This window comes from Cinclus cinclus, chromosome Z (genome assembly GCF_963662255.1).
Source record: "Cinclus cinclus chromosome Z, bCinCin1.1, whole genome shotgun sequence".
NCBI lineage: Eukaryota > Metazoa > Chordata > Aves > Passeriformes > Cinclidae > Cinclus > Cinclus cinclus.
Genome location: NC_085084.1, coordinates 68,448,981 through 68,521,069, shown reverse-complemented (window position 1 = coordinate 68,521,069; position 72,089 = coordinate 68,448,981). Strand labels below are relative to the sequence as shown.

At 39.6% G+C, this 72,089-nt stretch overlaps 1 protein-coding gene across 1 annotated transcript; it reads right to left on the bottom strand.

Annotated features, from left to right (window-relative positions):
• Positions 1–38,451: 38,451 nt before the first annotated feature.
• Positions 38,452–71,475, bottom strand: LOC134056825 (chondroitin sulfate proteoglycan 4-like). The gene is made up of 10 exons (XM_062513720.1): positions 71,382–71,475; positions 66,464–66,627; positions 62,319–65,876; positions 60,997–61,467; positions 60,015–60,191; positions 53,984–54,182; positions 49,814–49,945; positions 45,590–45,762; positions 40,993–41,176; positions 38,452–40,502 (listed from the first exon to the last, which is right to left on the bottom strand). The coding sequence occupies exons 1-10, from the start codon at positions 71,473–71,475 to the stop codon at positions 38,452–38,454; spliced, it is 7,203 nt and encodes a 2,400-aa protein (XP_062369704.1).
• Positions 71,476–72,089: the final 614 nt, after the last annotated feature.

Below are 72,089 nucleotides of genomic sequence, written 5' to 3'. Positions count from 1 at the left end.
GGATTTTGTACAGAGGTAGGAAAAACCATTACCCTTCCTTTCTAAAATTCTGTGTATGCTTAGTGCTAACTGTAAAATTGTTTTCCTGCAGTTAAAAGCTGAATAAAATTCCCAGTGAAATAAGTCAATAAGCACCAGAGTGTTAAATCCAAAGAAGTAAAAGTAAATATTATTTCTTCCTGTCCAGGTCAGAGTATTTTGCTTCTGAGATAAGCTGCCTAGGACCTTCATTCTTATTCATAAAATTCCCCAAGGAAAACTCTTTCAAGTACACTTTCAGCTATTTAATTCAGAGGGAAACGTCATGCATAGCTTAGAGCTGATGCACATTTCCCTTGCTGGTTTCCTGCAAGTCTCTCAGTTCCTTCAGGGATCATTCAAGTCACAGCATATTCTATCCCTGCATCATTAATCACATGGATAATAAGGAAGAATATTATATTTGAATATACCTATTTTTATCTGAATGTGAATCTGTCTGAAATGTATTTTATCACAAATTCCAAGCACTCATTGAAGTGTTTGTTACCCAGCAAGGCACTCAGGTATACATGCAGAGAATAGATTTTGTTAAACTGTGTTTGACTGTGGTTGACTAAGACCTGAAATTTTTTCCCTGAAAATGTTGTGGCACTAGTGAGTTCAGGGGTCAGATCTGCCACTAAACAGGTGCCTGTCATCCTTTCCAGTTTTTCTGGCTTTAAAATCAAATTCTTAGAGTGCTGCCAGTATACTACCCTAAGTATGCTGTGACTGGAAAGAGTCTGGCAGCGATTTAGCTTTAAGCCTAACAAAAGCAGGAAGCAGTGAACATAGACACTATATATTCCAAGGCCTGCCAAAGCATTCTTCCAGAGATTTGCTGGTGAACAGCAAAGGAGTGTGGCCAAATACATGGATAAGTGACCTCTAAGGGGAAAATGAAAGTTGCTTGTAACAGGAGTTAACCTTTTTATTTTAAAATACGGACCATTACCAAGAATTCATCCAGTTACTTTTGTAGATGTGTTTCCAGGCAGCACTTGTGTTTAGCATCCCAGCACTGAATTATTCCCTCTTTGCCATCCTGGCATGTAAATGGAAAATGTTTCACTGCTTTTGCTGATTAGATAACAAAACAAACTAATGAATATTATGAAGCTAAAGGCTATTTGTCAGAGCTGATTGATATCTTTCCAACGAATATTTCAACAGGGTTTACTCTAAGATCCCCTTTCATAAAATATTCACAAACAATGTAATTCTTCAAAAGGATATATTGTATAAGTATCCTAGCAAAATGAAATTCTCAAAGATTGGGAAAAAAGTTTAGTATCTTGCTTTTTTTCTTTATCTCTTTTTTTTTCTCTTTCTCTCTTTCCAGTTCAATTTCCTCCCTATTTCTGATAGAAAATATGTTTAAAATATGCAACATTTTAACTGCTTATTATTGAAGGTAAAAAGAGCACACAAAGTAGTCTCTGAATTGAAGCTAACAAAAAAGAACGAAAACTGTTCTGCCATGTAGTTTACCTCCTTTTTTTACTTTTTTGTGCTTCAAAGGAAAAGAACTATTTAAAATCAAAGCTGTTTTTTTATCCTCAAAAGATTAACACTAAGATACTGTTGAAATATAATTAATTCTCTCATGAAGGATTACAGTATTTACAGAACTTTAAAGAAAATAAGGAATAAGAAATTCACACAGAAAAATATATCCCTCTACAGTTCACTGTAACTCACAAGCTCCTGACATCAGAGGAGGCTTTGCATGAGGGCAAACCCTACTCTTCAAGGGTGGGAATCCAGTAGACGAAGGGTTATACCCAAGACTCTGCCTTGATCCTCACCTCCCTCTATTGGCTTATGTTGAGTAAACAAAGAAGTCACAAATAGTACTAAAAAAGTAAAAATGTGCTAGCTAGCCTAATGCAGGTGCAAAGCAATCTCTGAAAGTATAGGGTTTTATCAGCTGAGTTTTAACAATCTCCAAGGACAGACATTTCATGGCTTTTTTGAGAATGTGTTCCAGTGCTTAACCAGACTCATCATGAGGATTTCTTGTTCCCTTAAATCTAATTGCCATTTGGAAATTTGCTTTTTGCCTATTGTGCTCTGGCTGTGCACTTCTGAGAAGGTCTTGCTTTGCTTTTTCTATAAGCTCACTTTTTATAGAATTATATTAGAGCTTTGTTTTCTTCAGGATGAGCCCTGAAAATAATTCTCTTCAATATGTACACTTTTATACACTAATATTCTTCAAATATCAAAGAATAAAATTTTGTCTGTTTCATGAGAAACCCCATTTTTTAATTAATTGAAAAGTTTATTGTATAAAGTTTTCTTGAGTCTTCTTTACAATAGAAGACTTCTTTTTTCTTTTTAAAAAAAAATACTTTCAGGATATTGCTTTTATTTCACTTCCTTTTTCCCCTGCCTTTCACATTTATCTGAAACACATAGGATGAGGTGAAATTCTTTTGTAATACTGAAGATTGCTTGGCTTTAGTTAAAGTTTTTAACTTGCTTTTTCTTTTTCATAGCTAAAGACGAGTTTTCTGCTTTGTCATATTGGTGTTTTTTGTTTTTTTTTTTTTTTTCCAAGGCCTGTTCTACATTCAATACTTGAAATAGGCAAGAAGTGGCATGGCTTAATCATTAAAAACAGACTGCTGCCCACAGCCTTTCTGTACCTTTGACATCAGCTAGGAAGCCATCTGAAGGATGAGAAATCTGTCCTGGGCTGCTAGTGGAGAAGTGGAGGAGTCACCACTTCTGGAAGTATTTTAAGAGACCCCTGAATGAGGTACATGGATTTAGGGTGATTATGGTGGGATAGGTGATCTTGAGGATCTTTTACAGCATTGATGATTCTGGATTCTGTGAAAAGAAAAACAAAACCAAGGTATATGTTAGCAAAAGTTACTCATGCAGACAAACTTTTAGTTTCAGATCTCCTTAACAAACTTCCTGTGTGTCATGCTGGCTGTCTCATGGAGTTCTGGTGCCTTCCTTATCCTCCACGTACAAACCAAAAATTGACACACTTCCCTACCACACACTACCAGAGCTTGGAAATAGTCATGATGTTTCTGGGAAGGTCAGGTATTGCAGTAATGTTGGAAAGGAGCAAAACAAGAAAGGAAAGGACATGACTCTTCCCTTTCTATGCCAGAAACAGCAGCAGTTCTCCTTCATTGTAAAGCAGCTGAGCTTCCGAAAACTGATTTTATCTGAAGCTATTCCTGAACTTGTCTCAGACTTGTCTGAGTGTTCCGAGCTGTACACAAATTCAGATCCAGTGTCAGTCTTTAAATGCATGGCTAAACCTGCTCTTTGAGAATAGAAAAGCTTAAGCTTGTGTTTTAACAATTATAAATATGCAACACAAGCAAAAAAAAAAAAGTTAAATGATTGATGATGATGACATGGAAGCATGAAGTGTCTCTTTTGTCTCCTTTGTGTACTTCACTGGGGATAAGGTTCATTATGGGTATGGATCCTAATGATGCCAGCAGGCAGTGGACTGGAGCATCTGACTTAGTTCCCTTTGAAGGAAATCTGATAAACATATGAACAACTTGGAGGAAAAACACAGCATATGGTAAATAGAGAAACAAAATCTCCTCAAAACAAATTGCTAATACAGACACTGGCTGAAAGATGTGTGAACACTTTAGGTACTACTGCCTTTTCCTGATGAGTTTTATGAGCAAATGCTTTCCTTGGAAACTGCTACAGTTACATTTCTAAAAGGAAAACTCTGCAGCTTTCAATACTCCAGCCAGAAATACACATTTGCCAGGAACCAAATATGTAGGAGAGTGACAGGTTTCAGTCAAAAACTTGCAGAAGCTTGAATGAAAGAGGTCTTGGAGCATGACACCTCCTGTTCTGCCTTCCTTGGTCAGAGAGACTGGTACTGTGGCATTCTTGTGAACATAAAACATGGATTTAACCAACCCGTTAGTGAACAAATATTTGCACTGACTTAAATAAAACCATCTTAGGTCACAAGCCCTTGTAAGTGAAGAAGGAAATAAGGAGAGATTCTCTTGATCTCTTCTGCTGTGTATATTTTGGGCAATGCAGAATTAACTGCAGTTATTGAAGATAATTCCTTACACATGTGAAAAATAGTAACTGTTTTTCTAAGTAGAAAAAGCAACCATCCATTGACCAACCAGCGCCATCTACCTGGACTTCTGTAAAGCTTTTGACGTGGTCCCAAGGGATATCCTTATCTCTAAATTGCAGACGCATGAGTTTGAAAGGTGGACTGTTCAGTGGATAAGGAATTGTCTGGATGGACACAGACAGAGAGTGTTCAATGGCTGTATGTCTAGGTGGGGGCTTATGATGAGTGGTGTCCCTCTGTCCCGGGACTGGTGCCTTTTGATATTTTTATCAATGATACAGACAGTGGGATCAAGTGCACCCTCATCAAGTTTGCAGATGACACTAAACTGACGTGCAGCTGACAACAGAACAGGACACAATCCAGAATGACCTGGGCAATCTTAAGAAATGGGCTAACAAGAACCTCGTGAAGTTTTACAAGGCCAAGTGCAAAGTGCTGCACCTGGGTTGAGGTAATGCCAGACATGAGCACAGACTGGAGAAGTCACTGAGAGCAGCCCTGCCCATGATTAACATGAACCTCTCTTGATGTGGCTTCTTTCTATGCATTCTTTAAAGCACAGAATATAAACCAAGTGTTTCAGAAGCATATTTCATTGTTTCACACTGGGAATTGCCACTGTAAAATATTAAATACAGTCAGGCTGAAATAATAGCTACTCTAAAGGGCTCCATTGTGTTATCAAATGCAGATGGACCAAATAATATCATGCAAACTCAATATCTAGCCTGAAAAATTTCTAGTAGCTAGGGTCACAGCAGAAAATGCATCTCAGGAAATAAAGGATAATTAAGATAACAAAGGCTTAAAATCTCTCAAAGAAAAATTGTAAAATGTCAATTTAAAATACAGTTTCACTGCAAGCTCTGAAAAATTTTTTTTAGTAAAAACATTTGGCACTCTTAATGAGCCTAGCAAAGACATGTATTCATTGGACACTGTAAAGAAATTGTATGATGTGGAAAAAAAAAAAGGAAAGGAGGTAAAAAGCATTCATACAGCTACACAGTTTAAAAATTCTAGTATAATTCAAGGTTCATATAATTTTATTAGATCTTGATAAAACCAAGCAATCTGACCTTCATTATAATATCTTCCTTGGCTGTTATCAAATTCTGTATGTGCTATCCCTTAAGCTTAGCTAAAAACATGGCATGAAAAGTAAATTTCTTTCTCCAAGGCAAGTTGAACATTGGATGCCTACAATGAATAGGTTTTCAGGTCTAATAGGTCTAACCCCTGTATTCACACTCCCAACTCATTCACTTATGAGTTGGACTTGATACTTCCAGCTCAGACTGTTCCATAATTCTGGGTCATCAGAGGTACAAAATAATTATATCGAGCCTTAAAATAAAATTTAAAAAATCATAAAATAAAAAGCATTAAGTATTCACTCATCTACTTTTTCTTCCTATTATCTAAAAAGATATTCCTTAAGCCACTTGACCTGATTTCAGCAGGTGCTCATTTTCTCTGCTAGCTCTGACATGTAGGAATAACAGCCACTGAATCGTAGAACAATAGAATGGTTTGAGTTGTAAGGAATTGCAAAGATCTTCTCATTCCAAGTGTCCCTCTTCCATGCGCAGGGACATTTCCTTCCTACTAAACCATCTTGCTCAAAGCCTCACCCAATGGGGCCTTGAACGCTTCTAGGGGTGAGGCATCAACAACTTCTGTGGGCAACCTGTTCCAGTGTCTCACCACCCTCAAAGTAAAGAATTTCTTCCTAAAAATAATCTGAATCTTTCCTCTTTCAGTTTAAGGCTGTTGCCCCTTGTCCTATAAATTACCTGTTAACAATATATCAAAAATCTCTCCATGAAACAAAAAATAGAAATAAGCCATCTTCGTGCATACAGCATTATAAATACAAACTATATTTGGTAATATCAGATGGAAGTCTTAGCATCTGCTCCAGAAACAAGGAGATATTTGCCTTCGAGTGGCCCCCAGGCCACTGAATCTACTCACCAGTGAGTCCCATTTGACACTTGCTAGTGATCCCACACTCCCTTGCATACGCTTGCTTGCCCCAGTTGCTGGCCTCATGGACACACAAGCCCAAAGACCAGGGCTCTGACTCCAGCCGGTCATGCTCAGACCCCCGTTCACACACACACCACACACACACACACAGACAGACACACAGAATAAATTTAAATGGCACTTTGTGCCTCTGAAGGTGCTAAAGCACTCACAAATAGCAAAACTTTGCATAGACTATGCAAATCTAGACACTAAAATATCTAAAGGTACTGTATTAGTAAAACACTACAAGTGAAGAACAGGTAGCTGGAATCGCCTTTTTCGTGTGTTTAATTTCCAAGCAGATGGAGTGTTAGATGCATAAAAAGGTGAGTTACTTAAAATAAATGATTATTTGGCTCCATCTAATCACAGCCTACTGAATTCAACACAGGCAATTATTTATTATCTTTACAACTGGGTAATACTGTGGTGACTCTATCAAATGATAAGCTATTCAAGCCTGCCACAAGAGCTGTAAGAGACTGGCGCTTGATATCAGTCAGCATCATCACTACTGGTAGGCTGACTGCCCTTTCCCTGCCTTCCCTGCAAATCCACATTCATCTTCTGCTGCTCAGCATAACAATAAAAACAATAATTTACAGAGTGATAACATCTTTTGATATATGCATGCTGAGATGTGATCAAACTTCTTCAGAAAGAAGAGTAAGACAAGTTCAGTAATCTGCTTGCCTTGTTTTCTTAAGTAGGACGTGTTTCCCTCTGGTGCATGGAGGAAACAGAAATCTTATTCCCTATGAAAATATTTCAATAAAACAGTCTATTTGTTTTGCTTATGTGTCACCCTGCAACACAGGAAAGGAAAAATGCATGGATGTATCCGCCAGTTATGCTCCACAGTCTTAGGAGGAGAGAGAGATTCTAATAAAACATTTTAGTCTCTTTCTCTTTTACTTTTCTCTTATCACTTTTATAAACTGCCTGCTTGAAGGATTTTGAGATATATACACTCATCTTGGCTACATGCCACTGTGGGTAGATTCCCAGCTAAATTCTTCAGGACTATAATGATTCAAGCTATTCCAAACAACCATAATGCTGCTCTTGAATTTTGATCTGTTGTCATGAAATTGCTTTTTCTTTGCACAGGTTTGTAGAGGTCTAACAGAAGTGTCAACATCCTTCTTAATGCTTTGTTCTTCTAACCTCTAGAATAATCTTCTTCCATTGTCCTTTTTAATGCTTTCTTCTGGCAATAGCAATGTGCAGATATTGGGCTGAAGATTACTGTGCTCTATTTTTGCTGGCTATTTTCCTGAGAAAAGTGTTCTATTTATGGCACATGTTGACACAGCTGATTCCAATTTTCCTTCCAGGGGAAGCCTGCCATACTGCTGTATGCAAAAGCAAACATGCCAGGGCTTTGTTTCAGAGAGCACCCCAGCCTATGGGCCCTCTCTGCTGTCTGGGGAGGCAATCCTTGTTTCATTTGCCAGTTCGTCCTCAACTTCCTCAGCAGATGTCCCCAGAACCATCACTGGGGTTATGGCCAAGGATAATACCAAGAGGGAGACAATGCTTCTCCATCTTAGGGACTTGTTCTCCACCCACTATTCTGGAATAGGAGTGTCCACACATGGATTTAATCAGGGTTAAGTCCCTATGCAGCCAAGGCCTTACACTTAACACATCTCTCTGAAGGATACTGAGGCTTCTAACTGCATCCTGAGGACTAAGTGTTGATCAGAGCATACCTCAGCACCGTGCCTTTGTAATGCAATCTATACCTGAGCCTTTGCAAAGATCAAAGAGTGCATACCTGCAGTTCTGCTATTAGCTTCTTAATTAAGACTTTTTACAATGATTGTAAATGGGATAGTTGTCATAATTCACCTGCACACTCAAAAAGCCTTTGAAAATAACAAACTCTCCACAATACTACTGTAAAGCAAGTTATCAAAATGTCTCACACTGAAATATCTCACAGCTATGTTCAATCACTCCATGCTTACATTCAGGATAATCTGCATACTTTTCTATTGATAGTTGACCTGGCACTACACTGAGCAGCTGAGATGCTTTTTTTTTTTTTTGTGGGAAGACATGGGGAGCGATTGGGAAAATGATTCAGTGTGATGACCTTCTGAATTCCTGTGGGACTCCATGTTTAAAGCAAATTTTTTCTACTTTCCCATTTTTGGACAAAATTAAAGGCAAAGATCCAGGTTCAATTCCCAGTTACCGCTGTATAAAACTGGAGTAGCTCCACCAAACCCTGGGTATTAAACTAGATTTATGTTACTTTGAGAGCAGACTTTGGACAGCAGACTTTGTGGTCAGTGCTTGGCTATAAAGCTTTTTGACTAGAGGCTTTTGTAATCATGTTTCCCAGAATTCTTTCCAAATGAACTTCAGAAGTTTCTTTGACAATGCTACATTTTTCTTTTAAAATCTTTATTTTGATTAGTAAGCAAATGGATTTGTAATCTTACAAGTACAAAACAGAATAAAACGAGTAAGGAATCAGCAAGTGTGAGTTACTTTCATTTACTGTCTTTTATTTGCCTAGGGTTGCAACAAGATGGCCCCAATTTCTTTGTTGAAGCAAAGGGTGACGCAAAAGGCTGAGTGGCTGAGTGTAAGAGGGGATATAATGGGTTGTCCTGTACAGGCTGGGTATCTGTCACCCATTTGACTGACCAGAATCAAGAACACCATGCACATCATCATTAACTATGTTTGCAGCCCTGGTACTATCTATAGGAAAAGCAGTAATTAATGTTGCTTTGGGGTGATAAATCATCCAACTGCACCCGTGTGCATTAATCACATACTCATAGTCACAGGGTTGTAGATGTAAAGTCTGTTTGTCTGTTTTTACGCCTTTGCACCAGCAAGAGCTGTCTTCAGTAGCATCCTACTCCTCTCCCAGGTGCTGGCAGAGGCAATATCACACTGCCTAAGGATGAAAGAACCCCAAGGACTGTAGCCCTGCTGATGATGCTCCATGCATGTACTCTTGGAGCATTGTACAACTGTCACAGTGGAAGGAGCTGGCTGTGTTATTGCTTTATTTTTTGTGGTCTTCAGATAGAACAGGATAGGAAAATTTTGAATCCCATTGGGCTCTTAAACCTCCCAAGCAGGAACCCAAGTGCAGGTTTAATTTCTACTGCTGTGACATTCAGCATTCTTCAGATTTTTGAGCTGTCAAAAGCACTCCAGAGTTTATTTATACATTCCTTTCACTCTTGCCCCCTCTCTCACACATGAGTACTCCCAGATCCTGTGAGGCTGTCTTTAAACTTGCAGGCAGTTTGGGTAGCTACTGGGAATCACCAGCTACTTTAATTTTAAGCCAAAGTCTAAAAAAACCCAACAAAACACTGTGAACTGAATTCTAGCATATTGTAAGCTCTGAAAAGTCTGTGAGTGTCTGTACAGTCTGGAGACTTGTGAATTTTCATAAAAGCTTGAGCTGCTTAACATAAACTTTTTCTGAAAGTTTCACTGTTACCCCAGTCAGTATCCTGCTATGCAGTAACACCCTGCCAATGGAAATGGCAGAAGATGAGAAAATTATGGGGAAGATTTGAGAATATATCTAATGTGGAAAATGCAATAGTTCCATTGAATATGCATGATAATGTGCACACCAACTCCAGTATTTAGGAATGGAGAAAAAGGTCAGTAATGCCTATCATGAAATATCCTGTTGTGAAATACCCCATCTTCGTTCAGCAATCACCTCTACTCTAGGGTAACAAACATGCTATCAAAGGTGCAGAGCAGATAATGACCTGTGCAACTAGACAGAGCTGAATCAACTTTTGCAGGTTTAGGTAATATAAATTAATTTTAGAAAGTCTTTTATTTACCATATTTTCTAGCACAGGTTCTATATTTGAGCCCTGATGTGGGTTTTGCTAACCAACATTCAAAAATTAACATGTACAGGGTGTATTTTCAGGGTGACATATGACTAAGTCATTGAATTTAATTGTCTGTGCTTAAATTTTACTTTTTAAAGAGTGCTGAGCATATCATCATGAGGATGATATCCACATCCAAGCTTCTTTGGAGCCTATTCTATATTAAGGACTTTGTCTTGGATTCTTGCTTCACTGCCTGGCTCCATCCAGCTCACATCTCCCCTGTGGGAACAGCTACTTTCTACATGTATTTTAATCTGAAGTGTTGATGTATGGCCTCATAATTTTAATTTCTTTGTTGTGAACTGAGTTTACTTCACCATTTCTTTTTCCTCCCTGGGGAAATCTACATTCACATGCAACATCTGTCACCTATGGACTTCTTAGAACAAAGGCTGATGTCATTACAGTTTCCACCCATGTGTCAAGCTGCCAGTCTACTTGTGCCTGTCTCTTACCCACACCTCATTTTCCTTTTTATGAGAATGATCTGTTCTGTACCTCTCCATAAGAAGTGGGATAAATCCTTTGCCTACAACTAACACAGCTGCAGCCTGTGCACCTCTTTCCTAGAGACTGGCTGCCAGGACAGCTCTTCAGAGGCCATGGCCCCAACAAGTATGGAACAGTGTGTGCCTTCAGGCAAGGTGAGTGTGAAGCATCCCACTGTGGCTGATTTGTGCTTATTGCTGATGGCAGATCAAGAGGAAACTAGCTGAATCATAAATCCTGAATAAAAAAAAAAAAAGAGCAAGCCAAAAATTAAAATAAGATAGTTAAGTCCATCAGCCGCTTCAGTTTTGCTTGCAAAGCAGGAAGCTCCTTCAGATCCTCATTAGGATACAGTTCTAAGTGTTTGTTCTTGCTACAGAAGCAAATCTATGTGCTATGTGTGCTGCAAGTTTGTGTTCTACAGTTGTCTGGGATTGCCCTGACCTAGGTGCAGACCTTGAACTTGGTTTTTTTAAACCTTATGAGATTCCCATAAGCCCACTTCTTGAGCTTGTCCAGTTCCCTCTGGCTGGCATCCCATCCTTCAGGTGTTTCAACAGCACCTCTCTCTTGGGGTCATCTGCAAACTTTCTTGAGGATGCACTTCGTCTACATCATTGATGAAGGTGTTAAATAACAATGGTCCCATACTGACCCCTGAGCACACCACTTGTCAGTGACTGAGACTCTGAGTCCTTGACCATGACCCTCTGCATGTGACTGCACAACCAATTCCCTGTCCAGAGAACATTCCACGCATGGAATCCATCTCTCTCCAATTTAGAGAGTAGGATGTTGTGAGGGAAACTGTCAAAGGATTTGCAGAAGTCCAGGACATCCACAGCCCTTCCCTTGTCCACTGATGCAGTCAGTCCACTACAGAAGGCCACTGGATTGGCCAGGCAGGACTTGACTCTGATGAAGCTGTGCTGGTGTCTCAAATCACCTCCCTGCCCTCCATCTGCCTTAGCACAGCTTTTAGGAGGATCTGTTCAATGATCTTCTCAGGCACAGAAGTGAGGCTGACAAGTCAGTAACTCCCACTGACTCAAGAGGTGTGGGAAGATATATTACCCTTAAAGAGAGAGACAAAAAATTGTTGAGTACCTCAGCCTTCTCCTCATCTGTTGTTACAATATTCCCAGGCTTGTTTATCAGGGTTGGTACATCTTCTTTTTCCTTCCTTTTCTGGTTAACACACCCAGAGAAACCCTTTTTGGTGTTCTTTGCACCACTTGCCAGCTTCAGCTTCATCCTGGCCTATCTCACCCCATCCCTACACAACTGAACTTCGTCTCTTTATTTGCATCTTTCCTTCAGTATTTCCAGCAGGTCCCTGCTCAGCCATGCTGGTCTCTTGCCTTCCTTGTCCAGATTCTTGCTCCTGGGATTTGTTAGGTCTCACATTCTGTGGAAGATTTTCTTAAAGAGCTGTTCCACTCCCTTGGCCCTGAGGGCAGTGTCCCAGGGGATCCTCTTCACTGTCTCCTTGAAGAGCTAGAAATTTTCTTAGGTGAAGTTTGGGATCCTAACTTTACTCCTTACCTGACCCATATCCGTCAGGACTGCAGATTCCACCAGTGCATGATCAATGCAGCCCAGCCTGCCTCCAATTTTGATATTCCCCATTAACTTCTGTATCTATGATGGGAAAAAATTAGTGGCACCTATGGTGATTTAGATTTTGATAGTACTTTTTGAAATCATAGGTTTGTTTTCTTTTCTTTCCTGGTCAAATTTTCAGTTAGACAGCATTCTGTCAGCTTTACTTTATGTAAAGTTTTCTACAAGCTGGGATATTTTTCCTTCATTTCTGCTTCTCCCAAACTGAACAGTTCCAGTATTTGCTCAGTACCATCTCTGAGGATGACAGTAGCTATTCACACTGCAGTCTAACTTGCAACTTTTTATTCCTGCAGTGGTACAACCCCAATATAAATCAAACCTTCTGTCATATTAGCCACCCAGGTGCCTTCATATATCTTGTTCACCTCCTACATAACTTTCTGCACCACTGAATATGAAAACATTTTATTGTGGATGTTCTTGCTGCATCCAAAACTCAAAGGCAGGGTACACAGTAGCAAATAAAGGGAAATAGGAGGTTGGGCAGGTCAGTAGAGGCTGAGATGGGTAAGTGTGTGATGCTGCAAAGCCACTTGCTGAGCTGAAAGTGGCCCTGTTGAGCCAGAGTAAGATGGTCTGGGAATAAAGAAGCACATTTTCTCTCATGTTCCTAACTTGAGATGGTTTCTTTAGTATCTAGGTGTTTACATGTGAAGACGATAAAGCTGAGTCCACATCCCACCCCTTAACTGCTCCCAGGCTCAAAGAGGCAGCTTAACATCCTTCTAGCACATCACAAATCACGTACACAGGAATATCCCAGGGTCTCATCAGCTTGGCCTGAAGCTTACAGGCTTCATGACTGATTATGAAGTGTTTTGTTGCTCAAATTGTGTTGCAGTCTGAAGGATGCTGACCTTGTCAAAAGCTAATTTTAATTCTCTGAAGTTCACATAGGAAATAGAGTTTAAAATATGATGGTATGTAGATGCTACTGGCAGAAGAGTATCCATTTCCCTCCACTGTGAAAGTATGGATTCAAAAGAAATCTGCTTGACAGACATCAACCATTACATCATTTGGTGCTTCTACCACTATCTCCAAATTTAATATTTTTGTTTTTGCTTACAGACACTCAACAGTGACCTTTTTCTATTACTTTTTTTGGTGCTTGCCATTTTTCTGCTGGTATTATTCTTCCTGTTTTCTCTTGAGGCATTAGGTTATCTACACACGACTTCATATTATTTCCTCCTTATTCACTCCATGCTTATTTTAGCTGGTTTTTCCTTCCTCTGACTTCTACTAACTTCCTATGTACATCTATGTATTCCTTGTTTTTTTTCCACACTTGAGGGAGTTGCCTCCTCAGAAGCCTCTCATATTTGGACACTGTGATGTGAATGCAATTCACTGAAAACATTCAGAAACAAGAAAATTTTCAGCCTCATAAACAGTGTTCTTATTTTATTATGACAACCACAACATTTGTCCCTACTTAATCCATATATTTTACTTAAAACAGAAAATCAGTTCCCTGACTTGGTGCAGCACATGGGAAGTACTGGGGCCAGAAGAAAGCAAAGCCGCCAGGAGGGGTGACAGACTCTGGCCAGGTCTAAGCCAGAGCTTAGCTGAGGTGAGGCCAGCTTAAACTGATGAAGAAGCCAAGGCTCTGCTCGAGGTGACCTTTTCATGCCTTGTTATTGCCAGCAGATACATGAATGACAAAACTGAGCTCAGACCCAGGACTCTGACCTCTCAACCAAAAGCTTGAATTTTCAATACTTTGTTTCAACTTTGGTCCCAGCCCCAGTCAAAGCACTACCTGCCTGGAGTTAGAGAACTGAAACAGACCTCAAACCAGGTCAAATTTACAGTGACTTTTCTCTAAGAAGACTATTAATACAGTGCATGCATTACTTTCTCCACATCAACGTGTTTCTCCTCTATCTTTCTACATAATCTTGCACCTATTATCCATATTTACCAATTTCCTCGCTATAAATATCAAAACTTCAAATGGAACAGAGTGAAATAAACAAAAGAATGCAGAGTGCACATAAAGCAAATCACAACATTAGAAACCATTCTATCAAGCTGTCTTGTACTCTAAACAGCAAGTAAAATCACAACCACATGAAAAATTCCACCTAAATTTAGGATAAATTGTTCTCTTTTCTATAATTTGGTCCTGTATTTCAGAATTTCAGTGTTTTATTCCTGCTGCCTGGCTTCACTGGCCCCACAAAAAGTGAGAAAGCTACACTAAATCCCACAGATTGTATAAAAACTTCTATATATGCTTACTCTTTGCCTAAGAAGTAGAATGTGAAAAACTTTTTTATATTATAGTGCGAATTTTTTTCCCAAGGAGAACAGCCCATGTAAAGTATTGCAACACATTCACTGTCAACTGTTTCCTGCATGCAGCAGCAATATTTTTTAATATATAGTATTTAATTTCTCATAAACAGAAAGTCATCCAAAAAAAAAAAAATTTTTTTTTAATGGGAAAACGATTTTTTCCCCTTTTCCTAGCAATCTGGAAAAAAAAGGAAAATTGATGGATTAAATTAACTATTAGATTATAGATACTTTTTGAGTCACCAGGTAGAAAGAATGTTTTCCTTTTTAGGTTAAGATTTCTCCTTTTCACTTGAGACCTTCTGCTAGCCTACTTCACCATGTCCAATTATAAATCCAGGAGAATCCTCCTTCTCCTATCTGACTGTTGTCTGATACATTTTCTGTGTTGTGCTATTCTTTCAATTTGAGTAGTTCTGATGTTTGGCAACACACAAAATTTACAAATTTTATTAACATTGCTTTATAAAGGTTACTATATTCATGTTTGTTCTTGGTGCCACTCGAAGTGAAGGATGAATATGCAACAAGCAATATTAACCAAAATATTAACCAAAAAAAGCTATGCAGAAAGTGTGTATAATACTATTACCTAAGCAAATTCAGACAACCAAAGTCTCTGTGTCAGGAAGCTGGAACAAACAAAAATGCATGATAAATGAGGAAACGTGGTGGGTTTTTTTAGCATTCCGGATGGTGAATATCTGGAGGAAATTGTCAGGAACAGTGATACAATCAAATGAAATTATGTGTCCTGACAGTTTTTGACCCAGTTTCCCTTCAGTAAGACAAGAATACTCATTGTCTACTTTCACATCCTATAGGACCAACTAGATCTCCCTAGCTCCTGAGTGGGATGGCACACAGGCAGCCTCTGCCCTGGTGTCAGCATAAGGGCAGCCACTGACCCTTGCCCTGCAGAACAGGGCCACAAACTTTGCAAAGGATTCATCCTACCATCTTGACCCCACAGAATTCCTCATGTTGGTAAGACACACAGAATCAGAGGCACAAGATGGCAAGTGATTACTGAAGACATTGCTTAAGAGGAGAACCTGGAGGCGTTCTCAAAAGCAAAGCAGGGTTTAGAGCTCCTCAGGCAGCTGGACTGTAGCCAGGACATAGCCAGACTCTGCTGCATCGTGCAGGGTGTGGCGCTGGACATACCATGTCCCCAGCCTCACCACATCTGCAGCCTCAGAGCATTCCCAGGCTCACAGAATTCCTGGGATTGCTTCTTCCCAGTGCCAAGGAGATCAGCATGGCCTCACAAAGTGGTGTTAACTGAGTCCTGGGTGGGAATCCCAAGTGAACTTCTTGAGACCTGCCAATAACTTAGGAGACAGCTATAGCCCTTTCTTGTTCCAACAGAAGGACTTCCTGTATTATCTACTCAGTCCCAGAAATAAATCTTTATCCTAGACATAAAAAATAGCAGATACCGCATGCATTGAGTCAAAAATAGGGCAAAATTCAGAAAGATGCATAGGTTAATGCACCATGTGAACCAGATTTTCTTTCAGATCACGTCTTCCTTGCATGGTCTGGGCCTTTAAGGTCTTTTCATCTGGGACACTGGATGATACAATTAGAAAATTCACTTCCACTCTAGACCTCATTTGTCTTTTGGAGGTAGCATGGTAAAGACAGCCCTGTGAGCCACAGCACAACACAGTGGCTCTGCCTTCCACCTTACTCATTGATCAGACTGACAAGAGCACATCTGCCTCCGAGGTCTGGAGTTGGTCTTGGTGCCCCTGGCAGCCTGGCTCCAGGAGTGTGAGCAAGAGCCAAGCAGCTGAAGCAGAAATAACACCAAGCAGGAAACAAGTAATTTCCATGCCACTGGAAATACATGTGCAGAGAGCAATCATGCATGGCTTGCAATTGTGTTTGTGAATAAATATTTCAGCTATCATTCTTAATATGAATTTATTGCTGGCAGTAGCCTTATGCTGAACAGTGGCGTCACTAGAACTCAGCTCAGTATTCAAACTCAGCTGAAAAATGACAGCAATGCATATTTTGTGCCAATTTTAATATGAGCTCAGCAATTAAGCAAAGCATTCTTTACAGATACTGCATTTGGAAGCTGAGGGGTTGTTTCGCAGAGCAATTTAGACAGTTGGGATTATCCAGTAATGCATCTACATCAGCAAACACATTTTCTTTTTCCAGCATTTCCCAAAGGACAAAACTCTTGAATTTATGTGTTTGTGATGTGTTTTCATTGTCTTGCCATGAACAGGACTACCTGCTTTGAGGGTGGCACACCCTCTAAATGCATTCAACATTTAGAGTAACAGTGCTATCCTATAAATAAGATACTGATTGGATTCAGATGACTGAAAATAAAGAAGAACCATATAGACTGAGACTGGAAAGTGGCAAATAAGAAGATATATTCCATTGATAGCTCATGAATACCATGAAGAGATTTAGGATAACATTATTTTCTGTTTTAATATTTCAACAAAGTGCTAATTATTTAGTCATGCACCACAGGAAATTACTTAGGCAAAAAAAAATCGCATATGTTTAAGAAGCAGCTAAACAAAATAGCAGCAGAGAAAGAAAGCCTCCATAGATATTAGGAGCACATGAGCAAATGTTATGTATGCATTGTCTCTTGATTAGGATCCAGTATTGGCCACTAGTGGACACAGGCTAATGGGGTAGATGAACCTGTGTATCTTGGCACTTGTTACCTATCTACCTTCTACAATTGCCACTGGAATTATCACAGACTTCATAGGTTTGTAAATCATGTGTCTGGATTTAGTGTGCGATAAATTGGTGATGACATGGAAGAAACAGCACTATTTTTTAAACTATTTGTGGGAACTACACCTCCAAACATCTTAAAACTCTTACCCAAAAACATCTTATATTAGAACATACTATATCTCTGTCAGGTGCAACACATTTTTCTCTAAATGAATCTGTTTACTCAGAAGGAAACACTAAAAAAGGCCTTGTGAATTTTAGAATTAACCTGACTTCAGAGGAATACTAAAGTTCAAATGGCACCTTCTGCTTTGTCAATTTATGTAATGCTTATAAGTCAATATGTCACTTTCTCTTGATAAAGGTTAAGCACAGGTAATGGATCAATTGGATTATTGGGTGTAATGAAAATAGTCCCAGAAGAGCACAGATGTAAAGAAACACAGGTAAGATTGTGGACTACCAGCAACAGCTGAAAATATTTTTATTTCAGACATGCAGATCATGACCTGACTTTTAAGTGTAGTGATCCAGCATAAGGCTTACAGTGGACTCTTGGAGGAATAATCACATTGGTGGATATTTTATGGAGGAAGCTACATAACTCTCCCAGTATCATTCAGGGTGAATATTTCCATTTTCCTGGATTTCCTGGCACCATAGCTTTACTGGTGATGAGTATGACACTGTGAGCATTCTTTTTCCTCATTTTAAGTAACTCAGGCATTTTATGCTAGCGATGAAATGACAGAAGTAATTTTAAAACATTTTACAAGGTTCTCTCCTGGTCTGCCATTTTTAATTTATGTTCTCTAGGCTATTACTATGAGGTTCACAAGCAACAACAGAAAGGCAAGCCAATTGCCAGCAGGTTTAAATTCCCTCTAAATTAACTGTATTTTTCCATGCAGCGGAAAAGACTGGTGACATCTGCAGAAGAAAGAATAAAATAGAACCAATTTGTGTCATTTCAGATAGACCTTTTAAACACCTAATTTTTTCCAAAGCCGCCCCAGTTTTATAAAAGGCAACACAGAACTGATTTATCAGTTAATTCAATACTACCATACTTTTCTGCAGAGAAGCATAAAAGGGTGCACTGTGCTTTTGTTAAACATTGCTCAATATACACAACTGCACACGGAAATTGATGCCTTCCTTATGTTTTAACTGTTAATGCATAAACCAGCACAAGTTCTCATGACCTAACATCTGCATGAGGAACTTTTGTGTTCTCTCACTTCTTTCTTTCTCATTGGGAGTCACAGAGGTTTTCTGTTCATGCTACATTAAAATATCATAACAAGAAGAAGGAAGAAAAATCAATTTAGGCAGTCAATCTGATACAAAAGATCTTTTTTTTCCACACATTTTGAAATACCTAATGTATGTGAGGCCAAATTCTAAGTGTTTTTAAAAGTGGAGGCAGGATTAATAATAACTAACAATAACAATAACCATATTTATTTAAATGCATTATTTCTACACAGAAAAATTCCATGTTGGTCAGAATAATTATACAGAATTAATAATTCATCCACCTCCATAAAATAACTAAATCATTGAATCAAGCTGTCCAGATACCTCTCCTAGGCTCCCAATCACAGGAAAAATGATGTGATCATCCACTAGTTCTGAATATTTAAAACATACTTTTAAAATTCTCAGCACAATTAAGGAGAGAGTAGCCAGTATGGAATCAGGAACTGCATGTGTATAATCAGGTTCCTTCCACTGAGGTGAAATAATCTGAATTCCCTAGGAAGTGAAGGACTGTCTTCAGTTCTTCATTTTAAATGTGGGTCCTCATTTATATGAGCAGGACTGTTAGACCATAGTAGAGATTAACTCAGTCATTCAGTTCAGTTGTGTGCAACTAAAAGATCAACCTTTCCTTGTTTCTTCCAGGAGTCACCCTGTCTATTCTCTTCCAGCTGAGAAAAATTACTATAAAAACCCCAGTTTTTAATACTCAGTTTGCCAGGTTAAAATGCACCTTGCTGAGAAACTGAATTTAGGATAGGAAGTCTCTGCAACACTTGGGATGGGTAATTGTAGGATCAGATCTTTCTGACAGGAGACAAATCCCAAGGATTTTGACATTTCTTTTAAAAATACATCAGAACAAAGCTGGGACATTAGTTAACAGCTCCTGTTTGCTGGTGAAGAAATCTTTTCAAACTCACTCAGCACTTTGTGTCAGATGCTGAATGTCTGCGGTCATAATCTTAAATTCCTATTTCTTTTCAGTCAGCTGTTTTTTCTTTTTCCATAAAAACAAGTAGTTTCACAGGACTCAGTTTCCCCTCAGATGTAATACATTCCACAAACAGGGTGTAAGCCACTTCTTGTCTTCCTCGATGCTGAGGTTATGAAAATCACTCTGACCACTCGTTTCTCTCCTGTTTCCTTCACACACATCTTCTAGAGCATACCTGCCTGCTGATGGCCTGTTTCATAAACAAGTACAAAAGCCACTGCCTTCCTGTTCTGCAGAATAATTCAGTGCAAAGGGAATCAGGAAGCCAAACAATACATATGAACACATGTATTTTTGAAAGATTGGCTAACATTGCTCATGGATGGAAGCGATATATGACAGTGAAGTCACTGGGATTCTATATTCTCTTATCATCTGCTATCAGTTTAAGCATTTTGTCACTGTATTTTGCTGGTGTAAACAGTCTTCACACTTTTGATGATGAATTGTGTCCCAGATTGATTTTATATGTGGAAATCTTTCTGGGGACTTTGCAGTCCTACAGAAGTTGAGGGCATTTTTTCACCTGACACTGCCAGAGCAGTGGAATATGCAGCTGCAAGGCAAGGGGCACTGCAGGACCTGTGTTGTCATTTCCTCCAGTGGAGTCTTCCAGTGCTCAGGGGAAAAAATCTCTCTTTCAAAGAGGCTTAATATTTTGGGGCTTTTGTACTTCTTTCAATATAAGGTCCAGGAACTGAAACATTACCCAGAAAAAGTGATATAATGTGGTGCTGCCACAAGTTGCACCACTGTGTGTGGGGGGTTATCAGTGCACTGAAGCTCAGGGAATAGTCATGCTAAATAGAGCAGTGCTAAGGAATTGAACAGTGCTGTTGGATTTGCCTAGGTGGTGATCCTCAGTGGTGTTCAATCATTAGGATCACCCTCAGTTTTGGTCCAAAAACATAAATAAACTCCCAAAACCTCCTAGATATGGCAATTTCCAGTTGTAGCCATCATGTTTAGAAACGTAAGTGGGGTTAACAAGCCGTGAGCTCAGAATTCTAAGAGGATTGGCCTCAGCCATAAATATCTGTTATGATTGATATACAAGCATAGATGTAATCATCAAATAGAACTCTTACTTCAATGATTCACTAACTGTGATCTTCAGATTTTATTATTACAACAGCTGGTATATACAGATCATACTATGGTGCCTAAATCTGCCCCAGAGCATGCACAGCAGTGCAGGTTAAAACCCATAACAGTAATGCCTCACTGTCTGCAAGATTCCTGACTTAACCTTGGGTTAAATCAAACTTTTCCATCTTCCTTCTGAGGTTGATGATGTGAGACCTTGTCTCTCCATGAGTACCTTCCAGTGGAACTGATAACTGCACAGGCAGGACTTGGTAGCCCCAGCACACATCCTTCTGGACAGCTAACAAAGGAAAATGGAACCTGTCTTTGGAAAAAAAAAAATAATGGCAAGTTGTGCTTTTGGAATGAAATTTTAAAAATTTTCCTGGATGGGAAGAAAGAACAAATGCCAGCAATAGGAACTCAGTCCAAAGAAGCGAATAGAAGTTTTATTGTTGGTATTTTTATGAACAGACCACATATGAAAATAACCAGTCATAAAAACTGGCTACTTTTTTTCTCAATTTTGCTCTTCAGATACAATTGCAGCAACAGCTCTGCAAACTGTCATGCTATCAACATGTTATGAAAGAATAAAGCAAAAGAGTACAAGTTTCAGAAAAAGTGAATATCATGCAGACAGTCTTCTTTAATCAGGGCATCACTCCTCTAAGTCACCAAGAGTCCTATAGAAAAAAATAACTTAAAAATAATAATAGATAAGGACTACCTCATTCTTTGTGCACTTCGAGGCTGCCTTGTTATTTAAGCGCTGGGACAATTACTTTTCCCACCATACTTTTTTCCCCTTCTATTTCTCTTTATTTTTTTGTTTCTTCATCAGACCAGTGAAAAATAAAGTTGGAAAGCATAGGAGCCCATGGAACAAAGGGAAACCAAAGCACTGTGGGAGTGGAGGACAGAGGGAATCTGCAATAGTGGATTTAGTGTAGTTTGTAGCATCATCTTTCCAGACTGCCCAGCAAGAGCCCAATTGCTCAACTTGTCATGCTTCAGTGAAAGAGAAACCCATTACTATTGCAACCAGGAAATGTTGACATAATGGAGTTACTAAGAAAACCTGAATCTTAGTCATTCGCCATCTTAGACACATTGCAAGCAAAGTCACACAAGTTTTATGCACATTAGTACCACCACTTTTTTTTGTTTTGCTTTGAAAGACCTTATGGTAGTCAGGAAAAATGTTTTTTTGTTGTCAGCACACAAAATAAAATAACATTTTCCACAAACATTAGAAAATTAAAAAGAACATGTTGAGCCTGTAGCATGGTTGCATCCTGTGAACAGATTCATTGCAAGGATGGGGAACTGCTGAGAACTGCCACTAGGACAGATTCAGACACATGTGAGTATCTCTGCCTCCAGTTGTTATCATTATTGCAGTTTTACTGCCCTCGAGGAGACAACCCTGTATTCAGGAATTCTCTCAGTATTGAAAATTCTGGACAATGAGAGGCCTATCAAACTACAGCACTACTCCACCACACACTGAAAGGGTCACTAGTGGAAGTAGCAGTACCTGGATATACAGAGGATTGAGACAGTTAAATACAACTAGAGGGAGTTAAAATTATAGGCAAGGGCTCTATGGCATAAAGCAAGGAGGAGAAAGGCAGAGTTAGCTGTGTGATTTGAGCAGGATGAGCAAGTCAAGGAGAGAGATGGAAAAGTACATGAGCAGGTGTGGGACCTCATACCGTTCTTGTATTACAGGTGGGATATTCCCACTGTGCTGGGAGAGAGTGGATGCCACTGCAGGGCACGGACCATCTGCCTGCTGCCCACTGGGGCGATTTGCATGAGTGCAAAGTGAGAACACGAGCTGCAAAAGGCAGTACAGCTGAGCCTGTGCCCCTGTCTTGGCACCCCAGACTGCTGCTAAGTCCTTGCTGGGACCTTGGCTTTCAGACCACTTTCAGATCTCCCACTCCTATGCTCTCCTATTAGCAGCAATTCACTTCCCATGCTCTCCTTCTTTTCTGAGACAATAACATGGCTGAACATTTTCAATCAAAATAAACATCAAATTCTTTTAGAAGCATTAATATGTAAATCACCGTGTCAAGTCAGTGAGGATGATGATTATCATTCAAACTTAAGAAATTTTTTGGGGGACAAACAAAAGATAAGGTGTAGGTGTTCATTTAGCCATTGCTTTCTGATGATCTTAATTTTTAGGCACTGAAGATGTTTGCAAATTGCCTCCATACGAATGAGCTTCAGCTAAAGACATTGACTAAAATAAGTGTGAATTATGAGAAGCCAGGATTTCTAAAGTCTTGATAGGCATATTTAGCTACCTCTTATTATCTACTTCCTCCTATTCAGAGCAAGTGGTCACAGATAAACCACAGATTTACACATTTTGCACATGCTGTAAAAATTGTGGAAATAATTGAACTGAAATATGAGGAGCACATAGTCAAAATTTTAACTGCTTGTCTTAATATTCCTGCCTGCTGCTAAGACTAAATCCTTGAATCCTCTGCTCTTCTAATCAACACAGGAATACAAAATGCACCTTTTGTTTAGTAAGTCACTAGTATATCAACTGCAACTGAAGTAAGCAGAAATGAAACAAAAGCTTATGTATTCCTGCAAAGTGTGACCAATAGTAAATTCTGGGTAATGAAAGGGTTTTTTCAAGACAGAGAGATCTCAGGCCGAAATAACCACAAGTATGTGTCATTTTTTATTCATTGTGAAGTTGAGAGGGGAAAGCTTGTCTGCCTTTGACTTTTGAAAGCTAAAAGTCACACTCAAAATATTTTCAAGTTATTAGTAGAATTAAGATACTTACACATGCTATAATTCCCCAAATATAGAAATACTCTGCTTTGATTATGTACCTCAACTATATAGTTTTTGCCATTACTAATGTACCCCAAATCATTTGGTATATTTTAAAACAACCCATTAGGAGTCTTTTCAAATTGATTGGCAAAGAGGTTTCTGCTGGCATGGCCACTATCTAGCAGCCTTAAAAAGCATAAAACTACTGAATTATTTAATCTAATTTAAATTTCACTCAGTGGCAGAAAACCCACTACAAATCTGCTCTTGCTCAAAATAACTTTTGTTGTTAATTTGCAATTTAAATGTTTAAAGAATTTTCTGAAACCTGATTTTATTTATTTTGCTGATATATCATGCTTACAAGATACTGCATGTTTTTGTAATGGGAAAGGCTCACATCATTTACTTCTTGAGTGGCAATTAATATTATACTTGGGGTTTTTTTGTTTTGTTTTCTTTTTTTTTGTGTTGCAATAATTTTCACTGGTTTCACCCTAACAGTTTAGCTATTATAGTTCTAAAATAAATAATCTTAGGTTTATTTTGTATTTTCCACCATTTAATTTAACACAAACATTTATTTCCTGATTAAGATGCTCAGGACAGGGATATAGCACTCACTGTGTGCGGCTCTGAGTAGCTGGGTCTAGTGAAAGATGTCCCAGCCCATGGCAGGGGCAGTGGAGCTGGGAAACTTTAAGGCCCCTTTCAACCTAAGCCATTCTATGACTAGAAATACAGCAATACCAAAAACTTGGCATCAGGGTGTTTCACAACATTTTTGTCTGAGAAAAAAAACAAAGCAAAAAAAACCACATCCCCAACCAAAAAGCTTACACAGTTTAACAGTCAAAAGACTTCATTAAGGAAAGGTTACTTACCCTGCCTAATCCACATGGATTCTGGCCTCTTTATCAATTGCTTTGGTAATTTCCACTGATAGGGATACCTGTTCTTTGGATGCCTGTTCAGACTACTGTCCTTATTTCATTAAGGACACTAAACAGCAGGTAGGTGTTATGTAATAAAAATGCCTTTTAGGAATTTAAAGACAGAGTAAGAAAAGTCTTATCTTCATTTTTCCAAGAATGGGAGCTGTATACATAGTGTGAAAATGAAGGACAAAACATGTAGAATATTTTTCTACAGTATTGTAGACACTTCCTTGTCTTACTCATTGAGGTTGATAGGTTCATTTTCATGCTAATGTCATTTACTTTTGAAAAGGAATAGTGTTTTCTTCTGTTTAAACATGGGGAATGACCTAAAGTTCTCTGCATTGGTCAGTGGGAGCGCTGCTGTGCTCAGGGAGCACATTACAGTGAGGATGTTTTTGCTGGGCTTTCAGGCACCCAGCTGCAGCCTGACAGTTACTTGACTCTCCCAAATAAGAGTATGAGTTAACAAAAGCCTAAGGAAGTACAGGACAACCCTTCCAGCTTTGCACTTTCCTTCCAAGCCTTTAACTTCCTTCCCCAAACTTCACTAGTCTTTGAGAAAAACATCTGCTATGACAGACTGAGTGTACTGGGAACAATATTTAAATTTAGAGGGGCTTTGATTGACCATAGACTGATTCAAAGAGGTAAAGAGCATACTACAGCTCTGTTATTTTAGGAGAACCTTCAACACCAGCATATTTGTCAGAGCAAAATGTGAAATTGTCAAAACCTGGAATGGTCAAGGCCTGAATGACCACTGCAGAAGTCCACATGCTCAAGTAGGCAGTACCTACCCTCACTGGACCCAGGAACTGGAGATTGTTGGGATGGGAGAAAGCAGAGGCAAGGGAGGACAAATTCATGTGCTGTGCCTGTGAGGATGTACTTGGGCATCAGGACAGACCAGCCATTCATTTCCCCCTTCCCTGAGGAGATGAGAAGAGTAGATCTCTTTGCTTGGTTGCTGGCATTCATTTTTACTCTGTTCTTTCAGCATGGCACTTCATCTTGACAACACTTTACTTTGTCCTTGAGTTCATAATTTTTCAGACTTTATATCTGATTAAGCCTGTGAATGTCTTTGGATCTTCATATTTAAGAAAGGCTTAATCTGAAGGCTTAATTTGAAGATTTCCACATAACCAACAGTAGAATGATGTTCCTCTGAATATTTTTGCAATACTTAAGCTGTACACCAGAAATGTTTTCTATTCATTTTGCCTTTTTTTTGTTACCTTGGTAACTTGTTAACCTACCACAAGCCATCAACTAGACTGATCTTGGTAATTTTATTGTACTGCAGAATATTTATGATTTATTAATCTTCTCACAAGAGGGAGAAATTTGATTTCTTCAAATACCTCTCCTCACTATAACACTCTGGTTTAGGTTCCTTTCCTAGTCCAACTACCTTTGCAAACATGGACATCAGCATAAAAAAATCTGTTTCATTTTGCTCCCATCAGTGCTGCACGGAGATAATACTTCTTTCTTAAGCTACTAGAGCCAAGGATTATCCTCCTTGACCTAAAACACTGGGATGCAGATCAGGTTAAACTGATGAGGTTTTCTACTGTCATCTGCATTCATGTGCATGTCCTGTTCAGTGTCACTGACTTCTAAGAAGAGGAAAAACTCCATTTTTACTTTTTTGGTCTTTTTCCTCAGATATGGTTATGTGTGAATGTACTTGAAGGTTTTTCCACAGTCCATTCTCCTCTTGCAACCAAAGTACAGAAAAAAAAAATGAAGTCAGAAGGGGGAGAAAAAACCCCAACCAAATAACTAAGAGTACCACAGGAAGAAGAAAAGGAGGGAAAACTGTGGCAGTGTGTTAATAACATCTATCTTTGATAGTCACAGAACATGTCTTAAATCAAAATTCCTCACTCTTCAATTATCAAATTGAACAAAAAATAACAAAAGTAACCAAAATATCATGTTACTAGGTTCCTTCTGTGTAGCTGTTTTCGTTTCAGTCTTTCAATATATGAAACATTGTAAAATTCACTGAACTCTGGATTGTATTTCTTCCTTTCCAGCTTGTTTTTCCATAGGAACCACCCCATGCCATCTGTCTGTCTGCCTCCCAGCTCCAACTTCAGTGCAACATCCAACTTGAGCCAAGTTTGAAAGAGGTGCAACATTGTCAAATATGCTAAGTTATTACAAGTTCATTGGAAAATTAACAGCCTAAAAGAGGAAAGAAGCCCAGTTTAGTATTTCATGGTGAGTCAAAGACAGATCCAACTCAATGTTCTATTTGAAGAGGCAGCAGCCATCTGCCCAGTGTGTAGGCACATTTTGGGTAGTTTGTCAAGACACAGAATATCAAAATCACAGAATAATAAAGGCTGGAAAAAATATCCAAGCATACCTCTGACTTATCACACCCTGGCAACTAGACAGTAGTAATAAGTGCCATGTCCAGCCATTTGTTGAACACTTCCAAGGACAGTGATTCCACCACCTTCCTACACAGTCCATTCCAATGTTTAACAACCATTTCCATGAAGAAATTTTTCCTGATGTTCAACCTGAAATTCCCCTGGCACAGACTGAGGTTATGTCCTCTCATCCTGTCACAGGTTGCCAGGTTGGGAGCAGAGGCCAACCCCCACCTGGGCACAGCCTCCTATGAGGGCAGCTGTAGAGAGTGATAAGGTCACCCCTGATCCTCCTTTTCTCCAGGACAAACACCCCCAGCTCCCTCAGCTGCTCCTCACAGCACTGGTGCTCCAGAGCCTGCCCCAGCTCCATTGCCCTTCTCTGGACTCACTCCAGCCCCTCAGTGTCTTTCTTGCACTGAGGGGCCAGAACTGGACACAGCACTCGAGCTGTGGCCTCAGCAGTGCCCAGCACAGGGGGACAATCCCTGCCCTGCTCCTGCTGCCCACACTATTGCTGATCCAGCCCAGGATGCCATTGGCCTTCTTGGCCACCTGGGCACAGCCTGGCTCCTCTTCAGCTGCTGTCACCAGCACCCCCAGGTCCTTTCCAGCCACTCTGTGCCAGCCTGTGGCACTGCCTGGGGTTGTTGTGACCCAAGGGCAGGACCCGGCACTGGGCCTTGTTGAACCTCACACCATTGGCCTCAGCCATGATCCAGCCTGTCCACATCCCTCTGCAGAGCCTACATGTGTAGCTCTGGATCAGGAGCAGAAAACACTGAACGTTTTCTGTGTAAGACTGGGGGGAAGGAGCAGAAGGTGAACCTGAGGAAGGTGAGAACCAGGGCTTATAGAACACACAACCACAAGAAGCTATTCATCTTGCTGCTCCTTATCTTCCACCAATTAATATTAAAGAAATTACCACCTTGTTAATCAGAACAAGTAAGGGAGAATCACTCTTAAGTTTTGGACTCAGTACCAGATGATCAGTGGCTTTGGCTAGTTATTTCACTATAATAAGTACCAGCACAGACAAGGCACTGAGAAATTCCATTAAATCCAGAAAACTCAATGAAGAGATGACAGAATTATATAAGCACCTGTTATGCCAGCTTTTCCCAATGCATAGTCATCACCTCACACATCCTTACTATATGTAAAAGATCACTGTGCAGAATGAAATACTTGAGCTGATTAAATTTTATATCAGCTTCCAATAAAAATTCATTTTTATTTACAGTTGATGTGGGGCCCTTCTTTGTGTCAGTATTGCTGCTAACTTATTAATAGCTTAGAGATGTTTAGCTCTTTGTATTGCTTTCAGATAAGTACAGAACCAGGTTTTGAAATACACTTACCTGAGAAACCTGATAGGATATCACAAGTGATTCCACACCCTCATGTTATTCCCACACTCAAAAAGCAGCATTTAATAAAAGTTCATCCTGCAGCAAGTTTGGTCAGTGTGTTCTGTGAAGGCTCCTGTATTTTTAAAAGCAAGACAAACCAACCTCTTGCAAAGTGGTTTCAAAACATCAGGGGTCTATGAGTGAGATTTTATGTTGTACTCATCTGAGAAAGAGACTCTGCCATGGTGAAATCACATCAGCTGCCATCTAGGCCCATTTATTGGATGTTAGAGAAAATAGTAGAAGATTGAACAGCAACTGGAAAACAATATGTCAAGACAAAGAAGACATAGTTGAATATAACCCATCAAAACTTGAAAACCAAGTAAGCATTGTTGCTAAAGCAATGGGAAAATGGGAAAATGGGAAAATGGGAAAATGTGTCTATTAGGTAACTGCTGTGTGGCAGTACGATGTCAGAAAATTTGCTTTGCCTGGGGCTGCAGGAAAGTGTGATATGATTTCTGTGGGACCATTTATGTGAGAACTGAAAATAAAAACCAAAAAGAAGTGGTAAAACAATTGGAAAAGAAAAGCCCTTGGTATTAATATCTCCAGGTGGTTGTCTGGAGAAGGAAATTTATGTAATGCCTTTGCTGCAGAATACCTGAATACTTAGACAAAAACATGCTGTGACTCAGTGGCTTCCAAAGAAATTTGCAAATAAAATTACAAATAAAAGCAGCAAGGTAGTGTGTTAAACATAGATCATTAGATATCTGAAAAAAGTTTTCACAGTAGCTACTGATACAGGCCTGGAGCTGCCTGTGCCAAGCAAAGGGCATGGTCTGTGTCATAAAAGAGAGGTTGATTCCCAGCTGTCGGCTGCAGGATAGGGCTAGTCTGTATTCACCATGGACTGCCAGCAGTCACCAGTCAGTGACTCAGGTAATAGCTAAGCCAGCTCAGAAGTTCTCCCCAGAAGACCCTGGAGGATCCTCCACAGCAAAACATGCTTGCTTTTTGCACATAGTAATGAAAAAACAAGATTTCACCTGGCTTACTGAAGTATAGACTCTGGTTCTCTGGAGAGCATCCTACATAACTGAGTGTCCTCTTGCTCATTCACTATTTTTGCAAAGAGCCTCTATGGCTCACAGGTTTGACTTTCTTCTGGAAGTGGAAGGGGATATCTTCTCAGTCAGAGACAGAAGGTTTAAATCTGGATTTCCTCAATATTACATTAATGCCCCAATCACCATCCTTACCTAACCACACCAAGACTTTCCCAGAGTATATGGGATTTGCAAACATAGTGGCAAGATATAGGCTAGGCCTGGATCACTTGAGACCCTGAACTGCCAGCCCAGGCTCTCTACACCATCACACAGCAGAGTGTAAATCCAGGGCAAGCCCAAAGAAAGGCCATTCTGATTTCAGCATCTTCCAGTGAAACCAGGCACTGTCAGGGGTCCTGCTGGAGTGTTTAAGGTTTGGTGAATGCTGGTGTATGCCATCAATATGCAGGTATGGTGATTCCAGGTCCTTGTTGCTCTTTAACCTCAGAGTGAAAGAGCTCACTTAATGTTTTCCTTTTTATCAATGGCTTTGGCCAACCCACGAGATTTCACAGGCTGAGCAACACCCTAGTGACAACAGTGCTTTCTCCCATTACACCCTCATGTGAGATCACTCAAAAGTCAGGTTTAAAGGAACAAAATGACACAGACGAGTCACTTCCAACCAGAGAGGTTACAAATTTGCTGTGTAACTATCCATGTTTCCAGCAACCATTTTATATTCAAAGAATGAAGGAGTCTTGTTTTTCTGCCCTAAAAGCAAGAGAGGCCATTTCCTGTGTCCGTGGAATCTTCAAAGGCAGTTTGCAGAGACTTTGAGTCAGGCATCTCCCTCTTTCCATATCACATGCTTGCACGGAAGCTATTAGTCACTTGTGTCATCTATTCTAGCATGGGACAAAAAGTTGATCTCAGTGAAATACTTTGTACGCATAAATATCTCCCAATAGGAAAACAACAATTTCCATTCCTCTGTGGAAATAGTAAACAAGAAAATAAAACACCTTTTGGAGATACTTGCTGGATCCACCTTTGGTGTTTCTTAAGCACATGCTGTCAGTACCACCAGTTGGATGATTTACCCACAGGGCACCCAAACACATTTCCAGTTACAGCTGCTCTGCACTTGCTAAAGAAAGGCACTCAGTCTCAGTGGACTCTACATTGGCTGAACAAACAAGTGGCTTCATAATTTTTGCTTTGTTTATTATATCAATAGCTAAGAAATAAACAGGTCCATGTCTTGCATACCAGAAAAGAGTGTGAAAACAAAATAAATTTTGTTATTTCAAATCATTTTACAGTAACCCATGTGTAGCAGGGGTGGTGTGGTTTTTTTTTTCCAAAGCAGTAAAAGCTGCACAAGCTGCCAACAGCAGCCATGTTACTCCTTGACATACACTTATCAGCTCCAAGATGTCTGGACTGCAGGATTTTCAAACATTTGAAGTACTAGAAACTTTCTGTTCTAAAATCTATGAACAGGAACATCCTCTCATTGAACCTTCCCATAAAATAAACATGTATTGGTGACTTGTGGCCAATGAGCAATTAAACCACATAACAGTTCCTTAACAGATACAAGTGAATTCCTAGGCAGTCAGTCTTGTTACAGAAAATGACAGAACCCACAATGGAGAATAACTTCAACTATCACTGAGGTAATGGGCAAAACTGCATTTAGTACATCCATCCATCCATCCATCCATCCATCCATCCATCCATCCATCCATCCATCCATCCATCCATCTATCCATCCAATACAGACTGTAACTCTAGTGCCTGAGAGGAGATGCACTGTTTACAACTATTCCAGTATCTCACAGAGGTTCTTATTTCTATATTTTCTTATTCTGCATCTGTGTTTCTTTAAAAATTAAAGGTTTTTTTTGGTTTTGGGTTTTTTTTTTCAAAGGAAGTTAAAGCTCTAAAGCGGAACATGTACTTGTGTTTCTTAGGGAAGTACTGCCCCCTGCTCACAACTGCCAGCCTGAAAACTCCCCAGCAGGGTGGCAGTAGGGCATCTGTGAAACTAGATTAGGGTTCCACTGTCTGACAGCCCCTGAGAGCAACTCCTTCTTCTGCAGCTGCACAAAGATGCAGAAGAGGACCTCTCTCTCACAGCAGGAGGAGCGCAGGGAGGCTGGGCAGTGAAGGATCTGCCCTCTGTGCAGCAGCCTAGTGAGACATGAAATAGGCTGCTAGATGTCCAAGTTGTGCCGAGCACAGCACAAGCTGAGCTCAGTGTTGAGGAACAAGCTGCTGCTTCCTGAGCTGTGGTGTCCCAGAGAGGCACCGTGAACCCACCCTTTTACAACCTTTCAGGCTTTTTGGAGAGCCAATGAAATGGGAATGGGTTTTAAGTGCCTTTAAGGCAAATTGTGGGTTCAGATTAGAGTAAGCCATTACAGAGATCAGTGTGACCATTATGTTCCTCCTGGCTCTTGAATGGCATGCACAAAGTACTTATCTTCTGAGGGCAGATCCCATGCTCAGAACCAAGGAGATGTCTCTGAATCCCAGAAATCAGAACCATAGGGAAGATTAAATGAATTAAATGAATGAAGATTAAATGAATGCAGCACTTAGGAAGTGCTGCAACCAGAAACAAGGTGATTTCAGGAAGGAAAACGGGCACACACTGATGATTATACTGCAGCATTCCTAGAAGCATATAGGACTTTAAATGGCTAATACAGATTGAGTGAGACAGTCAAGGTCTCACTCAGTCAGCCAATGAAGAAGGCAGTTGCTTGTTCTACTTGTTTAATCTCCCTTCTGCTTACTTGTACACCTGATCTAATCTTATTGTAGTGCTGCTTTTCAACAGTATTTTGTGCACCCATATGTAAATGAGATCAGCTCTCCAGATACATTAATTTCTTTCAAGGATTAAGCTCAGGTCCATTTTTATCTGTGTAATTAGGTCAGTGCTCAAAATCAAGACCTACGTTGATACCTCTCAGTATCTGCAGATTGCTAGATTTACCATTAATCATTAATTGCTTCCAATTAGTACACTCAGTCAAAATCCAAAGTGAGTTCATCCTGTTCCTTTCTGCACTTTAACCAAGATAATAGGAACACTGCAACTCTATTTTTAAGATAAAATTCATACCAAGAGATCTAACATCTGAATTACACACTAGGCAACTTAATTTGGCCAGTCTGGGTTGTGGTTATTTAAAGAAGGATTTTAGGGACCTGATCTGATAAACTCCACAACTGGACTTCTTGAAAGAACCTTCTTAAGTCAAAATTTAAAACGTTCATACCATAGACTGTTTATTTCTAATATAAATAAAGCTCTAGTCAGCTGCAGAGGGAAACAAAAGAAAAGGCAAACTGAGCTTCTAGGTCTTGACACCCCTCTCTAAGAAGGACTCTCCCTTCCAGCATGAACAAAACCCACCTTGACACTTTCTCTTCCCAGCAGTGTGGCAGAGCATAGCCTGCTTGCCTAAGACAAAGCCCAGCACATCACCTCTGCCCTTGAAACAAACTCATGGTCTGCTTCCAAATTACTTTCCCATTTTTAGAAACTCCAGCTAATCCCAGAAAACTTGCCTCTCTAATTCTCCTATCTTCCCCTGCCTCTCTAACCAACCACTTCCTCAGTACTTATTGCCAGCAAAGCAGCTTCCCAGGGGCTTTGCATGTCTCAAAACCACTTCCTACATGCCACTTGTCCTGGTTTGAAAGACAGGTGTTTGCTAAGGAAAGCAGAAGCTTCCCTTTGGACTGAAAAAAAAAAAAAAGTGATTCTTCCGATTATTATAATTTTGGAGTTAAGAGAGCTCTCAAGCAAAGATATGGGGGTAGGAATAACAGTTCTTTACTAGTGTATCTAACACGACAAACAAGAACAACAACAGCTATGAAATAACCCACAAACAGAACAGTAACTCAGTCCCAGTGTTTTTTGGCTGCAGGCACCTTTTCCCTGAGCTGCAGTTCCCGGTGCCGGGGGCGGGCAGGTCCCGCAGAGCCGCAGGAGGGCTGGGGGTGATGGCAGCGCTGTCCCAGGGGGAGAGAGAGATGGAGAGAGAGCCCTCCGCTCACGGTGTGGGTCCTGGTGATCAGCAGAGTGCTGGATGGTGGTAGTTCACAGTGAGAAGACAGCCGGGCAGGGTCCGATGGTGGTTTCCCGACGCAGGGATGGGGCACAGGCGGCGATCGTCCTTCTCGTCCGAACTCCACGGGGGAAATGGGCCGAGGCCCAGCCTTCCGCTTCCTCTTCTGGCTGTTTGAATCTCACGGGGTTTCCCTCTTCTCTCTCCTCCCTCTTGTCACCAGGGCCCAGTCAACAGGTATCTTAGCATGACAATGGGGAAAATTCCACAGAGGGAAAAGGGAGAGAACCAACCCCCAACACCACTCCCTTAGAGATTCAATTTTATTGATATGTACTGGAATGTCTATACTCGTATATGAAATGCAAGCTCTTGATTACCCATTTTTTAGTCTCTTGAGAATTTCCTGACATATTGTACCTATGCAAGATAAAGTGTATGAGCTGGAGCAGATCACTGTAATCAGTCACATGTTTTACATTGCACAAATTTATTCTGATCTATTGCCTGTGTTCTTGCAAGGAGTTCTGACACTCCCAACCCAATGCTCAATCTGCTCCTCCTTTGTTTTCCCCAACAAGTGTATGTAAACTAATGTCTCTTTCACTGTGAAACCATGCAAATGTTTTGCAACTAAAACCTCAGTCTGCAAGTGACTTCATGTCTAGCAGTGCCTACTAGCATGTATAAAGCATTCCCACAGAAATAACCAAGCAGCAAGACTGAAAATGATCATGTAAAGCAAGCATTTCACCATGCAGAATCTCCCTACAAACAGATGTGAAAATATAGATTTCACCAGTTGCAATGGAAGAACATTTTGTTCTGGGACTGCAGTTGGGATATGCAAGCTCTGGCAGGAATTATTTAGCTTGAAGGGAGTGAAGATAAATTAATACAGTTTCCACTGAATATGCCAGGACAATTATTTTCAGCCTGCTTAAAAATATGCACAGAATGTACTTCAACATAGCATCACAAGGACTGAACTGACTTCAAAAAAGTGGTGCAAAGCAGATTGGCAGCCACGTAAGTAGACTCTGCTGAATTTGGAACTGTAGAAGGTAGCAAAGGCTACTGCAGCAAAAGCTGTAGATGGCCCTCACCTATATTTTAACAAAAGGAAAATGTGAAGGGTTTATCACCAATTCTGTCCCATTTTCTCTTCTATAAAAACCAGTATTTTCTGGGGTGTAGGAGGGGGACACAACTCACTACTACTGTCAGAAGTAAGGAGATATTTTTGATCAAGATGAAAATCAAAGAAGAAACAGCAATAATGTATTAACATTACTGTATTTAAGAACTTGATATTTTAAAGTCAGGTGCAGTTAAATAACAGAAAATCTTTCTGAAATAAACTCAGTGTGCAGTCCTGTTTGAGCAAGTTCAAATCAGCATTTATTTTGATGTTACATTCCTGCAAGTCCATGGCCAGATTAGGTGCACAATGGGATGTCTCTCGCTTTCCAGACACACACACTGAGTTGCACAGCACAGCAGCCACCCCAGCACATGTGCAATTTAAAAAATACAACATTAGAAAACTCAGAAGAATGCTGTTACTGAAAACAGGATCTCTCTTGTGTCTCTGCACTTCACAGGTCTTTAAAGAAAGCACAAAAACATTAAGTGTACAGATTGTAAACAAAAAGCTTATTGATTTCACACTTGTTTTCAAGACACTTTCATACTGCAGTTTAGAACTCCATTTGGTAAAAAGGGGAATCCTTCAGAAGCCCCATCTTCACTAAATAAAACACGCAAATTCGAGGCCACGGGAAACGACCAAAATATTCAAGCCAGATTCTGGCCATTAAATATGTGCATCCCTAGATTCTCAAAAGAATCCATAAGCACAAAATGGGGTGGGGTTTTTTGCATTTTGTAGATGGATTGCAATTTAGAAAACTCAGTATGACACTCATCCTAGCTAGTTTTTATTATCTCAAACATGGACTAGCTAAGACTTATCTATATTAAATATCTATGTATGAACAAGATAAACTGTCCTCTGCCAAAGGCAGATTCTGCACTGTCCACAGCGAAAGTTTAACATAATCAGAGTTCTTAATTTTGGGGTTTTTTTTACTAGGGATTCAGTATGGGATTTTAAAGCTAAATTCATGTAAAATGTAGTTGTCAGTTACAATATTGCCTCTTGCATTTTATATTAAACCAAGTATTTGCTTATTAACAATAAACTTACATTAATATGAAGTTTTCATCAAAACTTTCTATAATATGGCAGGCACTTTGGCACAGTTGTCTCACAGCAGCAAAAACTGAGGAAGAAAACTGAATGCTGGCAGAGTTCCCTGACAAATTAGGTTTAAAGGCTAATTTTAATTATAAAAACAAAAATAAAACTGAAAAAATCCTCAATGCTTTAAAAATTGAGCAAAATGCACAAGATACAATCCCATAATGGGTAATCTACTTGAAATGAACATCAGTTGTCAACCAAAACCATTTTGGAAACAGAGCAAGATTTCAGTCCCCTTATGCTAAAGCCAAAAAAGCCAGCACAAATTCTACCATCTTTTCTGATATTCTGATGTAGTACCTTTTTTCTCTTAGCATACAAATGCTTGAACTCACAAATGCCCATTCAGTTGTGGAGTTATAACTGTGCTGCAGTTTTACTGACTATTGTGTCATGGTCTCATTTTTTGCATCACAGCAATACATCAGCCCTACATTCCATTTCCACTGTACACTGAAGACCACAAATTAAGGCACACCTGTCTTTACACCAATACACTTAGGAAATTCTCAGAAAGAACACATTTCATTTCTGTGTATTTGTTCACCCTGTCACAAGCTGGCAATGTGGATTTTGTCACCAGGCTCCAGTTGTTTTCAACAGTACACTATTTTGGCATCAAACTGTAGTGACACTGCTTGGGAGGATTTGGAGCATGAGCATGTCTTTTGCTGTTAACAGGAAGATCTCAGAGCTAGAAAAATGCAATGCAGGCTTTTTCATCTGTCAGGAAAGTGCTGAGATTAAAATTATTTTCTCCTCCTTGGAGTGTGGCCTGGAGAAGGTGTAAAGGCATCAGCTGCTTCTGTCTAGAAGGCATTGGAGGCAGGATGCATCTTACAGCTGGGATCTGGAGGAAGCTGGTGTCTGCTTGGTGTTTGCTGGTAGAAGGGGTCCCAGGAAATAGCAAGAGACATACAGCAGTACCTCCACACAGGGTGCAGGGCTGTCCCTGTGGTGCCTGGCAACACCAGCTCTGTGGCTGAAAGTCACTCACAGCAGCCCCAGACCTCCTTTGGGAAAGCAGAAAAGGTCCACAGTGATCCACCCAAGACACCTGAACACCCAGAGCCCTTTATGCTGACCACATATTTGAACTCACACACTGGCATCAGGGAAGATACAGTACTGACAAACATAAAAACTGTGTGACAAGGTTCTAATACCTTTTAGTTTGAGTATATGAAGGGTTCATATCTTTAATCTCTAGTGCTCTGATAACTCGACCAGCTGAAGACGTCGCTTGTATATTTTCCACTGACATGGACTACTCTTCTTGAATTGGACTCTAAAAAATGCACCACAATCATGTCAGAGGTGGTAAACATGAGGACTACCCCCACTGCTCTTGTGTTTAGCTCCCAGAACACAGCAGTAAGCACAGTTTACATCTGGCCCTCCTTGTGGGTGAAAATTTCCCAAAACTGAATCTATAAATGACAGATACACACTTAATTATCAACAATTTTAAAAAATAATCCAAAACAAAGTAGTGTGAAACAAACAGTACCAAGGACCTTGAGGTTAGTAAATCCTTTCTATAAAAGCAAAAATGGCAGTACCTAAATAAAATTAGGTCTAAATAAAAATGGTATTCAGTATTTACTGAGCGGGTGCAGTGCTGAGACTGCTGAGTGTTTTTACAAAGAGGCTGGATAGAAGCTGTAGCAATTTAAAGGTGAAAAATAGATGAGAAGTTCACTCTTAATAAGAGACTGAGTACAATCACAGTGCCATTTCCTTGAAGGCAGTTCATTCCTTGTAGTCAACAGGAATTTTATTATTTGTTCTCAGTGCAAATAAAATTGGGCCTTAACTGGAGACTGCACATCACTACTTAGCTTGGATTTCCAAAAATAGTGCAATATTCCCTTTGCACAGAATTTATTGCACATTTTATCACCAGAGCAAAGCTAGAGTATGCAGTATATGAGGCATATTTGTTCTAGTATGTAAGGTGTATTTGTTCAGTGTTCTGAAATATGAAGGGTAAACTGAGAAACTTCAGAAGCGGACACATACTACATTTCAGGATTGCTTCTGTCAGCACCTTCAGGACACATGACAGTATGCAGCCCAGGACTTGATTCTACTGCCATCTGCTTGAGTACATCAACCCCAGAGAAAGTTGTGTTTGCTTCACTGAAAGCAGAATTTACCCCTTTCTCAGGAACAGGAAATTTTATGCCCATCCAGACACAATTTAAGCCTAAAGGTAATAAAGCAGACAGGCTGACTGACAGACACTCAAGTTTTCGCCATGTGGAGTAGAGGTAAAGGATATATTTTACCAATTTTCAGACACTAAAGGCTAGAGTTCAGTATCAAATAAGGAAAAAAAATAAACCAAAAGAACAAACAGCATCTCACAGTGTTCCACCAGAATCCTTATTCACTGCTGTACTGTTGTTGCTGAATTGAATTCTGGATATCTAGTTCAGTGATCTGTCAAAATACTCTTTAGTATTGGCCTCTGAACAGCCTTCAGGTCAAAATTACATCATTGAAATTAGCACCATGGAAAAATTACTTATTGAAGCAATTTTAAGTTTTCGAAAGAGAAGCAGTGATTCAGAAAGAATAAAAGATCTTTATAGCAAAATTAGTTTTAAAAAACCAAACCAACAATTCTATTAAAAATATATAATCCATGACAGAACATTCTACTGTACCCGTCATGGGAAATAAAAAATACTACATACATGGGGTGCACTCAAAATCCATGAGGCAAAATTCTCCAATGAATTAAGTGAAATTTTGCTGACATACCATACAGCAAATCTTCTATTATGGCCACTGTAATCAGTAGGATTCTTCTTATCATTATTTCACAGGTATTTATATTTCATCTAACACACATTTAATCATTTCACATTTCATCATCATTTGACCTATAATAAATGAGTGTAATAAAGAACAAATTATATCTCAACAATATATATTCACTTTTCCATACCACATCAATTAGTATGACCAAAACTGGTGTACCTATACCCAGTACTGATTGCGCTTCAAAGTTGGGTTTGTTTTTCGACAATACTGGATCATTTCAGGATCAAGATTTAAAGAGTTGTTTTTCAGATACCTTTCTGTAGTTGGAGAAACCACTGTACGAAGCAGCTGCTCATTTTTTACGGCCACAAATGTTGAGGCTGTACTTCTCTCAGTCCCCTTCAGGAGAGGAGTCACTGTGACAGTAGGTACAGTCAAGCTCCGTTCCAGATATTGATCTGCACTATTGAGGGTTGTATCTGTTTGACTTATGACTAGAGGTTTTGTCTTCTCTTTCTTCTGACACACAAACAAAATGCACACAGAAGTAACAGCAACGACAAGCAGCACAGACACCAGGACCAGGGGGATAATGATGTACCAAGGGCTGCTTTCAGCTGCCTGCTCTCTGGAACTCCTGCCATTAACCTGGTTTGTAATCTTCAACTCCACAGATACACTTGTTCCCACTGCCTGACTTAGCAATGGACCTTCTACATGCAGGTTTCCCCAGTGATTCTGCCTGGGCCACATAGTTGGTTCAGTCTTCTGTGGTGCTAATGCAGGCTCTTTATTCTGTGAGGAGACTGGTGCCTCATCCTTTGAGGTAGAGTGAGCCTTTAAAGTGGTCATGCTGATTATAAAAGGCACTTCTGTTGTAAAATCCTGCACAAGTGGAGGATTGTGTGGCACAATGGAATACTGAAAACAGCCAATAGCAGGCTGCACAGCATCAGCCCTGAGTACAAATGTAAAAGAGTCATTCAACAGATCAATGCCTGTCATATTTGTGTCTACGTCCAGAAGCAGAACACCACTATCAATGTCAGCCTGGGTGAATGTGTGAATATCTTCCAACGCTTCATCATTCACAAACCTTTTCTTTACTATCCTTCCATGAGAGGGGTGCACTATCACCTCAAATCTAGGATTACTGTTTGTCAAACTGGCTAGCTCAGAAGCATCCAGGTCACTGCTTCCAAATGTATAAGCTGCTTGATTTGAAATCTGCAGGTCAGATACAATTTGCACTAAAGGCTTCGCTGTGATGTTCAGCACTTGCCCTGTCAGATTGCCCTCTGCAGTAAAAAGCATAAACTCCAGTACTTCACTGGAAGCAGTGAGATTTGTCAGGTGATAAGAGAGTCTTCCTGAGTACAAATCTGCCTGCTCAAACTTAGTAACCTGCTCATTTCCAATCATGAGGTGCCCATATTTGAGTGGCTGAGTTATTTCATACATAATATTAGTACTTTTCCCATTTGTGACAGCTGAAAGCTGAACATTAGTAATAGTGACAGATGTCTGGCCCTGTGGCAGCACAACATTGGTAAGGTTTACCAGGACAAGAGCAATTGGTACAACTTCAAGACTGAACAGTTTGTATAAAGGGCGATGTTTACCATCAGTCACACTGAAATAAAACACCCCAGAAGATGAACTTCCATCCTGTACAAACCAAACTTTACCACTGTCAACATCAGCTTGTGTGAAATCTTTTATAGAGACACTGAGATTGTTTTTCATTGCTAAGTAACCATTATTGGGATTGCTAACAATGGTGTATTTCAGCTCAGCTGGGTCATTATCCAAGTCTTCAACTTTCAGATTCTTTGCTCCCAGCATTGACACATCTCCCTGCAGGACTTTCAAGTGCAGTCTTTTAGTCTTCAGCTCTGGAGACTGGTCATTCACTGGGAAAACAGTGATATTAAACACCTCCTCCAAAACCTCACTATGGGGCTTTGTAGCAGGCTTGCTCCTTAGGTTTAACCAAACAGCAAAAGTGAAATTGTCATTTAGAGATTCAGAATCATCATGTATGTACATAATTCCAAATTTGTCCAGTATGTACTGGGAGAAGTTAGGCATTTCTTTGGTAATGTTTTGTTCTCCAACAACAATCATGCCGTGTTGGGGTAAAGACATAACCTGATACCAGATTTCATACATGGAGCGCTGTACATCAGGTAGCTTAATCAATAGGTTTGAAGCATCTAAATTTGTTTTGTTGATTAATACTCTACCTCCTTCCTGGACTATGGCACCTGGAAGAAACAAAAAGAGAATTTTAGAAACTGAACAACTTATAGTTGCACTATTTCAGAATATCATTTCAAATACTGATGATGCTCAAAAAATTTTCTCTTTTGTGGTATCCTTGATTTCCCCATGTCATGGCTAAAAATATATTACTACTACTTTTAAAATACAATCAGATATGAGACAAGATTTTTGATTGATGCATACACTAAGATTAAAGAAATACCAGTATCTCAAAGCTCTCATAGTGTTTTTTACCTACCATTATAGAAAACAAAGTATCTTCTACAGCATAGGAAGTATCAAATATATGTACCTTCTAAGGGTGCAGTGAACACAGCTTTCCAAGCTACTACCCTACAGTACTCCCTGTCTCAGACATATTCTGGTCACTGCTTACTGAAGAGAAATAAATTTTTGGTTTTTTCTCCATTCTTCAATTGACCTCTGACAGATCCAAAACAATTTTGATCTCAAACACTGAAGCATTTCTACCTGTATTTGCTAGAAGACAACTATTCTGATCACGCCTGTCAATTTCATATGAAATGACAACATGGAACATCTGGATATCCAGAACTGTTGGTGGAGAGGAGACAGTAAATGTAAAGAAATCTTCTGCACTCCAGTCAGCTGAGTCAGCATGTAAGTGTTCATACATGATCACACCTTCATCAACCTGTTCCAGGTAAAGAGAAGACATACGTGCAAGAGCATGGTGATTAGAAACAGAGAAAAAATACATTGAAAACATTGTTCAAAGAGACCTTTGTACCTTAGTCCATGCACAGTGTATACAGAATCACAGAATTGTTCAGGTTGCAAAAGACCTGCAAGATCTAACCCAACTCTTAACCCAGAGCTGTCAAGTCCACCACTAAACCATGTCCCAAGTACCACAACTACACCTCTTTTAAAATATCCAGGTTGGTGATTCAACCACTTTTCCGCAGTCTGGTTCAGTGTTTCAAATGAAAAAAGGTGTCCTACTATTCTATTTAAGCTTCCCCTGGCACAGACTGAGGTTATGTCCTCTCATCCTGTCACAGGTTGCCAGGTTGGGAGCAGAGGCCAACCCCCACCTGGGCACAGCCTCCTATGAGGGCAGCTGTAGAGAGTGATAAGGTCACCCCTGATCCTCCTTTTCTCCAGGACAAACACCCCCAGCTCCCTCAGCTGCTCCTCACAGCACTGGTGCTCCAGAGCCTGCCCCAGCTCCATTGCCCTTCTCTGGACTCACTCCAGCCCCTCAGTGTCTTTCTTGCACTGAGGGCCCAGAACTGGACACAGCACTCGAGCTGTGGCCTCAGCAGTGCCCAGCACAGGGGGACAATCCCTGCCCTGCTCCTGCTGCCCACACTATTGCTGATCCAGCCCAGGATGCCACTGGCCTTCTTGGCCACCTGGGCACAGCCTGGCTCCTCTTCAGCTGCTGTCACCAGCACCCCCAGGTCCTTTCCAGCCACTCTGTGCCAGCCTGTGGCAGTGCCTGGGGTTGTTGTGACCCAAGGGCAGGACCCGGCACTGGGCCTTGTTGAACCTCACACCATTGGCCTTTGCCCATCAGTCCAGCCTGTACATACACTGAGATTATCCTGCATTTCTTTTTCTCTTAAGATGGACTCCATGTTGCCAGATAAACACCTGAAATTAAGTGCAATGTTACTGGGCATGAATGCTTAGTAAAAGCCTTATATAAAAAGCAGAGAGGTATGCAATACTGACAAGTTGTCTCAAACTAGCAATGGTGATCACAAGCTCAGATGGACTGTATTTTTAGTAAATCGGAGAATCAGTGTCAAGGATTTTCTTTGTAAGGACACCAGCAGGGCTAGATGACATGTCCTGAAAAAGCATATGAAAGGCTGAAGGCTGGAGAGGGATTTTGATGCAGTTATTTCCTGCAAATGGCAAAAGATACTTGGTAAGAGACTAAGAAAATCAGAAGGAAGTGTAATGACCACTGATATTTACTCTCATTTATAAGCAAAAAATTGATGGAACTACACAGTGAAAAATTTCTACATCACAGAAAGACAGGGATTCCTAAAGGACAAGAAGGAATGTGGTTTGTCCTATCTCTGCCTGCACTGATCTTGCAGATCATCATACTCAAGGAATCCAATCAGTCTACTGTGAGTAATCAAGATTCAAAGTATTGCAATATATTTCAGTAAATCTCCAGAGAAACAAATATGCACATACAAAATGAAACAGTTTATCTCTTTAGACCCCAAAGCAGAAGGCACTATTTTCAGATTATTTCTCATCTGCTGAAACTCTACCTGAATTTTAAGATCAATACTATAATACACTGGAACTGTAATAGAATTCCTAATGACAGCAAGACTAGAACACTTACTGAATCTTACCCAGTAGATGCAGCATCTGGTCTGCTTGATTATTCACTTGCTAGCCTGGAGAGATGACAGTTACACCAATTAAATCCTTGGCAAGTTCCAAGGCAACCACTGACCTGACCTGCACGTTAGTTTTCAATTGCCAGAGAGATCCCTGTCTGAGATGGTGCTGATTTTAAATTTACTATTTTAACACACTCATCATAACTTGCAAACACCTTGAAGGGACTCATTAGTACACATTTGTATCACAAATGCTTGAAAGATGTGAAAAAAGAAAACAAAACCCCCCTGCTGTTATCACAGATGAAGCATTTTAGGATAGAATCTGACGTGTGAATCCAGAGAGACTGAATCGTGAATTTACTGCAACAGCCCCCACTGAGATCACTAGGCAATCTGGGTTTTCAAGGCCAGTTTTCTCAGCAGCCTCAAAACTATCCCAATTTCTCTAAAAATATTAGACTGATATGATAAAATCCTTTATGCACATCTCCAGGTTTCTGCTTTCCATATACTGATTTAAGTCTTAATGGCTATTATAGGACAAACCAAAAAAATTAATAGCAAAAGGATATGTTAGTTCAGGGTAATTTTCTATAACCTCTCTAGGACTTCCAGCAGAGGACAGCAAATTTTTGTAACAAATACAGGCACAATACACATCCTTTAAATTCAGCGTGTTTAGTATCAATCTTAATTGGTTGGCTGCTTTGGGTTTTTTTTGACTGCAAATCCATTCTAATGTCAAGACTAAGAATAGAATGGAATTGGTGATGATTTCTGCGTTTACCTCTCCACTGACTATATAATGAAGAAGCTGTGTCTTGCTTCAAGATGTAAAAACTTCTAAGATATCACAGAAAGTATTGCAGAGAAAAACAAAAATGAAACATTATGCTGAAAAATTCCTGTGTTACTCAAGAGTGTTTAATGTGTAAATAATTTTCTTATATTAGCTGAACAACATCTGTTCAAGAAAAATGTCTTGGAATGAAATAGTAATTTCTGTTTCTTTTTGTTGATTGTTTTTCTTTGGCAACAAAGCAATAAACCACAGGGCATACAGAAGAGTTCAGCACCCCAGCAAAAGGAACAACTACTTTTCCAAAATGAAATTTTAAGTTCCTCAACACAAAATTAAGTCAATTAATTAGAGAAAAACCACAGACCTACAGCAATGCATTTTTTTTCAATTCATATCAGTTTTATAAGCTTATTACCAAACAGAAACTAAATGCTTTAGTCTCCATTACATGGAAAATGTGCAATGTTTGTAACATAAATGCAGTTATCTTCACTCATATTTTACTCCCTGTGATTACAACACACTGGACTGAAAGTTTATTAAAGATCTCTTTTCTCTCCCTTACAGCTCATTCTCTACCAAAATAAATAGTAAGCTTGTTTGGATACTTGAATTCCACCTGCAAGAAGTCATTTAGCTCTCCTCGTTTGAAATTAAAATGGCCAATAGAAATATCTCCAACAGACAAGAAAAGCTTACATATTATTTCAGCCCAAAACCTTACATAATTTACAAGGTCAAAAGGAAAGTTAGCTACACATTAGTAAAAACTAAAGCTACAGAGAACATGTGACATGTTCTGACATGGTACTATCTGATAAACACACATAATGGTCATATCCATAGCCAAAAAGAGTGACACTTCAAAACCGTAGCTGAAATATTTTCTGTCTAACATGCTTAACTGCTTTATCTAATACTCAAAAACCACACATTTTGGGATCAGAAGGGCTCAGTGTCATTCATCTCTTTCATAAAAAACAAGACAAAACTCAGCAACTTTTGAAACAAGACCAACAACAATGGGATTACAACATGTTACTTTATGAGAACCACTCTGTGTCCATCTTGATTTATAAAGTGGAGGAGAAGACCCATTCTACTGCTGTCCTTGGTCAGGTTGTTTCAAAGAGTGATGACAGCAAATTAAAATGTCAATCCTTTTTCCAGATTTTACTGTCCAAGTTTCAAATTCTGGCAAATCAATTTTCTTATTCCTTCATATACTAAATCAAATAGCTAAATTTAAAATCTGTAAACATATGTTTCCCATGAGCAAAGTCAGAAGATTGACCCCCTTTTATCTCCCTCACTTCAGTTTTCTGAGAATAGCTTAATGCAAGGTGAAGATAGTTATATTCAGATTCTGCACACAGACAGGTAATTTCTTTTGCAAAAGAATTTTTCCATCAAGTTACATAAGCTGCCACATTTTAGTCATTCAGTAAGAGAACCTGGATCACAGTTAAGATACTTCAAACAGTTAGCACCACAGCCAATTCAGTCAATAAAAGTCATCTTGGGGACACCCATGAGGACTGCGTACAGCTGAAATGAATCTGATACTTGGACTATTCATAGAGAAAATGGCTGCTCCTTCTGCCAAAAACTAAAAGCTTCCAACCTCTGACTGGTGGTTAATAGCACCAGAACAGCTCTGCTTGACAAACAGTGCTACAAGCAAAAGAGTGGGAATTGCCAAGACCTTGGTAGTATCCAACCAGAGGGGAACAAATGCTCCTCTTGTGTTCATTACCAGATGCCAGATATTTAATGACATTGCAAATCTGTCTGATTGCACTGATGGGTCACATATGTCTGGTACTTAACAGCTGTGTATGGATCACATGAAGAATGAGCAACAGATATGCCCTCTGAAGTAAAAATCTACCCCTCAACTAGTTGCTATAAAGTAAATGCTTACCATAGATTGCGTAAAACTGAAGATTTCCTGAATGGCATCATCAGAATCTACTTTGATCAGCCTTCCAAGTTTTGGGGAAGTTACAATCACAAAAGTTATAGTTCTGTTTCCTGCATTGGTCATATCATTGGTTACAGCTTTCAGATCATGTTGTGAAATAGGTTTCCTGGAACCTAAAAAAATATCAAGTATAGGAAGAAGATTTACAACAGCATTTTTTTCACAAAGTTTGTTTTGTATGAACAGGTCACACTCTCACCTGGGTATTCTACTCAGTATTTTAATAACATTTTATAAGATCAGCAGGATACTCTTTTTCTAGTTACCTTCTGGGCACTTCCACAGCTTTTTCAATTAAAAAGCCCATTAGTAGGACATACCCTTGTTTTAAAAATGCAAAAAATGCAGTTCTCTTCAGCACATGTAATCACTAAAGACTGGCTTCTGCAAAAACTACCTGAAGTATAGAATACAGCATGTATAAGAAGTTCTGTTTCTACATGACATGTCTAGAACCAGAAGACACAGACGATTCAACTGAGAGAAGCCCCAATACGGCAAAGTTTGTAGTGAACACATAAAAACCAAAATTGATCATAACAAAAGTAATTTGTTCCACTTTACTGATATGAAATAGGATTTTCATTAAATACAATTAAAATATAAGTACTGAATTGAACAAACTAGGAAGAACACCATGTAACAGAAGTAACAGCCTGAACTGAAGTAATTTATTATTTATGAAGATAGATGCAGACTGAGTGGTAACAAAATCCTTTTAATACATAGCATCACACTAACCTTACTAAGGTTACTACCTTCTGGTTTAAAGATTATAAAGAGCTTTCTGGCATGAGTCAAACCAAGATAACTTTTGATGCAGCTGGGGCAGTAATTTCCTAAAAGCCAGTAATTTCCTACAAGGAAAAAAATAACTGGCTTCTTTTTTGATGCAATTTCAAGGTACACAATCAGCAAACTAAAATTTATGTTCAATTATAATTTTAGAGGAGCAAAGCTCCCATCATCCTGTTCCCCCTGTATCCCCCCTTCTGCCTCTATTTTCACATTTTCTCTTCTCCTTGAGCAACAAGCTTATACACATTTTAATACATAATTTCAAAGACCATATGGTAGTACACATACTAGAAGTCTGAATTATCAATCCATCTCATACAAGAATAAAACAAAATAACACATGTATTTTATATATATATATATATATATATATATATGCTATAATATTCAGAAGAAAAAAATATGGTAAGGACAGTGAAGAACAGGGATGCTTTGAAAGCCATTATTAATACCAGGAGTCTGCCTTTTCACATCTGTTAGTGCCCTAGTTCAAATAACAACTACTTTGAAACAGGGTTAAAAGTCTTCTGTCCCTGTCCATTTTCCCATTCTTACCTTCCCATGTCTCTCTGTGGTCATACTGTTTTGAAAAGTGAAGGAGCCTCTCAGGCTGAGAAAAAGATTCCCAGACAACATCTAATTCAAGAAGTCTCCCTCCTCTTCCTCTCCCTTCTTTTCCCTTTTTTGGTGGCAGGAAGGGAGGGAACCATGACCTTGTGCATACAGCAGATGTGGTTAAGAATGTACAACTTAGCACAACAGTTAATCAGACCACATAAATCTGCAAGTGCAGTTATTTATCAATAACCTGCTAGTTATGCAAATCAGGCCTTACTGCCTTAACAGAGTAGGACAGAGCAACTCTAAAACATGGTCACACTGTAGTGATGGAAGTTACTGCTCCAATTTTCCATGACCACACCAGGGTGTCACACCACTGCCATCACAGAGCAGGGCCATGGAGAGCAAGGACATCAGTCACAAAACCTCCTCGATTCCTAACAGACCTGACCTCACTCACTGAACACCACGGCTGAAATACAGTCTAGAGACAAAGACAACAAAGTCTATTATGTTCTTCTGTAAAATGGCATCCTCCCCCAAACATAAACTTCTTCTCCCTCTTCTCACCTGGGAGTTGAGAACCTTCCATGGCACCCACAGTAGTTCTCTGGTCTGACACCTCAACAGGGAGAGGAAGGTTATTTGCCAGCCAGAAGACTGGGTGAAGGAAAATGAAGTGAGTACCCTGTGTATTCCAAATCACAGAATGAGAGGTCACAAAAACCCCACCCAAACACGGGACAGGAACAGAGTGAGGAGGAAGACAGGCAACAAAAACTGGTGACGCTAATAAATTCAGGTAGAGTGCAACAAAATAATGTTGGTGCCATAATTTTGTTACACATTTTTACTGCCTACATCTAAGATTTGGAAAATGCTTTGGCAGAAGCATTCTCCCTATGACTGCTAAACAATTATAAATCATCTCATCTACAGACTGATTAGACAGCTCTGCTTCCAATTAACTACAAGTCAGGCTTACTCTCCTCAGAGAAATTCAGCATGTTTCTTGTTTGACCAATTGCCTTCCTGAAGAAGCAAATCCTCCCATTACACATATTGAGGACACAGCAGAAAAAGCTAATGTATCTAGCAGTCAGTTTTCTGAGTATGCTATATAAAACAAGCTTCTGCCAAAATGGGAAAAAAAAAAAATCTAAAAATTATATAAATAGATCTGGTATACCCAACACAAAAGAAGACAGCAGTTCATGCTCTTATAAAATTGCAGAACAATATGCTTTAGAGAACAGTTTATACCCAGTCATGAAGACATGGTAAATTCTTCACAATAAATTCAATTTTTACTACCCCAGAGAGAAGACTTCTCAAGCTGGCTCAAAGTTTTTTTTGTAGTGCTATAAATTAAACAGGACACTGGCTGTTGTTTTTATATATATTAACCATTTGGCACCATGGTTGTTGTAATAGTCATTTCATGAAGGCAAGGTACAGCTGAGAGGTATACAGGTCCAGAATGTCTCTAAAAATAACATAAAGAGAACATGTAAAAAAGCTAGTAACACTTTATAGTATCTAAAAGGAATTTTGCTAACCCAAAGTAAGTGAGAATTCGGGAAAAAAACCCCTGCAATCCTGGATGAATACAGTTTGCAGTGATGAAAGAAATACTGTATTTTGTAAACTGAAGAACCGATTGACAGTCTAGAGACACTGCCTCCTATGGAAGTATTAGGCATACTTTTTTTATCATTAGTGTAAAATACAATTCCAGTAAATCCCAGGGCCCAAGGCAACCTTACACACCAAAACTGCAGGTTAATAAGCTCTGTAAGTGGATTTATGTGAATCCCATTTATACTGACTGATTTAGAAGATCATGCTGCTACAATCTCATTTTTTGTTGCCTGTGTTTAAGTGACTTTTGTTGCAAACCTTTGTTTATGCAACTTATATTCATTAAGTATAAGAAGATAAAGTACTCCTCCTCCATATCCAATTAATAAATCAAGATACAGATTACAACCTCTGGAACTCCTCCAATTCTTACAATCTCTCTGATTCTACAGAACACATATAGAGAATAAAAAAGAAGAACACAAGCACAAACAAAAGTGTGATGCATGACATTGCTGAGAGAAAACTAATCTTCATTTCTCATTTAACCCTGCAATAAATGTTAGATTCCTAACTCAATGAGAGATTACACTTGCCAGTGCAGAGGAGTAAATGGCTCTGGGTGAGACCTCTTAGCACATCAACTCCTTCAATGGTATGATTTTTTTAAAAAAACACTCAGCTGCTTGACCAACTAGCTACAAATGCACAAATATTAATCAAAGTTTTCAGTGTTTCTGAGTCCTCAGTGAGTCTTTGCTGCTGTCTATAACTCATTTTAAACAAAAGAATAGTGAACTTGCAGTCCTGAAAACTTATATGTGCTATTCAGAACCTCATGGACATGACTTTCACTCCGCTATTGCTTTTACAAAGTGCAATCACAACCACTTAAGACATCTCTAAATATCTGAATGGACTACAGAGATTTTAAACAAACCTGAACAGGAAATCTCCAGAGCTTAGGCAGACAGTGTTATTATCACATTGTACTTGAACATTTCACTGCCAGTTTCTGACTCCAAGCATGCACATATCAAAAAGTTAAAGACTACAATGCAAAAAAGCAGTATGCTGTTTGAGCAAATGTTAACCCTTTTTAAAAAAAAACACACATAAATGCTCCCAGCTACAGTTAATCAGTTAAGTATCTGACAAATAACTCTATATTAGGCAATATTTTCAAGTGGATATATTCAATCATGATCATCTCAAAAAACAGACCTGGAAAGACTCCGAGCCCTTTGTTCACTTCAAGGCTAATGACCAGCATCTGAGCTGTGATGCTAAAAATCTGTTGGGGTGCAAAGTTCAAACCATCTGTCACCTGAAAGTTGAAGCCTCCCGACACTGCTCCTGTGGAAATCAAAATCATAAAATTACTGTTGTATTACTCTGTATTACAGAACACAAACATACACTGGACACTTTTCACTCTTGGCTACAGTGAAATATTGTTGAGGAATACATTCAGTGCAGATAGCTCTGGGTGCAGCTGCTGTGGAGCTGCAGGCTCAGCTCTGGGTGGCAGAAGCCTGATGCAAAAGGCCCTGAATTGCTGAGCCTTTGCTTAACAAAGGGCATTGGGACCTGTAGCCAGGGAACAAACACTCTAAGACACAGCAGGAGCTGAGGACTCCAGACTTGCATGGCTTAGGCTGCAAAGTCTTTTGGTCAAGACCCTTTATCAGGGGCTCCCAGCCAGAGCCATTACTCTGTGGTTGCACAATAATTAAATTATTTTAAAGACAGAGGCACCTAAGATCCTGCTAAGGGAAAACTGAGGTCAAGTCAGTGCAGAAACCTTGTCTGACTGTGTGACTGTTAAGTATGTAGAGAGTCAAACAGGGCTGGAGCCACCAGATGCGAAGGAAGTTCCATCTCAGCAATGGAAGTCTTGGGTAATGTCAATGTGACTGCCAAAGTGACTCCTGGATAGGCAGACAGGAAAGTTTTCTTAGCAATATATCCAAAATCATCCTGAAAGTTACTTTTGATCAGCACCCTTGTATCTGAATTAGAATTAAATAAAGTGATAATGCAATTAACCTATTCCTCAGAAAAAACTACTGGCTGTTGTTTTCAGTGAAGGCCAAACACTCAGCCATAAATGAGCAAGAGCAGCCCCTTCTCTTTCTTCACTGACTCAATGGAGCTGAAATCAAGTTAAACTCGGAGAGACAGTGACTCCCAGATTTCCAACTTCATTTATGTCTTAGGAGGGTCCAAAGCACTTGGGTAGTCACATATTGGCAAAGAAAGAATTTGGGGAGAAAAGAAACTAGAATGTTCTTTCAATTTGTTTTATATTTAAAGGTCTGAATAAACTCTTGGGTTGTTTCCCTAGCCCCTTTGCTGCACTTCAGCTTTGCTGAAGAAGGTATGTTGTCACAGCTTAAACTATTTCAGAGGCTATGTGTACTCATAATAAATCCACATTTTTTCCCTTTAATCTTAGGACCTGTATGTACTTTGGCACAAGCAATAGCAAAATACCTCCAGGAGTCTGAGTGGACTCCTGTAAAAATACTTGTCTCAGAACTGACATGCTGCTTTTAAGCAAAGGTTTCCCATGTTATTCAATTACGTAAAAAGACAAAACAAAAAAGTGAAACATTAACTACTGCAAAGAATTACCATGCTTTCCTATTTGCTTTGCCCAATTTAGCCATAAGATATTGCTACAAGAATACAGATACTGAAAGCCAGAGAGTACCACGTACCTTCATGTAAAGATCATCATAGTTTGCCTAACTATAAATTAACATATCAGAAGAATCAAATGTGGGTTCTGAGATTATATTTACCAATATACCTAAAAATGCCCTTATATTAGCCAGGCAGCTGAAGCAACTCTGGAAGATCTGGTCATATTGGTTTTATTTTAAATGTTTTTATTTTCTGATGTATTCTCCTGATAAAAAAAAGGGCCAGTTGCTTATTCAAAAAAGGATCTGGGAGCCTACTATTTGTATTAAGTTGAAAAGAAACCCAAACAAACCTGCTCATACCGCCTCACTTGCTTTTTCGGCTAAGGCAAGTCAACTTCTCGATTGACACAAACATTTTGTCATCAGCAGTCAGGAAAAGAACTGCATCTCAAAGTTCTGCTTGGGTGGAGCATTTATCACAGCTAAGTTTTTAAGATGTATCTGATCAGAGGTGACTGAAAGAATACCAGAAAGAGGGTTTGTAAAAGCTGCATCGAAAAGACATAGAGACTTCAGAATCAACAAGAGCTCAATTCATTGCTGCCCTAAGAAAAGCACTGCCAGGGTTTAAGTACAGGGCCCATACTGCAAAAGTGACAGGGGAACACCCTAGAGTGAAGCAAGAGTGAAAAAGAAGAAATTCTTATGCTGAAAGAGGGGTACAGAAAAGGAATGGTGTGTTCTAGTTTTGCATTTATGCTGGTGATAGAACGTATATATATGTTATGGGATATATAACATATATATATGTTTATGCATATAAAATATATGTATTATATAGGGGATATATAAATAAAAATTTCAAGGGGAAAACATGAGAGCAAAGAGAAACACTGGCAACTCACAGCACAGAATAAGCAGCATAATGTAGGTCATAAGGCTGAGCAATGTGAAAGGAAAATTCTGAGTCTAATTTAGAGGCATAAAAGCAAAGCATGGTAGTACTTTCATTGGCAGTAAAAAAGACAGAGGATGAAGAGTCATTGCCACGTACAGGTGTAAAAAATGTATAGTGCCATGAGGAGTAGCCAGAGGATGGAAGAGCTGCCTCAGCCAAGAAGATGCTGCTCTTCCATTTGGAAAGGGCTCAAGTGAGCAGGAAGACTAGATGGGGGTACTTCCAAGAGGAGACAAAGAAGCCAGCACACACTGTAAGACTGATGACAAGGAACAGAGGAAACGTAGAGAAAAGGGATAAAAAACTGAATGACAGCAACAACATAAGGAAAGGCCCCAGGTCAAGGCTGAGGGCAATAAGACCAGAGTAACAATTACATTTCCAGCAAGAGGTCAAGATGAAGGAGAGAAGAAAATCGCTGACCAAGAAATGCAAAGAAGCAAAATGAACAGAGTACTTTGTGAAGCACTGGAGACCATAAGGTTGAGTAGATGGCAAAGCCAGTACGGCTGCAAGACCTGACACACACCTGGGGTAATTTTATGTTACAAATTTACTCTACTCCCACTCACTGGAAAATGAAATTTTCTCTTCTTTTCACTTTTATTAATCAAGATTCATTCTCTAAGACTACAGATGTGCATTTGCCCTTTCTGGAACACAGAGTGGATTAATTTCCTCACACTGAAATTTACCACTGTCCTACCATCATAGAGCTTTTTACACGTCAAAATCTCCCCTGGAACTATTTAAATAGCTTGGCTCACTTTTGTCATGCTCTTGACCTTTCATTTCCTAACCAAATTATTTGAGCAGGATACTTACAGCACACCAGCTGCTGCTTGTAAAGCAATTTCAGCAACACATGTGCATTCTACAAGACAGTGCATCATAAGGCACAGAGTACTTCAACTTCATGAAGAGACAGAACAAATCTGGAGTGACTGTTGCACCCAAGGGAGCACTGGAATTCCAGGCTGCCTCAGGGCTGGCAGGAGAGCAGTGTATCTCTTCTATCTCCACCCCAAAACAATGATTTATTCCTTCTGTAGCAATTCCTTTCTTCTTTCAACTGAGGTAACATAGGAATGCAGCTGGAGCAGGAAACAGGTAGCTATCACCCCGTGAAAGCCCTACCTCTTCTGGTTGCAACCCCACTGGGAAGTTCATTCCTGTGGCTTCCCACACTGCCACTCAAGGATGCATTAAGCTGCCTTGACTTCTTTTATTCCCCACACATTCTCTCAAGTGCACAAAAAAACCCAATCTCTGGCTGTGGACAATAGGAGAAGGAGTCAATGTTTAAAGCTTAATTCTTTCACATCCTGAAAGGGACATGGACATCACACAGATGAACGATAACCTCATAATCCATCACTGCACTATGGCAGGTATCTGTGAGACTATTAGTCCATGAAGAGCTCTGCACTGTAGCAAGACAGAAAGGCTTCAGGAAATTTTCAATCACAATAGTCAAAAAAATGGATTTCCTATCTCTGAAAGATGCATGGAAATGCTCCTCTACTGCAAAACTACTTTCAGAAAAAAGGCTGCTATCTAATGAACCACCAAGAACACCAAGGTTTTCCAGTGAGCATACATTTAAGTAGACATCAGACCCCTTCCTGTTTAGTTTTTGAGATAATGTATAACCAGTGTATAACACTTCACATAACAAGTGTTCTGAGATCTTTGTGACTTCACAATGGGATTTTTAATGGATTACAAACACAAATATACTGAATAGGAACTGGTATCACATGTGGTATTTTTGAAATCACATACCATTGTGTACAAATACCAGCTGCCCTTTAATTATGTGAGCCTGGGTAAAAGTAAGGATGTTCTTGTTTGGAGAAGACTTCAGAGCCAAGTGCCCATTGCTAGGTGGACTAATGGAATACACCAGTTCTGATGGTGAGGAGTCCTTGTCTTCTGCATAGAGGTCATCAATAGTTATTTCTGTGACTGAACCCACCCAGACCTAGAAAAGCAAAAATAATTTAAAAAATAAATAAAGAAAGAAAATGCATACAAAAGAAAACTGGGACAACAGGAGATGAGGGACGGGGATGTACGATACATGACTCCAAGAAAAAGGAAGAATAAAGATTTGTGTTGTGCAACACTAGCAGGTACAAAATTTTCCTTACGGTCCATCCAAACCTCTGATCACACACTGCCATAGTTCATCCCAGAAAATCGTTTGCAAAACACAAGTAAACACACCCTACACCAGTTAAAAGTTTCAGACAGTTGGAGCACAAGTGCTCTATTTGTCAAGCATTATACAATCTCTTAGGAACATAACAAATATTGTATTATGATAACTGAGTCAAGGAGCTGCTTTCCAACACATACAAATGAATATTAGTGTCATGTATTTCACAGCAGGTAAGGCATTGAATATGCTCTACTTTCACCAGCAGAAAAGATAAAAGAAAAACAGCCTGGGGACAACACAAACCCTAACACAAATAGAACACTTCTTGTTGCTGCACTATTTTCTTCTAGCAAAATGCACTGAAGGCCCTTTTTTAGTGCACTAAAGAACCCAGAGATGCTCAGTCCAGTGGGAGATGAAACAACCAATGCCTCCAACAGCTGCCTACCATTTTGCAAGGTTACAATTCCAGAAAAATAGCTAACTAGTTTTTAGAAAGATGGTATGAAAAACATTACTTACTTCTAGTAAATCTAAATCTGGAGATCTTTCTAAGTCTAATTCCAGAGGAGAGCCATGAGATCGATAAAAGGGCTGGAGCACCTTTTCTATGAAGTCAGGCTGAGAAAATGGGGGCTGTTCAGCCTGGAGAAGAGAAGGTTGTGTGGGGTCCTCATAGACACCTTCCAGCACCTGAATTCCAGGGAATCTAGAGAGGGATTCTCTGACAGGAACTGGAGTGACAGGGCAAGGAGGAATGGGTACACACTGAAAAGGGGGGAAATTTAGCCAAATATTGGGACAAAATTCTTTACTGTGAAATAAAGTGGTGGTGAAATACTGGAACAGGTTGCCCACGGAGGCTGTGGATTCCACAATCCTGGCAGTGTTTAAAACCAGGTTGGATAAGGCTTCAAGCAGCCTGATCTAGTGGAAGGTGTCCCTGACCATGACGGGGTACTTGGGACTAGATGATCTTTAAGGTCCCTTATTTCAAGCAGAAAAGACTGCTCTCTGGGTTTCATCCCTATCTGACTGGATAATTTCTTGTTGGGAAGGATAAGCAATAGCCCATTTTGTTCTTCATCTCTGCTGTATATATTTGGAAGTACAGCCAATTGTGCAATACATATTTATCTCAACCTGAAGTGAAATTCTTAAAATATTCATTACATCAGTATCAATTATTTCCATGCACAGTTCATAACATAGCATAAAATCCTGAGAACATAAGCTCAGCTTGAGCTTCAAAACACACATTGCATCACTCCTTCCTGTATTCCTAGCTTCTTAGTACACTTAACAAATATCTGATACTAACATCACACCAAATGGCTGAAGAGGACAAATGATCCTTAACAAAAGGCATTTTACCTCTGCCAAAGCCAAAAATTAGCAATCATAATTCACTAAGTATTAATTCTACTCTTTAACACGAACCATAAAAGAAAACCTTTAAAGAGACTGAAATTTGTGCCACCACACTTCAACAGAGGAAAGATTTCATTCTACATTTTGTCACAAAATATGTGCCATGGAAAAAGAGATACTAAAATGAAGTTCAATTTTTTTTTCTAATCAGAAGAAGTTTGAAAAGTAAGTTTATAATAGAAAATACCTTTCAACTAACACACAGTTTTCTCCCCTGAAATCTATATTTTGCTGTAATGTAATTATTAATATTAAATTTTGATAAAGAATGACACGACACAGAACAACAACTAACAGCACAGGGTGACCTAGTGAGTGGCATCAAATAAGCACATCAGTGTCACATGTTTTGTACTGAGACCTAATTCATCATCAGTAGCACCTGCATAATTATTCTATGCAGAAAATAAAAGGTCACATACAGAATATGCAAAAATATAAGAAATTGTAATGGACATGTTATTACAAACTACTCACTAAGTTAAAATTATTTTCCTTACTAAAGGAAAAAAAATAATTTCTAATTATAGAAAAAAGGGGTTTTTCTGTAATATCAGTATTTAATTCTGTTGTTCCAGAACACTACCTACCACTTAATGCTTTAGAACACTACCTACCACTTAATGCTTTTTAAGTACTATACATGGCCTGCAACAGGATCCTTGAGGAATGCAAGGAGATCTAAGAGCTGAAAAGAACCATAGGGAAGCAAATACACTGAGAACACAGCAAGAATTGTACATCCTGTTTTTCATATCTGAGATCAGAACCTCCTTGAAGTGCAGCACAAAAGCTGTATCTGAACTTCCAGGATGTAGCATGACACTTATTTTTCATCTGCCTAGCATCTTCCACAGGCATAGTCCAACAAAAAAGTTAATGACCTAGCCAATGTGAAATAATTTATTCTGCTCTACTTACAAGACTCAGTTCATCAGTATCTCCTTGCATGCCACATATCCTATCAGACACTCTGTTCACATTTTAACTTTTAACACTCTAGAGAGCAATTTAGAGAAAACAACAAAAATAATCACTTTAAATTTGTAGGGTTTTTTAAAAACTTAATTCTAGGAAAATATAGCCCTCTTGTGGCAACAGGAGGATACAGTCATTTCAAAGCATTGCTATCCATGCATTTAAACACATATAATTGCAGCATACAATGCCAGGATAGTGATTTTCTTCGAAACATCCTATTTCCTTCACCCACTCCCATTACAGAAGAATAAGATGTTCATAGAACCTTGGAAATTTTAAGAAACTGTATCTAAAATGCTGGTAATTTAAGTTTCTAAATAAAAAAAACCATCTCATGAATTTATTGCAATGGAAAGGATTTAAATTAAATGCATTACAGAAGTTCTCAGGACAGTAAAACTTTCTGTATCTCAGATGTAATTCACACGTAATGATGTAATGTCATAAATTCGGGGGGGGGGGGGGGGAGGGGAAGAGAAAGGGCAGGCAGGGCTGGAGGGGAACCAACCAAAAAACCAAAACACCTTAAACCCTCATTTACTTCCACATCCTAGAGAAAAACCAGAGAAAACCAGAGAATTCCCAAAATGGCTGGATATCAGTCACCCTGAAACTCGCTCCATGGTGTTCATAATGCTGATAGCAACAGACAAGGCTGTTTGAAGAAGGGATGCTATTGATGTTTCCCAAGTGAGGAAGCTAGAGTTAGACTCATTCAGCATGTGTGCACACGCCCAATAATTTCTTGCATTTGGATAGAAGCCCATGACAAAGGCCAAAATTAACTTCCATATGCCCACACCAACATCACTGGCCACATAATGCACCCCTTCATATAAGCTACTTCTCAGCAGCAGATGCCATATCCTAGCCAATTTTTGTAATCATTCAGCATTTCTTTCTGACTCTTTCTTTACATTGTGACCTGCAAAATTTCTGAGGTCCTAAACTTCAGCCTACTCAAACAGTTCTACTGGACTTCAGTTTCCAAAGTACTGGTCACTTATTTTATGCTTTATACATTTCCAACCTTACAAAATACATAAAAGAGCTACTGAGTTTTTAAAAGCAACATTGTCTCTTATTCAGTATCTACCATTAGCAATGTTCTGGAGTAGCATAGACTGTGGCTAGAACATAGTGCCAGCCACCATCACCCTACACAGTAAGGCCCATCTCATCTCAGTATTTAGCAAGACATTTTCTACCATCTACTGAGGATGTGCAGGTTTGATTTGAGGAAGAATCATCTCAGCGTATTCCTCCCAGAAGATAACTTGACTGCCAGATTTGTTTCATATTGCACATGAATATACCATATGTGTATATATTGGTAGCCACTCACAATACAAACTTGATTTTTCAACAATAGCTTGTGCATGATTCGCAAAACCACAACCACAAAGGCAGCATCCTGGTTCCAGAACACAGAGAGCCTCTACAGTAGAGGGGACTAACTCTGGGTAGGTGAAGCTTTGTTATCCCTGCTCTTTGGAAGCCTAGATTGACAGATATTTTTAGAAAAATCCATAAGCTGCATTGCAGTGCACTGCACAGCCTTAGTTCTGTTAACAGACTGCAATTCCAGCAGTTCAATGCCAGCAGTTTAATGCCAGCAATGCACGAGAACAGAGACTCAGAAAAACTTGACTGAAGATTGTGCTCTCTTGTCTGTGACTAGACAAAGATTACTGTGTGCTGATGTCTATGGAGTATGACTGTAATTATTTCAACCAGGGAAGATTTTGCTATGTGCTACCCAAATGCCTGTGAAGGCAGTCTGCCCTTCTGCCAGCAGTGTCTGCACAGGGATATCTTCTACTGTGGGCATCTGCAGTTTATCTGCTGTCACTGTGAAGCTTCACAGTACTACCACTACAGCTAGTTTAAAAATTATTTTATGTATTTTCGCACATGAAAAGACTAAATACATAACACAAGGTTATAATCATCTTTACAGTAATTCTCCCTCTCCATACAACTAACTACATAAAATAAAAAGCATGTTTTGGTACCACCCATTTATAAACTGCATCATAGAGTACTGGGAATGACTGCAGTCTCAAAATATCCTGTTTAGCTTCCTCCAAGCTGATTCCTAAATACCTTCTGTGCCTTGATGTCTTCCAGCTGGTTTACTGTGACGACATGCTCATTAGCTGACCCATGTTCAATTCATTCTGATTTTTGGAGTCACTTAATTTGTTCTTATTCATCAGATCTCAGATCAGAAGTCTTTATACGTGGAAACTTTTTGGGCACAGTGTCTTTACTAAAATGGTTCTGGTTTATTGAGTTCTTGATTTGTAACACAAACTAATACTATAGAAATATGTCCTGGTCTAAATACTATAAATAAACTAATTAATTAATTACTCAATCTGAAAATGCACTAGTGGTAGATAACTATTCAAAGATCAGTAGATTAAAATTCAGCCACGGTTATTAAAAACTAAAGGTAGTATTAGTCAACAACTTTAAAATTTTCTTCAGGATTTTCTGGGGGGATGGCAGTTAGAAAAAAGTTAATGTGTTTTTTCTTAGCTCACAGTATCACACAGTAATAGTTTCAGCCACTGGACTGATATTATGATGACCCTATATTTTCACAGATTGCATTATCTTATTTGCAATTTGTGAAAAGGGGAGCACTCCTATTTTGTGCAAAAAATACCCAACACATAATAAATTCTCTCTTGTCCCATCCCAGTAGCACATTTGGACAGGAGCAGGCAGTAGAATGTATTTCACCAGGTCTGACCCTTTAGTACACTTCATGGCAAGAGGTTGGAAGGCTGTGCAAAAACAATAGTGAAAAGTTGACATCCTCATCACCACTATTCTTGGTACTTTTCTAAGTTACATGTTCATTAACAGTCCTCAAGACACCACAGCAAACAACGTGAAAACATAACAACCAAGCTATCCACCCTCACAAGTTTCCAACAGTCCAAGAGACTTCAAGTAAATTTAAATTAAAATAATGCTCATTCAGCCTTCTAGATAAACTTTACAGCAGCCGAAAGAGTTCTCCACAGCTAAAATCTTCCTAAACACAAATATTCTATGTACCACCTCCGCTCATTAGCATTAATGTCTCTAAATCCAAATACTACTACATATTATATTGACAATCCTACCAGATACAAACCTAATTAATAGTCTGTTACTGAAGGTGCATTAAATGGCATCAGAATTAATGGGATTAATATTAACACTTCAAAACGTTGACAAACATACCTGAAGAATTCTGTTTACTTTTACAACAGGAGCTTCATCATTTACTGCAGTAACAGTTATAAACACAGTTCGGGGCAAACTTTGTTTCCACAACTCCGTGTTATTTGCTATCACAGTAAAACTGTCCATCAACTCTTCACTGTCATCATGAACATAGTAGATTAATTCCTGTTCCACCTGAAAAATATACCAAGCTGAAAAACTAAAGAGGCTTGAAGAAAATAAATGTCACACTGAAAAATATCCCAAGTCATGGCTAGTCATGGCTGTCTGTATTTATTGCATTAACATTCTATGACTTCTAAAACTTTACTTATGCAGCAGTATCAGACTGTACTTCTATCTTTATTCCATTCACAACAGTAAACTTTAGTGATTATCTGTCCACTCCTTTAGTCAGAATATCTTGCCAGTCTTGGCATTCTTCATTCCTCCCAGAGGAAAAATGAAAATCCAACCCCACTATATTTAACAATGTTTCCAGGAATCTATAAGCTGAACACAGTACTAGTAGATGGTGACCTATGATACCATTTTGCTTCTTGGACCTAATGACTGAAAATTAGCACATTGTGCATATAGTGACTGTGTGCAAAGAAATTACCTAAAAAGTTGCTTTTTCCCCCACTTTTCTACTTGTTCAATCTACATACCATTTTCTCTGGTTCTTTCAAAATGCACCCACAGCCTCACATCTCCAGAGTATCTGCCACTCTGTCTGAATGTGAGTGACCCATCAGTCTACTGTGGTTATAGCACATTAGCCTGTGCCAATAGTGCCATCAAGGAAATGATGTGGTTCACCACAAGGCAGCCTCCTTCCCACTCCAAATGACCAGCTAGAAACAGCAAAAAGATCTTCAACTCAAGGCCAGAATAAAGCACAAATTCATGCCTCTCACCACCTCCCACAAAATCCCGCAGCTTTCAATAAAGCAAATAATTAATCAAGACAACATCTAATAAGATCTAAAGGCATTACCTGTTTTCTGGTAAATGTAGCTAACTTTATTCCAGGAACATGAGAGTTTTCAACATACCCATGTTTTGGCTGCTCAGTTAAAATGAATTCACAGCTGAGTCCTGCAAAGTGTCTACTAGAAATTTTTAGATAGTCTTCCACCAGAGCTTTTGAGCACCCTTCAATTACTGTAAAGTTCTGCACTTCCAGTGGAATCATTCTGGGGATGATGTCTACAGAGATCTCTATTCCAGTCACTGTTCTGACACCACTGGTCACATCCAGAAAAAAATGGTCATCTAGTTGGCCAGAAATTGTCTGCACATACTGAACTTTGCCCTCATCGACATCTTGCTGTGTGAAGCTCAAAGCTGGCCTTTGGTCAGAACCGAGATAACTTTCTTCTGAGGAAAACTTCCGAATGTATCCATGAACTGGAGGCTGTCTTACTGTGAACACAATCTCAGATGGAGAACTATTTTCACGAACAACCTTAAATTTAAGAACATATCCCAAGATTATTCAAATGGGAGTGGGAGGAATTCTATAATTCTCTTCTGAATTTTTCACTTTTAATTCTGGGATTTGTCTACCTAACTAAACTGGCACTTCTTAGGTGGGTTACACAGTCCCCACAAAAATACAATACTTTAAGCAGACACATGGTAAACAAAGGTGACATGGGAGCCATTTTGTAACCCCAAGTATGATTCGTAAGTTTTGAAAAGGAACGTACTGCGTGTAATTAACTACTGGCCTACAGCTACAGATCCCTGCCTGAAACAAGGTATTCAGGATCTCAGCAACGTTCAGCCAGAGCCCTCTCGCGGTTGTTACTGGAAGGCTACACACAAAAATTGTGCAGGGAAGAACTAATCAAACAGAAACGGCCTCAGGTTTGAGACTTGATTTGTTTTTTAAAATTTTGGATGCAACTTTCAAACAATTTTGATGGGCTAGCTCCAAATCAAATCAAACAAAACCCTTTCTTCCTTGGCATTTTCCACCAGCTCAATTAAGAACATTACATGGAGTACAAATAATTGCTACACCTAAAACAAATATACACATGCAGAATCTCCAAATGATAATTTTCTTAAGTACCAATATATAATAGAGTCAAAGACTATGGGCAATCTTTAACATAATCAGTTTTCCTTCCTAAAAATAGAAGCGTGCTAGTGCAAGTCTCTCCTGAATGAAGCACCCAGAATGCAGTCATATTAGTGGTAATCACAACGAGTTAAAGAACAGAAGACACAAACTAAAGACACTGCAATGGCTAAAAAAAGTGAGGAAAACTTGCTACAAGATTGGAAGAATGGACAACATGATTAACCTACCTGAAGTTTTCCTTTGCTGATTTTAACTGGTTTTCCTTCTTCAACCAAGAGGTTGTTTTTGTTCACAATCCTTGGTGGCTGCTGATGACTTTCCAAATATATGTGAACCTGTAGTCCAGCATCCAGATGTACATCTCCAGCATGGACTGTAAAGTTAAATGTGTCAATAAGGTTGTTGCTGTCATCATGTCTGTAGGTGACATGCCCCTTTATCAGATCAAGCTGAGTAAAGGAATCCATTAATACATTATTCACATATATTCTTCCATATTTTGGGAAAGAGAGTATCTCATATATAAGCTCATGATCATTTCTTATGTCTTGGTTTGTAGTAGCACTTAGGTTAGCTGTTGAAATAGTTTCTCCTTTCCCTTTTTGAACCAACAATCCTGTATTGTTTGCCAACCTAACGTAAGGATTGGTGGCATTAACCTCCAGAAGCAAGGAAGTATAGTGCTTTCCATCTGTCACAAAAAGCACAAAACGCCCAAAATTTGCACCATGGTGTATAAACAGGACTTGTTTCTCCTCCAGGTCCACTTGTTTGAATTGGTAGAGTCTATGCAAAGTATCATTTGTTAGCACCAAGTCCCCATTGGAAATACCACGTCTAGTATACAGCAACTGTCCATCATCAAAATCAGAATCAGGATCATGATAGCAAAGATCTGCCAAAGTTAATAATCGCTGACCATTTCTCACTATGTCAAATATCTTATCAATCACGCGAATTGGCTTCTCGTCATTCTTCAGCTGGACAGAAACATAGAATCTAATTTCTACTGAAAAAGGTTCTACTTCTGGATCAAAGCTTGTCCCCTTTCCTGAATCTCTGCTGGAAGCTCTGACAAGAAATTCATCAAACATGGTCTCAGAATCATCATGCACATACATAAGGCATTTATCAGTTATATCTTTACTAGTGAATGTTGTAAGATTGCCATTATTCTCAAATGAACCAGAAAAATTAGTAAGTTTTAATTTCCCATGCTTAGGAAATTGTATAACTTTGTATTGTAAAGTTTTATTATCTGCTGTTTGCACAAACAATTTTGTGCTTGTTATTAATTCTCCCTCCCCTTCAGTAACATTAAGGCCATTGTTAGTCAAAATAACGTTTCTGAAATCTGATTTGATGTAGATTTCAAAGTCATAGAAATTTGAATCCAGATACTTGGTAGAAATGAGAAATCTAAATGAATCATAGTTTTCATGGTACTGGCTGATTAATTCATATGCCACTTTTTGATCAGTAACATCTTTTTGGCTAAAGATTGATTCTTTTTTCAAAGGTTGGTCATTAAGCAGTATCTGTCCATTCTTTGGTAGGGACAAAAGTTTGAAATGAAGCTCATCTTCAGGTATTTCTAGATCTGCAACTACAGCAAAAAGGTTATGAGAATTCAAGTACTTCTTTTTTGATTTTTCAATTTCTAGAGGAGCATGTTTCAACAGACTGTACCTTAACCATTTCACTTTGATTGGAAATGTGTGCTCTTCACTGATTTTGTTTCCTATGCTAACTTTGAACTTAAATTGGTCTGTAACGTTTTCCTGCTGAATATCTTTAAAAGTGCTACAGTATCTCACCCTGCTGCGCTGAAGAGAGTGTTGAGAAAAAGAGCTGACTTCCTTCCATATCCCCCTTGAATGCTGCCCTTGGACTTGACCAAAGTGAGGTGGCTCTGTGATCTCATACCATATCTCCAGTTCCTGGAGGACATTTGTTTCGACTGCCAGATGCTTAGGTCTTATAAGAGCTGTAACACCTTGGAGGAGCTTTATTCCTGAGTTGTTGACAACTCTGTAATCCAAAGGAACTGCCATGACACGCAACACAACAGTGTTGCTCACCTTCTCACCATCACTTGCCCTGAGAACAATCCTTGAGTTCTTGACACCTGTGTGGACAAAGAAAACAGTTCCTTTGCTTAAATCCTCGTTAGAAAAAGTAGTGATAGCTTTTCCAGGATGCCTTGAATTTTCTAAAAATCCTGCATCTGCATTCAGATTTCCAAGGACTGAAAGTCTGAGACCCACAGAATCTGTATCTTTATCTAGAACTTTTATCAGGTCATGAGTCAAACGCTTCTTTGACTTCTCTAAGAGAAGAAGCAAGTTTCCCTCGGGAAGTATGATCTCAGGTGCATCATTTACTGGAGTAACAGTAATGCTAAACATTTGCTGCTCATTTCCTTGCAAATATAGTGACACAATCTTCTCACTGCTGGTAGAAATTGAGAAATTAAAATAATCACAAGTGTCCTCAGACCCATCATGGACATAGAAAATCCTCCTTTGCCACACATCCTGCAGAGTAAATGTACTTATCTCTCGCAACGGTTCAACATTCAGTTTCAAGTGTCCATGAGAGGGAGGCTCCTTTATATCAAAAATAATTTGTGACTGATTAATTCCTAATTTCTGGAAGTCTAAGTTAACTTTAATATGCTTAGATTCAAGTGAAGCTTGCTCACCCTCTAGCACAATCAAGTTACTCAGAACTAAAAGGTGTCTTTTGCCTTCCTTGTCTGGAGAAATGGAGCTTTCTTGGGAAATGGCAAATACCGGAGCTGCTTTCACAGAAGGGTTCTTTACAGCTGTCTCTAAAGAAAGATTTGTTTTAAAAGAACTCTTCATCTCACATCCAGCTGAAATGTCCTTAGTTACTAGAACATTCTTCAGTGACTTCTTTTCTGAATTGGCTTTCAGGTTTCTTAAGCAGCCTTTGAAGGATCCTCCTCTTGCATACTTCCCAGATAGTGAGATTAACTTAATGACTTCTGATCGTACGCTGTCATCTACGCCACCTACAAAGAAGGATCCCTTCAGAAGTGGCAACTTACTCAGGGGAGGTAATGACTTTTTCACAGTTTCTTCATCCAATGTTAGCTGTAAATATTCTGCAGTAAATTTCAGTTTGATATAGTGCCAGTGACTATCATTAACTGACTTATTAGAAGAAAGATGGGTTCTACTTTTACGTTTTCCAATGTAAGCTTTAATTAAACCATCTTCCATTTCCATTGCAATGAAATCTCCTGCTTGACCAGGGTGGTAAAGTAGTAAGCCACGTGCAGCTGAAGTTTGTAAAGTATACTCAAAGATTCCCTCATCATCCACAGTCCATGATGGGAAAGAAATATAGGATCTGGAACTGAAGAAACTAATGGGTTCTTCTTCACCTGCAAAGAATTCATCACTGCACCCCACTGAAACTTCATGGATGTTTTTGAAGCCAGAAGAAGGTCTCAGAGGCATCAGAATGTCTAGCTGATTGAATGATACACCATCAATACATCCTCGGAAACTGGGTAGTGCTCCAGCAAGGTAGGGAACATCAAGTTTACCAGTACCACCTATGTAGAATCCATAATCAATGTTTAATTCATAAAGAATTCCAGGCATTTTTGCACTAGTTCTATCATGCTTATCAATTACCAATGTGACATTATCTTGTTCATGATGTAGTTCAACCAGGTGCCAAGCCAAATCATTCAGCCCAGATCTTTCCTGAGAATGCAGTACTTGCTCTCCCGCACCAAAGTTAATTCTCACCTGCAAGAGATAGAATTTTAACTATCAAAATCCAAAGTGATATTCTTCACAATCATACATTATACATTGTTAATACATTAATTTTCATATTTTTTCATACTAAGCATATAACTTACAGAATGTATTTGAAAAAAATCAAATCCCACTAAAATTCTGTATGGGTTTACTTGCCATCACAAGCACTTGAGTAACTGCAGAAGCAGGAATGGTGTTCAGACAGTTCTGCTAGGAACAACAACTCTTGCGAGCCCAAATGAAAGTGATCTTTCAACAACTTAACTTGCAGGAAAACAATTACTCAGATTCAAGCGCTTTCTGTAATGCTAACATCATCAAATTTGAAATTTTGCCTTTACTGAATCTCATGCTTTCAACACAGTGATCTTGATTTTAAAAACTGGAGATCTCAAAGGCTATAGCAATATGACTGTGAGAAATAAAAGCCGTACTTTGAAATTAACAACTATATTAAGTGACTTTTTCATTTCTTTAAACAGAAACTTGCTTAGAGATCTTGGTATAGATAACAGCCTTAAGAAAAGCTCTGAGCAATACAGGCTACATATAGCTACAGCTGTAAAGCATACTTGTACATATCCTGAGTGCAGCTCCATTAAACAATAATCAGTCTTCCCAGCTGCAAGGAAAAGCAGTCCCTGTGGGTTGCTGGTTTGAAACTGCAACTGTAAGGATGTCTGAGGGGATGCTTCTGCCATGTTCAGCTCCACAAAGCTATCACCATAAAAAGATACTGAAAAAAATAAAGGACAATAAATAGGAAATTGAATCTCTCTCTCTCACACACACACACACACAAATCTCTTTTTCTTATTCATACCTAAATATATGAAAACAATTTATATTATTTTATATATACTTATTTACATACAAATGAAAATAAATCTCAGATATCAAATTCACCAGTCCAAGCAATTTAATAAGAGCCCAATAGCCATACCAGAATGGACAAAGGATGAATACAGTCCAGTTTTCTTATCTCCAACAGTGATGACTGGGAAATGTAAGAAGCATGCAATTAAACGGAATAATTTATTTCAAATACTCCTTCATTTTTGTTTGTTTGTTTCAGGTATTTTACTGAGCTTGTCACACCTAGTCTATTTTGTAGCGGATAAAGAATTTCTCTCTGAAGTGTTTCTCTCATTTCTCTTTGGAAATATTTTCATCTAAAACATGGTCTTACACCTCCAACACAGACAATCTATGCCATCTCTGCAGAGTAGATCCACAAGTCTCCTGCCACCTGTGTCATTTTCAGATGTTTACATTCCTCTATTCCAGGTAAAAATGCCCTCTTGTTTCCTGTATGCAACCTCCAAGTACCCCAACCATCCTGTTGGCCAGTAAACTCAGATCTGTACAAGCCTCCTTCATTGTCCCCTCCCCTCTTTTCTGCTCTGAGGAACAGTAACACCAGTAAGTGCAACTGCTCACTGCTTTTACCATCCCCATTATTACTATTTTGAACAGCACAGATCCTAAGACCAAATCCTCCAAAACGCTGCTGGTAACTTCCCTACGACACACAAAAAACATTTATCAGTCACCTTCCACTCCTCCTATTTAATCAATTACTTAATAAACAAAGCCCTGCATGAATACTAAATGAATACTATAATGAATACTAAAAAGCCTTTGGCAGCAAACTTCATAAAAATCTTTTGAAACTCTAAATCTCAGCCACTTTGCCCACCCCCATCAAGAAAAACTCCAAGGGGTTCATAAAGAACTCTTCAAAGAAATCTTATGGACTCCTCCAAAATTGATCTTTGTCACTTGAATCATCCCAATTAGCAGTAAACACCATTTAGTTTAGCTTCTCTGCAGTAGCCATGTCCTTTCTGAGTGCTTCTTTCATGCTAGTAACTTAATCAAGAGCACAGACGCTCTGCAGGGTTTTTGTTCTTGATGTCCTTAAGGAGGATTTAGTAAAAGCTTTGATTCCTTCAAGCGATCCTTGACCATTTTTTTTTTCCCCAGATATGTCTATTTTCAAATTCCATTTGCCAAAGTTTATGATGCTTTCAGCTGTTTGGATATAGCTTGTGAGATAAAGTAAAATATTTATTTTGCAGTTTTTAGCATCATTCTGAAATAATTTTCTTGTTCTAAAATCAAGAATTATTGCAGAGGACTTTTGAGGTTTAAATGTTCCGGTTCCTACATTAGCTTTCCCCTTGTTTAATCTAATACACTCTGACAACTTAAAAAGTGTGGCTTTAACTCTGACTCTGAACTGGATTCTGTACAGACTACCAAATCAAAGACCACATTTAGCAGCTCATTCAGAAAATAACAATCCGTAATAGTTTCTAAAAATTTGCTATAGGATATATAAGAATTCTAGGTAGCTTTCCCAAGAACAAGATTTCAGCAAACCCCACAGCCAACAACTATGTAATATTAAGTACCCAGAGAAACACAGGAAAGATCCTTACATTACTGAAATACACATATTTCTTCCAAAGAAAGAGTTACCACTGTGCCTAGAAAAATTGATCACAAATGGAACAAAAAGGAATTCTTTGCCAGCAGTTTGCTTCTAGCTCAAAAGAAGCTTTCATCAAACAGCTCAAATACACCTTGTAGGTTTTACATTAAATTTATACACTGAGAAGACCTATGCCCTTTGTTGTGCATAAAAATGTTATTCCGTGGGGTAAATAAAGATCTCCTCTTTAAAGCAAGTATTGGAATAACACAACCAGAGGCAAATCCCCAAAATAAGCCAGGACTAACTAATAAGACAGGAAAGAAGAGGCTAAATAATTATGATTTTTTTAATATTATGCTTAATTCATACATTGGATTTTGGGGGAAGAAATTAAGCAGAGAGATTATGGATTACTCAGAGCCATTTAGAATAACTAGAACGAAGCTGTAAAGTCAATATTTTGAGCAGAGCACCACTGGGAAACAGTTTGGTATTAATACCATTTATGATCTGGAAAGAAAAAAGAAAACCTAAGTTAAACCTTCTGCCTTCCATAAAACTCTTCAGAGTCAGAATCCTTCACTGAAGGTGGAACAGGAAGGCACTGATCCATCAGTAAACAAGATTTTTGGACCACTTACAGTGCCTTGGCACGATTTCTTTTACAGCCAGACACAACCATATTTTTAACTTTTTTTTTGACACATTTCTTGCTCCATCACAGATAAGATCAAATTCAACTGCTGAGACTGAAAAACATCACCACTACCACAGAATACATAATATGGTTTGCTTATAAATCTTACACTCTCCAAAACATGGTGATGGTATTTCATAAACAGGAGTTGGGTTAATGAAGCTTTGCTACAAGGACAAATAGCAAAAGTAATGCAGCAGAATGAGAGGGGGGAAAAAAACCCTCCAAAGAATCAAAATAGGACACTTCATAATGAGGAAATATTCCTCCATTTTTGTCAGCTTATCTAAGCTGGTAGCAGATGATACCGACAGCATATAAGAGACACAGGGAAAATGGAAGTAGAAAACAAAGCTGCCAGATTCACTGGGAATGACTTTTAAAGCTAAATAATAGCAATTATTCAAAAGGGAATTCTCAGGGTTGATTCACACTTTCTCAGTGTAAAATTCAGTGAGATTTTGAGGGTAAATCAAACACTACAACAGTGTAAAAGCCTCTTATATTCACCTTTAATGTAACACAATGAAGAATATCCCCACCTTACATCTACACACTAGAAACAATGTCTAAAGGTCCCTTCCACACCACAGCATTCTGTGACTTCCAGATGAAAGACAATCCTGTAGTTAAAGCATTGAACATGAAATGAAAGTGCTGATGTTATTTTCTGGTTCTATCACAGAAACTCACTGAAAACTAAAGAGTTGAGAAAGCCAGTTCAGACCTAATTTCAGTGCACTGCCTATAAAAAGCTTGTGGGTGTTTTTCCTTCCCAGCCCTTGGCTGTTTTATTCCCTTTTGCTAGATTACCTCTGGGGGAGGTTATAGCTTTAATAGCACCTGGAGTAAATGAAGAAAGCTGGATTTTGACAAGCCCTCCTGGTAGTGATGTCAATCCATATTGCCTAGCAAAACCCAACTTGAAGGCAGCTCACGCAGAGCATCACAGCACCTACAAGAAGCAGGCTTGTGTCCCTACCAGCTGGTTTGGAAATGTATCATCTGGCTTTGCCTTGCACTGCCTGCAGTGCCAGGGACAGAGGACACTAACAGCAAGTCATAAAGCACTGGTTGGCCTAACACCACTATTAGTAATATCCACAAAACCCTCTGTCGTGTCATTTATGACAATGCTACTACTGCTAGAGATTGCCATTTCAGTGGCACTCATATCTTCTGACAATCCCTGATATGTCTGAGACATCTCTATAAGGAATAAAGAACTCCCTCCATCCGCTCCGGGTCTTCATTCACAAAACTGCAAAAACATCACTTAAGAGCTCCACGCACTGAGATCCTCTCATGAAAAGAAAAGATTGGTGTATTTCATTTACAGTATCTGAACTTAGTCCTTTCATTAATCTCTTCATTAATTCTGAAGTAAAAATTACTTTTTAAAGGTTACAATTAAATATTAGTTAATTTCTAACCAGTCTTCTCTGCTAGAGAAACCGATTTCGCACCATCACAGAAACTGGCCACCCAACATCTATAAAGAACATTAGAGATTGGTTTGTTTCACACGGGATTGCAGTGAGGGATAGAAGGTGGGTGAATGTGAATGAAAAACCACACTTCTTCAACTGTGTGTTGATCCAATAGTTTTTAAAATATTTTTAAATCATAAACTTCATCTCAAGAATAAACAGAATTTGCACTCAAGTTTTTGCCTGTTTCAATGGTCTTGATGACTGCCCAAGACCTGCACCTTAACGTGGATCACTGCTGGTGAGGTGACTGGCATGTCTTGAAAAGCCAGGCACAAGACAGCTGAAGCTGCATGCTAAAACCCAGATACCTGCAGTTTCTGGCTGACACTTATTATGGGGGCTACTAGTTCACACACACACCAGAGCAGGGGAAGGAATTGCAGGGAATATTCTTGTTTATGCCTCAGCATTTTTCCTCACGACATACTTACAGTTATGATAAGAGGTGGAGGGAAAAGGTTTACATCTGCTTTGCTTGCAAAGCATCCACGATTCCATTCCTAGACTAGCTATGTCAAGTCTCAGCGTCTAGGTATTAGGAGGGGAAGCAGGCACAAGGCGGGCTCACGCCCGAGCAGACAACTCGGCCTTCGCTCCAAGGCAAGAGAACACCACGCCTTCACAAAATGCCCACTGTCCCACCACCTGTGCGGCCGCCTGCCCGCCCTCGCTCCCGGCCGAGGGGCTGAGGCGGCTGTCGGCCCAGGCACGGGGTCCGGGCCGGGGCACTCCCCGTGGGGCCGCTGCTTCCGCGGGAACACCGGCTACAAGTCGCTGCAGCGCTCCAAGCAGCCCGAGCGCCGTCGGGCCGCCCCTTCCCCCGCGGGCGCAGGTGCCTTCCGGCCCCGCCACGGCCCTACCTGCGAGAGCGGGCCGGCCGGAGGCCAACAGCAGCACCAGCAGCAGCAGCACCAGCAGCGCCGGCCGCAGCAGCGCGGCGGGCGCGCCGGCCATGCCGGAGCCGCGGCCTGGCCACGCTCCCCCGGCGCGGGCGGCGGCGGAGCCGCAGCGCAGCCCCGAGGAGCGGCGGGGAGCGTCACCGCCCCGGCCCGTGCTCCCCGCCCGCGGTCCCGGGATGGCCTCCGCCCTCCTCCCCTGTTTCCCTCCCTCCTCAGAGCGCAGCCCCTCGCCGCCCCGCCCTCGCGCCCGGAGCAGCGGCCTGGGACGGGAGACGGGGCAGGGCCGTCCCACAGCCCCGGGCCCCCTTCTCCGCTGTGCGGTGGGGTGTGCTTCGGCTGCGACCTGCCCACGTGTGGGTTACAGCTGTTGTCGGTCCTTCACGCACTCACACCCTCTTGTCTCCGTGGCCTGCCTGTCGCAGTGGGAGGCTGCTCTGAGGTACCCCAAACCTTCCCCTCTCCTGGCTGGAGCATCTTCATCCCTAAGAGTGTTTGCATGGTGTCCATAAAGAAACACATCACGCTGCTTTAGGGAAGAAACGTGTTACAGGTAGACTAAACGATGGTTTCAGAAACAGATGATCACAGAATCAATTAGGCTGGAAAAAACCTCTGAAATCGAACCCAGCCTATGACTGAACACTGCCATTTCAACCCTACCATGCCACT

What these genes read in the sequence shown, in the direction of transcription:
- LOC134056825 (XM_062513720.1), bottom strand. Translation starts at nt 71,475, where the DNA reads ATGGCCGGCGCGCCCGCCGCGCTGCTGCGGCCGGCGCTGCTGGTGCTG. An exon ending in CTACATTTACCAGAAAACAG is followed by an intron (nt 60,192 to 60,996) that starts GTAATGCCTTTA and finishes TATATTTTTCAG; the next exon opens with GTGGAACAGGAATTAATCTA. An exon ending in AGGGCTCGGAGTCTTTCCAG is followed by an intron (nt 45,763 to 49,813) that starts GTCTGTTTTTTG and finishes ATATTTTTTTAG; the next exon opens with GTTCCAGGAAACCTATTTCA.